The sequence below is a fragment of the Xenopus laevis genome, chromosome 8L (genome assembly GCF_017654675.1).
Source record: "Xenopus laevis strain J_2021 chromosome 8L, Xenopus_laevis_v10.1, whole genome shotgun sequence".
NCBI lineage: Eukaryota > Metazoa > Chordata > Amphibia > Anura > Pipidae > Xenopus > Xenopus laevis.
Window position 1 is genome coordinate 71,418,324 of NC_054385.1, and position 70,903 is coordinate 71,489,226.

The 70,903-nt window shown below is 39.2% G+C and overlaps 2 protein-coding genes across 2 annotated transcripts; both read left to right on the plus strand.

Annotated features, from left to right (window-relative positions):
• The first annotated feature begins 19,247 nt into the window (after positions 1-19,247).
• psmd8.L (proteasome 26S subunit, non-ATPase 8 L homeolog) lies at positions 19,248-31,051 on the plus strand. Its single transcript, NM_001091280.1, is given in 7 exon segments — positions 19,248-19,416; positions 21,133-21,205; positions 21,881-21,983; positions 23,023-23,188; positions 24,293-24,393; positions 27,053-27,164; positions 30,314-31,051. Coding segments are annotated over 7 exon segments (816 nt in total). The 5' UTR covers positions 19,248-19,293; the 3' UTR covers positions 30,452-31,051.
• A 12,493-nt stretch (positions 31,052-43,544) lies between these two features.
• spred3.L (sprouty related, EVH1 domain containing 3 L homeolog) lies at positions 43,545-67,243 on the plus strand. The gene is made up of 6 exons (XM_018230276.2): positions 43,545-43,812; positions 60,470-60,641; positions 61,536-61,704; positions 62,655-62,734; positions 63,036-63,197; positions 65,665-67,243. Exons 1-6 carry the CDS (start codon positions 43,802-43,804, stop codon positions 66,340-66,342), a joined length of 1,272 nt encoding a protein of 423 aa, XP_018085765.1. The 5' UTR covers positions 43,545-43,801; the 3' UTR covers positions 66,343-67,243.
• Positions 67,244-70,903: the final 3,660 nt, after the last annotated feature.

Genomic DNA, 70,903 nt, shown 5'->3' on the forward strand with positions numbered 1-70,903 from the left:
CTTTCTTTTATTTATTTAACTACACATCTGCCACCAAGGCTTCAGCACCCATAGATGCACGTACTGTACAATGAGGCGCCTTGACGAGGCACTTGAGCTTACATATTTTGGCCAAAGTGTGTTACTAACACCTCATTATTTGTGATAATAATTTTTAAAGGCAAACAGTGTGCTTGCCATTTTGCTTATTATTATTATAACAATTGGGCATTTAGAATAATCATTTATTACAGTAAGACAGCAAAAATATACACTCAATATCTTGGCCACTTTCAGTTAAACTGGCAGACATTTGTTTTGTGTTTTCTACGAAATCATCGGATTTACTGCTTTTTGGTACTTATTCTGTCTGGACATGCTGGTATTTGGTCTATTTGGACAATAAGTTGTGTGCATACAATCATCAGCTGAACTAAGTACCATATGGGCATCTACAGGCCAATTTGACCCATCACTTGTGCAGCCAATATGGTTAATAATCTGCTTGGCCTTTAAGTTGAACATGCAGGACAGACTATTTATACAAGCATTAAGATTATTATTTATATAGTGCAGATGAGGCCATGAAGGGGAGTCACATCTCTACTTCACTTTTTGTTGTTCCAATAGCACTTTGCCCAAATGATCATAAGAATAGGAAGGTGCAATGATAAGGGGGTTATTTATCAAAGTCCGAATGCTAAGGGGGTTATTTATCAAAGTTTCTGCTACAAACTCTGATCAAATCCACTCCGTTTTTTTACGCTTATTTATTATTAAAATTTCCTGAAAATTTGCTTTGAGGGAAAAAATCTGATTTTCACGATTTTTTGGGATTTTTTCATTCGATTTTAACGAATTTCACGTTTTTTTCAGAATTTTCTCTCGAAAACACAGAATACTTTGCGGTATTGCACGAAACCCATCGCACATCAAAACATCATTGGGACTTCTCCCGTTGACTTATATGCAACCTCCAAAAATTTTTCTACTCAACTGCTGCAGTCTATACAGGCCTGTCAAAAAAGGGCCAAGGCGCTGGAATATAGCCCCCAACTCCAAAGGGCACTCAGATCAAAAAGTTCAAAAATATATTTCCAGTCAATACTTAGGGGCCGATTCATCAAGGGTCGAATATCGAGGGTTAATTATCCCTCGATATTCGACTAGGAACTAAAATCCTTCGACTTCGAATATCGAAGTCGAAGGATTTAGCGCAAATGCTACGATCGAACGATCGAAGGATTATTCCTTCGATGAACGATTAAATCCTTCGAATCGAACGATTCGTAGGATTTAAATCCAACGATCGAAGGAATATCCTTCGATCAAAAAAACTTAGGCAAGCCTATGGGGACCTTCCCCATAGGCTAACATTGACTTCGGTAGCTTTTAGCTGCCGAAGTAGGGGGTCGAAGTTTTTTTTAAAGAGGCAGTACTTCGACTATCGAATGCTCGAATAGTCGAACGATTTTTAGTTCGAATCCTTCGATTCGAAGTCGTAGTCGAAGGTAGAAGTAGCCCATTCGATGGTCGAAGTAGCCCAAAAAACACTTCGAAATTCAAAGTTTTTTTACTTCGAATCCTTCACTCGAGCTTGATGAATCGGCCCCTTAATAATATAATTTTGTTAGACTTCACTTCAGTATGGCTGTAAGCTAACTACAAGGATTCTTTTTCCCTTTCTCACTCAAACCCTATTCAAACTTGACATTTCTTAACCTTACAGAATCTTTACCCGTGCCTCCTTGCCTCAGGCTGTGACATGCTGGTCGAATAGTCGAACGATTTTTATTTCGAATCCTTCGATTCAAAAGTCGTAGTCGTAGTCGAAGTTCGAAGTAGCCCATTCGATGGTCGGAGTAGCCCAAAAAACACTTCGAAATTCGAAGTTTTTTTACTTCGAATCCTTCACTCGAGCTTGATGAAGCGGCCCCTTAAAGTTAAAAAAATTACTCTTTATTTATCATAAATATTAAAAGTAGGCATACAGACCAATTGATGCTCCGCCTTACGCGTTTCGCACCCACAGGCACTTATTCATAGGCATTACTGTTGTTACATTTGGTCACAAAATTTATACCCCAGGAAATCCCTCCCCAAACGTTAAAACCAATCACAAGTTGCCACCTCACGTTTCTTTTCTTAAAGCAACATACATATCAAATTGGTCCTATTACCATTGTTTTTCTGCCTATACTCTATTTTTTCCTCACAAACATTCTATTAGGATGTCCACATTTAAGCAAATATTTAGATGGCAATTTTCTCTCGAAAACACAGAATACTTTGCGGTATTGCACGAAACCCATCGCACATCAAAACATCATTGGGACTTCTCCCGTTGACTTATATGCAACCTCGACAGGTCTGATTTGAGATGCCGGATTTTCAGACTTTTCCATTCTTGGGATGTAATAAATTCCGAAAAAATTCGGAGTTAAGTAAATAACCCCCTAAGTGCTGCGCCTCATATGTTCTTTGTCTGTTTAGCCCATGGGCCAATCAGGTGTCGAGGGTAACAGGCTCAGTCCATATATGGCCATCTTAAGGGGACACAAACACAACACATAACAATTTACATCTACTAACAATGACATCTTGCTGAAACAGATTCATGGAGTGTAGAGTATGTATATACAATTGGAGGTGAGCCCTACTCAAAAGAGCTTTCTGTCTAAAAGGGAAATGGGAAGAAACATGAACATTAAGTAGGTACTGCTGTTTATAGCCCCAAACAAATATCAATATCAAAAACCACACAAACAGAATCCAGTAGGAAATCTAACTTCAACGTAAAAAAAAACACAAAAAATATTACCTAGAGATCTGAGAGGGAAAATAATTGCACTATACAATACAGTACTGAGAATTTTTTAAAAAAAGGACAAAGCTGACAAAACCCAAAATTAGAAAGTTAAAATCATATAGACAACATAAGAAATGAAGATATGAATGTAAGTTTACACCAGGTCTAGTGACTCAAAGCTGCCAATAAGCAGGAAACATTTACTGATCACCCATTTGAAAGAACATTTTTACAGCATTACCCTGGTTGGTAGAAACATTTTGTTTTCCCTGGTCTGAAACATGTTTTTATTTACCTAACTGCACTAAGCCAATGAAAGTGCTGATTGGTTGCCATAGGTTACTGGAATGTCAATGCAACAGAAATGACATAGTCTCCTTTAATTGTATGGATTGCACATAGGATGCCTGGAGTTTTCCAAAAGGAGTGGCAACTCAAAATACAGATATTGGCACAAATATAGAGCTATCTTGAGGAAGTAACAAGATGGAGCATTATGTTTGATAGCTTTGACAGGCAGTTAGTGAATGAGTAAAACAGATGGAGTAATAGATTCTATCTGCCACTATTTATATCTACCGACTAATCATCTGATATAAAAAGAATCAAACATTAATGTTTTCAATGATGTTCCCAGGCAAATCAAGAGGGTTCATTTACTATTAAAGGTTTAGAGCAGAGTAACCACAGCAACCAACAGCATATCCAAGGCTCCACTTGCATCTTCATAATACCACTCATATCAAAGCCAATTTCAATTGGCAGCACACTGTTCTGGTGCAAGATTTACCTGTTTCCATAAATAAGCTTTATGCAACTTATCCCACTTTGAATTTCTTCCTTCTTCAGGCAACTCTTCCGTCAGTGTTTTTTGCTTTTATCCGTTCAGCTACAATGATATCCACTATGGCTATAGTTCAAGTATCACATTTACCTTGTTAGTGATTTATTCTAAGGAGTAATATACCAGGCTCCAAGGCTCCAAAGTAATATGTTTAATTGTAATGTTTTATTATCCACCCACATCGATTTTAACCTCATTACAATCTGTCTAAAGTACAAATGTTTGCAAATTCTTGCTAAACGGGTTCATAGCAAACAATAGGCAAGACCCACTTTTGGCAGATGGACTATGGTAGCAAAGCTGTCATTCCTCCATCAAACTCCCCTACCCCAAACAAATAATTTGGGGCGAGCCTGTGTGAGGTCATAAGGTGTGAGTATGGGGAAGCATCTCACAACAGCTTGCTTTCAGGGGGATGGAAAGGAGTTGCCATTTGGACAAGGCCCAGTTCAATTGGAGGGTAATGAAACCACATCAATCACACAATTATTCACCTGTCAGAGGGTCAACAATGGAGGAATCACAGTGTGCTGCCTAAATGTGTATGCGTTTGGCAGGGGGAGGCGAATGGTGGGTAGAAAAATCTGTATACCCCCATCATGTTCCCTAGGGTATTGAGTATGCAACACTCAATTGAGTATGTATGTGTGTGTGTGTGTATATATATATATATATATATCTATATATATATATATATCTATATATATATATATATATATATATATATATATATATATATATATATATATATATATATATATATACCTTTTATATGTTTTGCAGGCACATTTAAACATCTTCATCCAGTAGGAATACTAGTTTAGAGATGGGAACAAGAATTATGGTATGTGGAACAATACCCAAGCCTTAAACAGTTCAGAAGACACCCTTTAATTTCCCACAAAGACATTGTAACATAAGAGTTGCTCTAAAGGTCCTAATAACAATAAGGTGAAGAATGGTGTATCTTAGAACCCATCCATGGGTTGGGACTAAAGAGGTTCTGTTTTGAATCCCTCCCCCAATAGGACAATAATTATTTTGTGACCAGGAACAAACTGAAAATGTAAGTGAAACACTAAATAACTTTCTAATTTTTTTTCATTGTCCTGTTGCTTTTTTTTTTGTCTTCCTGGATACTTTTTAAAATAAAAGGATTCTGTATTCCAGGAATTTTAACTCTGACATCTTTCTTTCAGCTTCTTTGTCACATTTCACCCCCCTGGGAGATTTCCTCTCTTACAGAAGGCAAATTCCTGAGATATTTCCTTATAAGAGGAAAGGAGTAGACTGTAGACACCTGCCCTGTCCTCTTTCAGAAGCACAACAGCAGCTGGCTTTGCTTCTTATGAGGAATAATGTTTGGCCTAACAAAGCAATTTCAGGCAAAAGGCCATAGGCAGTTTTCTAGAGAAGGCTATTGTTATGCATCTACAGGAGCCAGGTTAAGCGGAGAAGTTGAGTTACATTTACTAAATCTATCTTCTAGAATAGGTTGCTTTATGCAGCTTCTGCAAAAGACCAAATAATCAATGGCATTTCAAGCTATTCTCTTTGCCATCACTCAAATGTTTGAGGGGGTCAAATGGCAGGCCAATCAGAACATTATAAACAGGCACATCAACATTACTGGCCATATTTATATAACAGTGGAAAATAATTTATACTTAAAACAACATTGGGAAATTTGGTGTAAAATAGATTAGATATTTAAAGTGCTCAACTGTGTTTTAACAGAAAGTTTCTTGAACATGGATCTAAGTAATGTGACTAAATTAGTGTAGTTATGAATGTGTATATTTCATACCACTCTAGATCTGGCATTACCCTTGGAAGTTAGTGGAACAAAGGGAAGCAGTGACTAATTTCTAGAGTATACTATGCAACATACTGGAAATGTTGTCTTCTACAATAAGCCAAGAAGGAGAAAGCAGAACATACATAAGTAGGGTACTTCCCACAAGGGCTAGGTTAAAACATCACCTTTAATATTATCATTAAAAAGAACCACTAAAAATAAAACCTGTTTGGTTCGTAGTAGGTATATTGTCAGCAATAAGATATTTTCACAAATAATTAGATGTGTATCATTCATCTAATATACCATATGCAGCTTATGCATTGTTACAATGTAAAACACATTGTAACCAGTGTCGGACTGGCCCACCGGGATACCAGGAAAACTCCCGATGGGTCCAGGGGTCAGTGGGCCTCTTGCTTCTAAGCATTTGGCCTATTTCATGGCCATTCCCTATTTCTTTATGGGAACAAAGAGGCTTAATAATGGAAGACAAGAGTATAGCATGTAGAGAAAAGAGACTAGGAGAATAAAGAGGTTGAGCGAGGAGAGGAGGTATAGTAGTTTGGAAAGTGGGCCCTCAGCCTAAGGTTTTCTGGTGGGCTCCTGGCATCCCAGTCCGACACTGATTGTAACGATTCAGTCCAGGTTTACACACTACTTTGTATCACCGTCAATGTATGTGGTGGGTTTGGTATTCCCCCTGCTAGATTCAATTACATTAGATAATGTCATGGACAACATTGTGACACACTACCTATTGTAATTTCATCTAGTAGGGAGATACCAAGCCTATCCATACCCTCTATATGTTGGCTAAATCTAGATACCCCCACCTAATGTCTCTCATCTTCTCCCTATCATCCCTTATTGTATCTTTACTACATGCATTTCTAACAGTGAACTGCTGCTTTGCTTAAACATTACTGTTTGTATGTTTCAAGCCATTATATCTTATATTTCTACAGTGGAAATTACTGGTTTCACCTACTCATCAATATTCAGCTTCATTTCGGTCCATATGGGTATAACTTGGACACTAGTGGAGTTTAATCACACACATATGTTAAAATCAGGCCAGTACAATCATTTTGGGATTCCAAGCAATAAAGAATTAAGCAGATATTCAACAACACTCCCTACCTAGAAGAATTTACCATATTCTGCACTAACACCTGAAAATGTTGTACATCATTCAATATATTTAATTCATATTGTGATACATGGGTTCAAAATCACTTTCCATTTAATAGATAAGAACTTTTAAACATAAAAGGCTATAAATAAGTGCAGGGCTCCTTCTTCAATATACCAAGCAAAGGAATGTGTAGGATATTGAACAAAAGAATGGTGATGAAGGTTTCACTCTCCCAATAAGACCAAGCCTGTACTCCACTCTCATGCACATTTTTTCCATGTATATTTCTTAAAGCAACCTACTTTACTTAAGTTAGTTAATTTGAACTTTGCAAATTAGTTGATACTTTTAAGCTACCTAAAGGCTCTGTGTAACTTGCTATATTAATGGCGACGAGATATACCTTCTCTGTGTCAAAAACAATGTCATAACATCATATAAACAGTAAAATAAAGGGCTTTATCTCCACCACCATTTTTCAAATAGTAATAAGTTGTATAGCTGAGTCGAAGGCCCAAATACAAAAGACAACCATTCCAACAAAAACTTAAAATGGAATGCAGCCTTCAGTAACAGTGTGTCAGGTTAGTGCCAGATGCAGCTGTTTCTCTGCCTGCGTTTAAGCTCAGGCTGAAAAACAGCCCCTCCACTCACATCTGTGCTGGAGCCACATTGCTTTCCGGAGTATGGATTTCGCCACCAAAATCTTCTCCATGTGTCTGCACCATGGCTGACTTAGTGGTTCCGGGTGCAGACAGCAGATGTGAGCAAAGTGACTGTTTCTCAGCCTGAGCTTAAATGGATCCTGTCATCGAAAAACATGTTTTTTTCAAAACACATCAGTTAATAGTGCTACTCCAGCAGAATTCTGCACTGAAATCCATTTCTCAAAAGAGCAAACAGATTTTTTTATATTCAATTTTGAAATCTGACATGGGGCTAGACATTTTGTCAATTTCCCAGCTGCCCCTGGTCATGTGACTTGTGCCTGCACTTTAGGAGAGAAATGCTTTCTGGCAGGCTGCTGTTCCTTCTCAATGTAACGGAATGTGTCTCAGTGGGACATGGGTTTTTACTATTGAGTGTTGTTCTTAGATCTACCAGGGAGCTGTTATCTTGTGTTATGGAGCTGTTATCTGGTTACCTTCCCATTGTTCTTTTGTTTGGCTGCTGGGGGGGGGAAAGGGAGGGGGGTGATATCACTCCAACTTGCAGTACAGCAGTAAAGAGTGATTGAAGTTTATCAGAGCACAAGTCACATGACTTGGGGCAGCTGGGAAATTGACAATATGTCAAGCCCCATGTCAGATTTCAAAATTGAATATAAAAAAATCTGTTTTCTCTTTTGAGAAATGGATTTCAGTGCAGAATTCTACTGGAGCAGCACTATTAACTGATTCATTTTGAAAAAAAATATTTTCCCATGACAGTATCTCTTTAAATGCAGGCATAGAAACAGTCCTGTCTGCCACTAGCTTAGGGATACACACACACACATATAAAACACCTCTACATCTACATCTCCACATACTGAACATCCACAAATAAGTTGACCAAATAGCAATAAATAATGTTTACCTAACATAAAGGGTTATCTACTAAAGGAATTTTTTAAAAAAGTTGTCAGTGAATTTTCCCCCTGTGACCTATCAATTTCCTCTAAGATTTATTATGCTTGTTCCTCATCAGAAAGGAATCAAAATCTTTTTGTGGATAGTATTTTATTTCCTACCCTAGACTGGAGAGGATGTTTTGATTTTGATAACTCCTGTACTGGTATCAGACCAGCTGGAATCCTCTGATAGGTATGCTCCTGTTTCACTTTGTGGGCCCTATACTTTGTGAGTTTTACATCTAGACTGAGTTCACTTTGATACCCTCCCTTGTAAAAAAAATTTTCCTGTACAAGGGCATATGCTGCCCTGAGGCAACCTTGTCAATGATCACGCTTACCTTTTTGCACTCCGACAGGGGCGCACCACTAGTGCAGAGAGTGCAATTGAGCTCTTGGCACTAGGAGAGAAGAATATCAGATTTAACTAATTATTTTGATTTTTGATATTTCTGGAACTGGTGTACTGTGCCTACCATTATTTTGTTCATTAATATATAATCGTTTATTAATTTAATTAATTCCTGATGTATTAATTATCTAAATACAAACATATTTTTTTCTGTTAATTCCCTTTCCCTTCATCATTCACATATTGAAAGTTATGGCACTGTCTGTGTTGTAAAGTATTGTTCCATTGGCTAACTGATTTTTTGCTTTTAATATTTAAAAATGATCATTTGTATTAGCTGGTGTCACACACTTGTACTTGGTCCACCCATTACTCATTATTAAATAACCTGTTTTATTATATATGTAATACATATCATCAGAGCAAATGCTCTAAACTTGCCTCTTACAACTACAGGAACTTTACCAAATATATGCTTTGCTTATTGTGAAACAGTGTAAAGCAGAAGAAACTCTGGAAAAATACCCAGGACCACTCCTGAAAGTCCAAAAATTAGGCATTGTTGTAATCTTCATTAAACACACCTACAACTCCTAACATGAAAAGGACAATTTTAGCTGGACCTCCACTCCATATACCTGAATTCAGGTGGAAGCTGTACTTTTTTAAGTGCAAATAAACTGAGCTGGGGAAAGGAGTGAATCCACTGATCTCCGTTTGCACAAAAAATGCAGAGGAGCCAATGCTCTGTGTGTCCATGCCCTTAGGCCTGAAATAAAAAGAATGTGTATGAAATTAATAACATAATCTGTGAACTAAGGCAGACATCTCTTTGCTACCACACTTTGCTACCACCCTTTCTGGAAAAAAATACCGGCCTTCCTATATATTTATCTTTTTTACCTATCAATAACATTGGGGTCAAACATCATTTTTACCGGCCAAGACGGTAAAATACCGACCAGGTGACTACGCTACACAAAGCGTACTGTAGATAATAACTACAGTATACATATAGCATACATAACTGTATCTTGATTTTCTTGAGAAAGGTCCTAGTGAGAACAGAAACTTACGGACATTTGTACAATACGTAAAAAATAAAGAATCACATTATATAGGGAGTGCTGGTCCGGATATTCTTTTTTCAAATATATTACTTTCACATTAAAGGGGTGGTTCAACTTTAAATTACCTTTTGGTATGTTATAGTATTGCCAATTCTAAGCAACTTTGCAATTGGTCTTCATTTTTTATTTTTTGTAGTTTCTGAATTATTTGCCTTAGTCTCCTGACTCGTTCCAGCTTTGAAATAGGGGTCACTGACCCCCACCTAAAAACAAATGCTCTGTAAGGCTACGAATTTCTTGTGATTGCTACTTTTTATTACTCACCTTTCTATTCAGGCCTCTCCTATTCATAGTTCACTCTCTTATTCAAATCAATGCATGGTTGCTAGGGTAATTTGGATCCTAGATTACTGAATTTTGAAACCGGAGAGCTGATAAATAAAAAGCTAATAAAAATAATAAATAAATAAAAATAACTCAAAAACCACAAATAATAAAAATCACTCTCTATATATCATATCACTCTCTATATATCAAGTTAATTTGTTTTTTTATTTTATATATATACTTGTAAAGTTATACAATTTTAAATTATTACATGGGGGTATTATGGGGGTATAGCCAAAAAATGTATGCAGATTTTGTGGTCACACCCTCATTGCACCACTGCTTTTTTTTTTTAAATTAATTTGTGGTGAGCAAAGCTTTTCTTTTTGCTATAGTTTATACTGAAGAAGTGGTCAGCCCCCTATTGTAGCAACAGGCAAACTGGCAATTTGTGGGTTCTGCCAAATGCCAGAGGGGCTGATATAAAATGCCATAGACAATCACTGGCAGAGGCTGTTTGTGCCTCTGTGTACTTGAAATGCCAGGGCCTATTTTGTCTCTCATTCCAGGCCTGTGTAGCTTCCAGCTTTCAAACCTGTCAGGTGATCCCTGTTTGTCCAATACAAAGGGCAATCATTTGGGATTTTTAGGCCTAGAAAGCAAATTGCAAGGTAAATCTCTGTGCCTATATAAATGTCTAAATAAATACTAGAATTCTTAATAAATAAGATGAAAGTGAGTGTCAGACTGGCCAGACCAGGAATGGTTTTGATGCAGTTGACCAGCTTGAATATATTGCCTCTTAATGACCTAAATATTAATATGGTTGGGAGCAGAGGATCTCTCTGTGGAAATACAATAGTATACTACTCAGTAGTATGTATGGATTACTCACTGCCACAATCTTTTTTATCTTCTATGTATCCATAGGACCGGGGTTCTCCGGATAAGGGATCTTTCTGTAATTTTTATCACCACACCTGAAATCTGCTAAAAACCTTTTGAATATTAAATTAACCCAGTAGGATTGTTTTGCCACCAACATGGAAGCATGCACCTTAATTACCATCAAATACAAGCTAATGTTTTATAATTGCAGAGAAACAGGAAATCATTTTTAAAAATTAAAATTATTTGCTTAAAATGGACTCAAAGGGCGATGGCCTTCCCATAATTTGGAGCTTTCTAGATAATAGATATCTTTCAACTTCCATAACATCTGACAGAAACAGTCTACCATTAATTCCCAGCATCCTTTAACTCGCTTGTCTTAATCAGAAGGTACAAAATAATGAATATATTAGGTTCTGCCAAATACAAAACCAGGTCCAATCCTTAATTTGCATATTCAATCTGAGAAAATAATTTTTTAAAAATGCATTAATTAATGAATAGAAAAATTGTTGAGTTCAGTAGCCCAGAGCAGCTTTAAGAGAGCAGATCTGGTTTAGCGGAAACCTGCAGACCAAAATGCGGGGTTATAATTATGGTTGATGCAGTAACTTTATCTTTCATACTCTGTTCTGCATAGAAATATAAATAACATTATACAATTGTACATGATTTTTGCATAAAATGTCCACATGTGCAGTCATTGTTAGCCAAGCAAGTACACATTTCCTACCGGTTCTAGAAAGTTACACAAATAAAAGTTATAAGGGTTTTCCACAAAGAAACAGAACATTGTACTTAACACCAAACTGGTACATCCGCTTTACAAATCGCTATTGCATTTTAGCAATTCCATAAGCCTCTGGTAGAAAACCTTCCTATCCTAAAGGTTTGGGAATAGGGACACCTGCTGGTATTTGTAAGAACTGGCAACAAGTCATCTTGCTGTCAAGCATCTATTAGCTTGTTCACGATAATCAGGTCAAGCCTAAGAACCCCCCCCCCGCCTAACAATCAGAACCCAGAGCACCTGCCCCTGCTACACCAACAGTAGCTTCACCAATCGCGCTGAACTCAGAATGTATTCATCTTTCAGCTGATTTGGTTTTGTGTGAACTCTAGTTCAGGGCCCCAGGCTGGTCATGCCTGATCTGATTAAGCTTTCTCTACATACATTAATTAGCATAAGCCTGGATGCACTGGGGTTTTTTTTTTTCTTTTTCTTTTTCTTTTTTTAATCTACATCTGCACATTTATTTATTACAGATATATGTTCCCATGTGTTTTCTCCACACCCTTATGAGCCCTACAGCATCTCTCCTACAAACACCTATACCCTCACTCCAAATTATCTCTAAACAAATGGATTTAGTAACACCAGGAACATCCTATACACATAACAGGGGCATGACAACAGAGTCATCAGACCCAACAGCAGATCCTGACTGGTGTTCAGTGGCGTATGTTTGTGTTTTTGGCCTAAAATTATTTTTACTAAGGAAACCCGTAACCTCAACTTGCATAACAATCACATTGCATTACAAGTGGGGTGTTTTGTTCATTGCTACATGTCAGTCTGGGTATCAAAGCGGCCAGAGACTGACTGCATCAAGGTTATTGGGGTTCAGACAATTGTTGTGATCTTTTCTGTTATGTAAACAATGTCATTGCAAGGGCTTGGTTCCACTAAACAAGGATAGCTATATTTGATAGGGCCACAGTGATTGGCAAACAAGCAGATCTTTCCTTGATATGCCCACCTTGAGGTAGGTGATATCAGGCTGACCCGATAGCTTGTCCCAATGAGGATACAGGCCATTGGGGTGAGGACCGCATCAACAATGGCAACAGCATGCCCCCTAGTGCTTATTTCCTAAGCACTTCTTCTCATGGAGTGCTGGATCGAAAATCCATCTGTATCTTGCACAACTGAATGACTATACACTTTTACTGCCTTATTTAATCAAGAACTGCATAATGCAAGCAACACTTGATCCTAGGCAGAATTTGAAACAGAGGCCTGAGACCATTTGCAGAATGCCTCACATAGTGGGCAAAATACATAAAAATTGCGACTTTCTTTTGCACAATGCATAGGGCATTGTGAATGATCCCTTAAGTGTAAAAGTGAGCACAAAAGTGAGTGTATATGCCTATAAGCCTTTAACATGCCAAATTGTGCCAGATGTCTGTATACAGTGCTGTTTTGTAGAGGAGCACTAATATTTTCAGAAACATTATTTCGTGGTTATAGATATCTTTGATATTTCCATAGGACTTTGGATGGGAGAATATTATATACTAGGCGATTTGATCATTCTGTTTGAAATTATTATCATTGCTATGGTTGGACTTTCAAACAGATTGCAAACTTTCCAGCCCCCCCATAATAAAATCAAACATTCTTCTATTTCTTGGGAATTATTTTGTGAAAGACAGAGACTTTATGAGATAAAATATGTGAAAAAAGGCAACTTCTCCTCCCCTTTAATGAGGATATTTCTGATTTAATTCAGTTCAATTACAGCAAATCACTCCAACCCCCAGCAAGCCAAGGAATGGAGGGTGGAAGGTTAATTTCTGACTATAAATAGCTACCTGGGAAAAGCCATTTGTGGAGTCAAAAATCTCTGCTTTCCTGTTGTTAACCGTTTACACACATGTTCTTATATTGCTCACTGGGCACTTGGTATTGTGACTTTTTTCTAACACATGCTGGTCTCAATTTGTATTCATTAACTAAGGGCACACAACACATTTTTGTACAAAAACTATACAAGCCACCATTTTCCCCACAGATCCTTACATTTTACCCAGCATGTCATGGCTTTGCTGTACTGCAAACATTAGTACCCATATACACAGGAGTTTTCTTATGCACCTAAATACGAGAGCTAATTGATCCCATTTACTATTACAGAGAAATATAGATAAAAGTATATTTAATGCAGAAAAATGCAATTACCTGTATTGCAAAATGCATATAAACACATTTGCTCAGTGTGCATATAGGTTCTGTAACACCATGGAGTGGAAGCAAGTAGGTAAGGAGGTATTTCTCAACTTTAGCCTATAGTAATATTCAGGTATGTGTTAAAGACTGCACAACACTTAGGGGTTATTTAGTAAACTCTGAATGCAAAAATCACAAAAATGTGTTTTTTTTAATATAATTGGACTTTTAAAAAATCATGAATTTTTCGGAATTTATTAAACCCTGAGGATCAGAGGCGGGCCACGCTGGCCAGGCTCCCTAGGCAAGCCGGGCAGTAGCGGCGCATGCGCGAATCTACGCTCGTGTGCGCATGCGCGAACCTGCGCTCTCGTGCGCATGCGCGAAATGGCGTTTTCACGCATGCACAGAAGCGAAAAAGACGTGATAACAACCAGACAGTTGGGAACCGGAATTGGGGTAGGCGACAGAGGAGGTATGTGCCTGGAGCCCCCCCCAGCTTTGAGCCCTAGGCACGTGCCTACTCTGCCTACCCCTAGTTCCCGCCCTGCTGAGGATGGAAAAGTCTGAATCTGAAAATCTGGCATCTCAGACCTGTCGAGGTTGCATATAAGTCAATGGGAAAAGTCCCAATGATTTTTTGATGTGTGCTGGGTTCCGTGCAATACCCCGAAGTTTTCTGAGTTTTTGGGTGAAAATTCCAAAAAAATCGTGAAAATTTTCGGTGCAGTTAATCTCCCCGAACTGCCTCCCCTGCCTTCCCGTCAGCTAAAATGTAAATCACCGGCGGGATCGCACTCTGAGTTTCCGGCAACTTCGGAAAACGAATCGATCTGAGTGCTATCCTGCTGGTGATTTGCATTTTAGTTGACGGGAAGGCAGGGGAGGCAGTGCGGGGAGATTAGTCGCCCCAAAGAAGAGGAGATTTGTCGCCAGGCCACTAATCTCCCTGAATCTGGGTGTGCCGTGACCCCTAAAGTTTCTAACTGTCGCTTGACTGTGACCTCTTTGCATTATGCTCAGCCACGGAATGATTAGATACTACCATTCATGCAACAGTTCAGTAAGGCACACCTAGCAGAAATACGCCAGCAGAAAATAGGGAGATTTGCTCCCATCTGGCACACACTGTGCATTGGGCACACAGGGAAGATTTAGGAGGTGAAAATGCATAGATTGCACTTTCTATGGTAAAATCAGCCCCAGGCATGCACAGGCCGGCGCCATGGCTATCACACAGAGCAAGGGGCAGATGGAAGCAGATTGGCCTTTTCTCTGCTGCTATAACTACACCAGTGGCACACTGACTATGTGTATAAATCTTTATGGTCTCTCTGTCTTCTCCCTGTCACAAAGTTATATACTGTATATATTTTAATTTACACCCTAACCAGCTACCAATTGAGGTAGGTCTTCTCTAACTGCTGCGTCCAGTTGTGTTATTTATTTATTAAAAGGGATTTTACTGCTAATGTTTACCTTCAATGTATGTTGGAATAACTAGGTATGATGAACTGGCTTGGGTCAAATATTCTTGATGTATTGCACATTAGGATTCATGCACAAAGTCCCAAGCAGTGAGCAAAGTGCCTCAGTTGCATACCTCACAACATACCTCACAACATTATGGAAACAAAAAGAGGAACAAATAGATTTGCCGCACGGAGCGAGGTGAAATTTTTTGACCACGTCTGTTTTTGTTGTCACACCCCCTAATTACCATGTTAATTTTACAAAATTTGGCAGGTTATGAAAGTTTGAACACATCTCTGTGGTTTTTATGAGTTATTACAGTTTTGCTAATGAAGGTGAATTGACCTTTTAGCTGCAAGTCACAGTTTCCCCAAGACAACTGCTTATCTTAAATTTTTACAATTCTTTCTTTGCTTATTTTAAATTGTTACAAAGAATCTAAGTACACCTGCCACGTATTCTGGGCCAAAATCCAATTAGGTTTTAGAAACCTTGTATCTTTTTTTGGCTGTTCAGTGCAGGAGATCAAAGAGAAAGTTGGGACATTTCAGTAACAATCCGGGACTGCAGATTGAGCAGTCAAAATTGAGACTGTTCAGAAAAAAACAGGACAGTTGGGAGGTATGCAATTGGCCATTTTTTTGCACTTTCCATTTCAGAGTGCAGACACCTGCGGAATGCTTTTTTGAATCGTGTGCAGCCTGAGTTACTTTGCTCAATACAAAAGGGTCAGGCAGGGTGGGCCCTGTCCTTTCCCCCTGCTAGCTAAGCATCCTGATGCTGCACTCTTCACTAAACACTAATCATTGCAGAGCACAGTGTAGAGAGTGGACTAAGTGCTTTGTAGATGAACAGTAAGTGGCGTGCACTTGTGCTCCTGGAGTTGTAAATTACCCATATTTTGTATTATCATGTTAAATTGTATTGAACATCTGCAGATGTGCAACCACCTCTGCCCACCTCCCTAACCTCTGTCACTGGCTAAGGAGATGACTGCAGCCCCAGTTGCTGATGATAACACATACAAATGTGTGTCCTTGCAAATGAAGTTCAAAATGGAGAGATAACATAATTAGTATTGCAAACAGATTTACTGAACAACTGAATTCTTATGAATTGCTTGAGAGCTTATCCTTTTCATTGACAATATGTAACCACTTACTTAACTGGAATTTAGAGAATAAAAATGAATATGAACCCACAGATTAGCATTACATTTTGTATTTCGAAAAGAACAGCCATTTACAAATATAGAATATTATGAGGAGGGTAGTGCAGAATCCCTTTATGTGCCACAGATACTACTGAACATACTGTATTTAGAATCCCTTCTTGTAAATAGCCATAGTTTGTTTGGAAGAACCAAATTTAGTTCAGCAGGACAAGGGAGTATCTGAGTAGCACTCAGATGGTAGTTTGAATGTTAGAAAATGCTGGTGCATACCACCACCTTGTGGGCAGAGTTGGTATTAGCCACCAATGAAACAGGAGACCAACAGCTTCATGTGTGTGTTGTGGGAACTATATTACCTATAAACGTTTGTTCCTCGTATCTTTTATGGGAGCATGATATTTCCACATTAAAGCCACACACAGAAAATTCAGTTTGTCTGGCAAGGTTGTCAAACACTAGTGCATTGATAAAGTTACTGGTACAAAAGATTTTTTTTAATAAATAAAAGCGTTAATACAAAGGACAGAAATCTTGTGATATTATGGAATAATAAGAAAATCACGATTTAAAAGCAAAACATTTCATGAACTAACAAGGGCAATACAACCATTTGCATATATACATACACTGCATGAACTTTATAAATGACCCCCAATGAGTTGAATAGTGCACAGATAATCCCCTTCATAATGGACTCTAACAAAACAAAAACTAACAAAACAGTCACAAAAAAGAGTGAAGGATAGTGTTGTATAATAGCATTCTAATTATCACCCCCACAAGAATGAAACATGGCATAGTTTTAGTTTCCCATCTCATAATTAATCTTGAGGACAAAACAATAGGCTGCAGATTTGTGGATCTTGACATCACTACAGCCTTGCATATTATGCTTGTCAAAGAAGTCATCAAATCCACTCTAAACAAAAGAATCTGCCATCCCAACATCAAAAGGCAAGGAATATCACAGAAAATGATATAGAATATGGGGAAATCTAACTTGCCAGTCCATACAAGACAGAAAATGTTCCAGGATCTTGCCCCAGTATCCAGGGCACCTTCAATATTAGTATAATTATAGAATCCTGTAAACTGATAGTTATAAAAATGCAAATGGTTATTAAATATGCATATTGATAGTAGTACATACATATATCTTTTCTCTGTAATAATAAAGCATTACTTTTACTTGGATAGTAACTAAGTTAACATAAATCTGAAAAAAAAATATTGGGTTTAATTTACGTTCAAGACTTAAAGAAGAAGGAAAGCTACCGAAGCAGTTTATTGACAATAGATTAGCCACAATAGTGCAAGCTATAACACTATATTTATTCTGCAGAATGCTTTACCACACCTTAGTAAACAGCTGCCGTATTAGCTTGGTGTGACACCACTTCCTGCCTGAGTCTCTCCCTGCTCACTCATAGCTCTGGGCTCAGATTACAGCAGGGAGGGAGGGAGGGGGAGAGAGGAGCAAACTGAGCATGGTCAAGCCCTGGTCCTGGAGGTTTAAGCTGAAGGCAGGAAGTCTGATACAGAAGCCCATGAGTACACAATAGAAGGAAAGAAATGTGGTGTTTCTTTTGACAGACTCAGAGCAACACTACTTTGAGGGTTTACTGGTGTATTTATATAGACCTTTCTGATAAAGCTTATTTAGTTTTAACCTTTCCTTCTCCTTTAAGGTATAGTGATTAAAACTATGAAAAATAAAACCCTTATCTGGAAAACCCCAGGTCCTGAGCATTCCCCTTAAAAGATCATTTACTTCATATAATCAACATCACCCCATGGCAGTCCATGGCAATACTTGAAATGGCAGGATTTATTATATGTGTACCTCAAATCATCTGCCCAGATTCCATTGGCATTGCATACATATTATACTGGGTATGGACCTTAAAGGGATTATGTTATGTTTTTTATGATGTATTTTCTATTTCTAAATTACACTGTTTACACTGCAAATAATCCACTCTGCTATATACAATTTCATTCCTGAACCAACAAGTGTATTTTTTTAGTTGTAATATTGGTGTGTAGGCAGCCATCTCAGGTCATTTTGCCTTTTCATGTGCTTTCAGAAAGAGCCAGCCAGGATGGAACTGCTTTATGGCAGGCTGTTGTTAATCTTACTCAATGTAACTGAATGTGTCACAGTGGGACCTGGATTTTACTACTGAGTGTTGTTCTTAGATCTACCAGGCAGCTGTTATCTTGTGTTATGGAGCTGCTATCTGGTTACCTTCCCATTGTTCTGTTGTTAGGCTGCTGGGTAATATCACTCCAACAGCAGAAAAGAGTGACTGAAGTTTATCAGAGCACAAGTCACGTGACTGGTGGCAGCTGGGAAAATGACAATATGTCTGGCCCCATGTCAAAATTAAATATAAAAAATCTGTTTCTTTTGAGAAACGGATTTCAGTGCAGAATTAACTCATGCGTTTTGAAAAAGAAAACAAATTCCCATGACAGTATCCCTTTAAAATCTCAGACTATTGGCAAATTCAGCTTGGAGGCAGCAGCCACACGACTCTTTTGCGCATGTGCTCCCTCCCTTATTCTGGATAGGAGGTTAGGGTCGCACAAATACCCAATCAAGTCATTTTCAAACGCAATGAATATTCAGTTAAATGTATTTGTGATTAGACCTGGTAAGCAAGTTTAAGTAAAATATTGCACATTTTCTGGAAAATATGAGAGAAGTACATCTGTTTTTATACTCCTCGAAAATCTCTGTTTTCCCTTCTTCAACATGGCGACAGGCAGCTCGGAAGGTGTTGCGTTTCTGACGTACATCAAAGAGTTATGTGCGTCGTTACGTAGTGCGTTGCTGGGCCGTAAGCCGGTGTTGCTCAGTCATTGTGCGGATGGCGCTGAGTGGAGCTGAAGGGCTGAGGCAATTAGCTGCCATGTACGAGCAGCTGAAAGCCGAATGGGCAAAGAAGAGCCCCAACCTGAGCAAATGCGGGGACGTACTTGGGAAGCTGAAGGTAAGAGGCGAACAAGCCAACAGGGTGAACAGTGGAACAGCTAATAGTTCGTGTGTGTAGCTACGGAATGGATTGACATTTACATACAGGACGCCAATAATAGGAAACTATGTATCACAGTTCTCCTGAAATAGGTTTTGCTTCCAGGATGTTTTGCCGTATGTAGAAGAGCAGTCACTTGGCCGCTGCTATATGAGTAACATTCCCAAAAAGTAAGGTGCCAATGGCATTTCAAAATGGGCCCATTCCTACTGTCTTACCTTTACCTGGTAAGGCATATTCCTGAAGAAAGCAGGTCTATTTGTGTGTATGGAACTACTCCTGCCAACAACAAGAGAACATGGTGAATGTAAGAGACTTTGTGTATGTAAAGTACTACACACTGAAATGAGTAATAAAAGGGAAATTGCTAAAGTTAAAGGAACAGCGGCTCCAAAAAATGAAATTGTTTACAAGGATTGACAATATAATGTAGTGTTGCCCTGCACTGATAAAGCTTAAGTGGTTGCTTCAGGCACTACTATAAATTTATATAAACAATCTGCAGTGTAGCCATGGGTGCAGCCATTTAAGCACAGAGTACACAGTAGATAAACGATAACGTTTTGAAGAATCCCATTATATTCTACAGAACCTATTGGTTTTCTGCTGTGTGCAATTTCTTCTTTTTCAGCTTTGAACGGCTGCCCCCTTAGCTACACAGCAGCTTGTTTATATCAGCTATAGTAGTGCTTCTGAAGCAAATACACCAGTTTTACCAGTACAGGACAACAGTATATTATTTTGGCATTCCTCTAAACCAGGGGTCCCCAACCTTTTTTACCCGTGAGCCACATTCAAATGTAAAAAGAGTTAGGGAGCAACACAAGCAGGAAAAAGTCCCTTGTGGTGCCAAATAAGGGTTGTGATTGGCTATTTGGTAGTCCCTATGTGGCCTGGCAGCCTGCTCGACTACAAGCATGTGAAGCCCATATTGCCAGCACAGTATATCTTTATACTGGTGAACAACAATGTTGCCATTTTATAATGTTGCCAAAAATAAATATTTAAAGTCGCACATATCCTATAGCTCACCATGCGGTCTTGTCAGATATGATACTGTCAAATTGCTTTTTTACAAATTATAACATGTTGCAAAGAGATTTAAAGTAATAATCCAATTTATTCAGAAACTATTTGTAATTTCCTTTTGTGTATATTGCACCAACACATTTCCGCAGGCCTTGAAAGAGAAAGAGAGATGCATTATTCACCTCGGTCCCTCCTCCAGAGGAGCTTACAATCTAAGGTCCCATCACATTCATGTACACTATTGTCAATTTAGTCAGAAGCCAATTAACCTGCCTGTTTGTTTTAAAGCATAGGAGGAAGAACATATATAAAATGCTTCCATCTTTCTGCTCAGATAAAAAAAAATGAAGAAAACATTGTAGGAACTTTAATAAAGTCAGTCTGCCTCACAAAAGTATTGGCTGAAAGAGAGCTACAAGATTTCTGTGCACGACGGGAATTATATTTATATTGGCAAGAAGTTTCTGGGTTTCTCGCAGTCCTGCTTTGTGTCTTTTGAAATGGGCGATCTGTTAATAACATTACATAAACGAGACTTAGGAATTCTTAATAAAACCTGTTCAATATCTTTTCATTTTGAAAAGTGTATTTCTCCTGCTGAACTCATTGTCTCATTTAATTTGGGGTTTTTTCTTTCTTCCTCAGCTGGCTCTTTTGGAGCAGAACTTTTTGCCTACCACTGATGTTAAACTCACAAAGCAGCAACTAATTCTAGCTCGTAAGTAAAAATATTCTCAATCATTGTTTATGTCCAGCCTCCTCGTGTACAATCAACAGTACAATTAACATAGATGCTACATTTAGCCATAGTAACTTATCGGCAAGTTAGTAAAAGAAAACTGCGTTTTTACCCGTGACAGGTGTAGTAATTCAGCCCATAAATATCTCATATAGAGATCTATCTTTTATACCCCTTCTATAATATGGATGATTCCATCTTGATAATTGACTCTATTTCCCTTTGACTGCCAAAACAACCCATTTTTTTTGATGTTAATCGCCTCTTTATGCTTGTGATAAGGACCCACAGGAGTCAATCTGTTGCTTAGCCTACTATTATGGTAAGCCAAAATGCCTCTTTGCAATAAAATACAGCCAGGGGAGAAGCTTTTGACACTTACAATGAACTGCACTTTCAACGTGCACCCCAGCAGTTCCACTTCTTGCACAACATGTGCAAACATCATTAGATTTAGCCACTCTGTATTACAGCCAGGGTTGCCACCTTTTCATACAATTTCTACTGGCCCGTGGTGGCGGTAACAAAAGGGCAGACCCTAATGTAAAAGAGGCAGGCCGCGACATTTTTGATTTTTAGCAACTACTCAGTGGGGTTGCAGAGTGTTGATAGATGAATGAATCACAAACCTCTTGCTACTTCTTGTCTTTGCAGGGGATGTTTTAGAGATTGGCGCACAGTGGAGTATACTGAAGAAAGATATACCATCTTTTGAAAGATATATGGCCCAGCTTAAATGCTACTACTTTGACTACAAGTAAGAACTAGATAATATATTTATTAGGATACTAAAAGTATGCACTTTATATAGTTGTGCATATACAGGTATGGGACCTGTTATACAGAATGCTTGGGACCTGGGTTTTTTCAGGTAATGGATCTTTCAGTAATTTTCAGCTTTATACCTTAAATCTACTAGAAAATCATTTAAACATATAATAAATCTAAAAGGCTGGTTTTGCTTCCAATAAGGATTAATTATATCTTAGTTTGGACAAGTACATGGTACTGCTTTATTATTACAGAGAAAAAGGAAATCATTTTTAAAAATTTGGATTAAATGGAGTCTATGGAAGACAGCCTTTCTGTAATTCAGAGCTTTTTGCATAACGGGTTTCCGGATAACTGATCCTATACCTGTATTTGTTATCCTGCAGCATATTGTATGTTATTTAACTGAACAATACCTTTGCTTGCTTGTAAAGTAGTCAGATTATCAGAAACCAGTCTCTCGACATTCACTTTCCACTGGGCCTGTACACTTTCATTGAATGGACAGCACTCTGATTCATATAACCAAAGTCTTAAGACCTTTTATCAGGTTTTTAAAAGGGCCCGAAACTTTGTTGTATTTTATGGTATTGCTGGTGTCTCTAATAAAGGCACTTTATCTTGGACAAACATTTTGCAGTTTGTACTATGGAAATTATACACCAGCACATCTTCCCTCCAGTAAGTTTTTTTTTTTTTTTTTTTTGTTTTTTTTTTTTTTTGTTTTTTGCTGTGACTCCAGATGAAATCCACAGTCTTTCAAATTTCACCTTGTCTAATTGGCAAATTCTAGCATGAGTCAATGTCAAATTGCAGTGCACTTCTGACAAAGAGCATGACAGAGGGGAAGAAAAAACCTTTGGTACAAAGCTTAGGACAACATATTCTGATTTTACCATGGTGCTTTTAACTACATTAAATTCACTTGTATATGTAGAATTTCCATTTATATATTACAGGTATCAAAAATGGTGTTAAATGGTGAATAAACTTGTAATTATATACACTTATTATCCTTTGTGTAGGGATGAACTACCGGAATCTGCTTATAAACACCAACTGCTGGGACTCAACCTCCTATTCCTTCTGTCACAAAACAGAGTAGCTGATTTCCACACAGAGCTGGAGAGGCTACCAGCCAAAGATATTCAAACTAATGTGTACATTAAACACCCTGTATCTCTTGAGCAGGTAACACAGTTGTGATTTTGTGTTCTAGTGCAGTGTTCATAATGTTGACGTCTTTTATCTATTTTATTAAAATGGATAGCAACAAATTATAGAAAAGTTGGCAGCAAGCTTACAAGCAGTATCAGACAGAAAACAAATGACAGACATTAGTTGTGGCAGAACCCAGGGGAGAATACATTTTGTTAAATAACTGGGGCTGCCCACCATATGGCCTTTTTACTGTTTTACCACAACCCAGATCACCCCTGATTGGCTATCAGTTGCTGGCAGGTGAAGAAAGTTGTACTTAAGTAGCAACTGAAGGGCATATATGGGGAAATAAATTACCATTTACATTATTACAATTGTTTTCTATTAAACGACCCCACTAGAAGTAGGTACCGGAAAGATCCCCTTCTATTGATCTATTTTTTTTTTTGTTGTTGTTTCCTGCATCTAGACATATTACACGAATGAGATCCGTTATACAGAAAGTTCCAGATTACACAAATTATTTCCTTTTTCTCTCTAATAATAAAGCAGTACCTTGTAATTCCCAATTTAGATATAAGTAATCATTATTTAAAAGGCAAAACATCATCTCCTATGTAAAAACTACTTATCTGGAAACCCCCAGGTCCTAAGAATTCCAGTTAATAGATCATATACTCCATATAATCTACATCACCCCCAGTAGGTAATCCACAACTTTACTGCCCTCACCTTGAAGAACCACCTTTGTCACTGTTAGCATTCTGGATAACAGGTTCCAAACCTGTATTTGCCAGCAAAAGTTGTGTTTTTTAAGAATGTTTTTCTATCCAAAGTTGTTTAGAGAGATTTAATGACAAATAGTCCTCATTTGTTTAAAGGGGACCTGTCACCCTAAGAAATTATTTCAAATCCTGGTTTTTAGTATTGTCTATAAAAGTGTTTTCTGGCGTTTTTTTAGATGCAACAAGTAGCAACGTGTGTCTTTGCCCTTTAATGACATTTTATCACAGTTTATCACGTTATCTTCTTTTAAACAGCATGTTAAGGCTTATTCTACACCAGCTTTTTTCCATCATCCTGGTTCTTTCAGGGGGAAACTGAGAGAACAAATCTTGTTTATTTATTTTACAGTATTTGATGGAGGGAAGCTATAACAAGGTTTTTCTGGCTAAAGGGAATATCCCAGCTGAGAGCTACACCTTCTTTATCGACATTCTGCTGGATACAATAAGGTCAGTCTTCATCTTATATTAATCAAATAAAAGAATGTCTCCAGTGATTTACATATCATGCCTGAAAGAGACCTATAAGAAACAAGACCAAGTGAGGTGCAGTTAAACTTGATTTTCCTTGTAACGCTGCCTATTTTCTTTTGCACAGCATTTGCAGGTATGAATTTTACAATGCAACTTTATCTTTAGATTAAAGTAGATGTGCCTAATGCAGCAAAATAAATGGCAATTACCGATACCCAGAAGGTTCATCACTTTTATGCAATATATATTTGTGATTCAGCATTCTTTTTAGTATGTTATAAATGGGCTTATTCAAAGCAATTTTTAATTGACCTTATCTAATTTGTGTAGTCTTTGATTTAGTAATCTTGCTATTCTGTGTCTTGCCAGACTGCAACTGAAAATACTATTTGGTTGTTGGGGTCAGTGACCCTGCCAAAAAAAGTGATTATATGGATTCATTTTATTAATATTTATTAGTTTTAATTGCTTATTAAAGTCTTCCACTTTTTATTCGTCGATTTTAAAATTGCTGCCTGGTTGCTAAGATAACTTACCTGCAAGCAACTGGATAAGTTTAAATTCCAAGCCTGAGCAAAAATGTAAAAACAGACAGTCTGCAAATTGTTTTAGAAATCCACTGTACTTTGTTTATTAGTCAAAAGACATAGGGGCACATCTACTAAAAAGAGCCTTTTTTATGAAAATATGCCAAAATGACAATGCACAGGGACATAGCCAATTTACTAAAAGGCGAAGAAGACCAGCAATAGAAAAAGCTCAGCAATAGAGAAGTCTTGCATCATTTTGCCAGGTGAATTTTCACTGGTAAAACTGGTGTGTTTAATTCAGTAACACTACTATAGTTATAAACAAGCTGCAGTTTAGCCATGGGGCAGCCATTCAAGCACGGGTACACAGTAGATAACAGATCAGTTCTGAAGAATCCCAGGATACACAGCAGATAACAGATAAGCTCTTTAGTATACAATGGGTCTTTCTCCTTTTTTTCAGAAATGGCTGCCCCGTGGCTACATGGCAGATTCATTAGATAAACTATAGTAGAGTTTATGAGGCAAACACACCAGTTGTACAAGTGCAGAGCAACTGTACATTATATTGTCATTCCTTTAAAGGGGTTGTTCACCTTCCAAACACTTCCTTCAGTGCAATTGATTTCAGCTTCAGCAACCAGAAATAGACTTTTTTCCAATGACTTTCCATCTTTTATTTTTTACCGTTTTTCTAAAATGTAATGTTCTAAAACTGTCTCACTGTGTATTTATATACTGCTGAGATGACAATAAAGTTTACTTTGACTTTAAATTTCATTGTTCCTTTCTCTGCTGTTCTGAGTCTGACAGCTCAGTAATTCAGGTGCAGACTCTAAACTGTTACAGTTTTGCAACATTTCATCTGAAACCAACTGAACTGAAAAAGGTGTTGGACGGTGACCAACCCCTTTAAAACCGTTTCATTGTTTGGAATTACTGTTCCTTTAAGAATAGTGTATTTTGAGTTTGTGTACATGGTTCCTTGTAGGGATACACCGATCCACTCTTTTGTGTGCAGCCGAACCCCCGAATCCTTCGCGAAAGATTCGGCCGAATACTGAACTAAATCCGAAGGGACAAACCTTTTTTACTTCCTTGTTTTGTGACAAAAAAGTCGCGTGGTTTAGTTCCCCACCCCTTAGGGCTCTTACACATGAGCGTTCTGACCTGCGCTCCCCTGCATTTCGTTTTTTGGCGTTCAGCCGCAGGGGAGCGCAGGAATAGACGCAAGTCATTATTTGAAATGGGGCTGTACTCACTCAGGCGCGTGTAGGCGCCGAACGCAGGTTCAGACGCAACATGCTGCATTTTTCCTGCGTTCGGTGCCTACACGCGCCTGAGTGAGTACAGCCCCATTTCAAATAATGACTTGCGTCTATTCCTGCGCTCCCCTGCGGCTGAACGCCAAAAAACGGAACGCAGGGCAGCGCAGGTCAGAACGCTCATGTGTAAGAGCCCTAATTTGCAAATCAGGATTTGGATTCTGTTCGGCCGGGCAGAAGGATTCTACCGAATCCTGCTGAAAAGGGCAGAATCCCAAACCGAATCCTGGATTCGGTGCATCCCTAGTACCTTGTCTCTTCACCTGGTGTCTCATGCTGTTCTATAGATATGGAACTTCTTTGCATTGTGTTATTTATATTTTGGTAATGCAATACACAGGTATGGGATCGGTTATCCGGAAACCCGAATTATGGAAAGACCATCTGCCAAAGACTCTCTTTTGGATAAATAATTCAATTTTTGAAATATGATTTCCTTTTTCTTTGTAATAATAAAACCATACATTGTACTTGATCCTAACTAAGATATAATTGATCGTTATTAGATGCAAAACAATCTTATTTGTTTTTTTTTAATCTCTAAATGATTTTTAGTAATTTTAAGGTATGGAGACCCAAATTACAGAAACATCCCTTATCCACAAAACCCCAGGACCCAAGCATACCATATAACCCATCCCATACCTGTACTATACTTATATGAGACAGTGGATTTTCAATGACGTTCCAGGTGACGCTCTTGTAAAATTAAGCCGTGGCAAAACAGCAAGAATGATCATAAAAATTACTGTGTATTATGTGTTTTGATTCCCGTTTTAGGGATGAAATTGCCGATTGCATTGAAAAAGCTTATGGAAAAATCCAATTTAATGAGGCAACAAGGATATTATTCTTTACCACTCCCAAGAAAATGACAGAGTATGCAAAGAAGGTAAGTTAATTTTTCCTTTAAAAACAAATACACTTTTTGCTAGTGTATAGGGCCCATCAGGAAGCACAGGGAATTATATGTGCAAACTGCAGGCAGTGCACAATCTGAAAAAACGTAGGAAAGAAGGTCCCGACAGGGACTGAAAAGTTGGAAATAGATACCATGTAATAATAAAAATTTAATTTTTTCACTAAAGGGAGTGCTGGTTTGGAAACTTTTGGTGTATGCAAAAATTACCGTGCACCCCTCTCTATCCTACATTGCCTTGGAGTGCGGATACTCATTGGATACTCATATATATATATATAGGGATAATATTTCTGTCCAGCAGGTGCCCTTTAATGGACCCACCTTCCTTTAAGGGATAATGGACCCACTTCCCTTTTTGACACAAGCTCATTCAAAGAAGATGTATAACCACTATCTAAACTTCCTGAAACAAACATAAATGTATCAAATTGTAACAGTTTAGATTGTGCACCTTGAATTATTGAGCTGCCAGACTGGAACACTAGACAGGAGCATTAAACTTTAGACTTCAATTTTGGAAAAACAGTAAAAAAGTAAAAGATAGAAATTGAAAAAAGTCTGTATTTCTGGTGAACAATCTGAAAACAACTCAACTGATAAGTGTTTGGAAGGTGAACAACTCATTTAAACACACAATGTAATGCAATCCTGCACTTACCTTGTTCCATTGTGAATCATGAATTCTGGGACTTGTAGTCCCTCTGCTTTGCAGAGAATTTGTCCTCCGCCCCTATAGAAAGTAAACACACAATAAGGGAGGGAATGTATATTCTTATGTATGAGGCTTAAGGAGAATGGGGAGCTGGTGCATGTGAACAGTGTTTCCTTTCAGTCAGTGAAATCAGGTTTGTGTAGAAAACAAAATACATTTAGATCTATTTCTGTATGCTCAGATAGTGGTTATGTATCTTTTCTACATAAGCTCAATTGAATGAGCTTATGTCAAAAAGTGGGAATACTTTTTTAAAGAGGATCTAAAATCTCATATTACAGTCATATGAAAAAGTTTAGGAACCCCTCTCAGCCTGCATAATAATTTACTCCACTTTCAACAAAAAAGATAACAGTGGTATGTCTTTCATTTCCCAAGAATAGTACTGCAGTGTTTTCTGAACAAAGATTTTTAGTGAAGCAGTATTCAGTATGAATTTAATCAAATGTGAAAAACTGGCTGTGCAAAAATGTGGATACCCTTGTAATTTTGCTAATTTGAATGCATGTAACTGCTCAATACGGATTACTGGCAACACGAAATTGGTTGGATTAGCTCATTAAGCCTTGAACTTCATAGGCAGGTGTGTCCAATCGTGAGAAAAGGTATTTAAGGTGGCCAATTACAAGTTGTGCTTCTGTTTGACTCTCTTCTGAAGAGTGACAGCATGGGATCCTCAAAGCAACTCTCAAAAGATCTGAAAACAAAGATTGTTCAGTATTATGGTTTAGGGGAAGGCTACAAAATATGACCCAAAGATCACCTCCAAAGACCTGCAAGAACATCTTGCTGCAGATAGTGTATCAGTACATTGTCAATTCAGCGCAATTTGCACAAAAAACATCTGTATGGAAGGGTGATGAGAGAAGCCTTTTCTGCACTCACGCAGAGTTGCTTGCTGTATGCAAAAGCTCATTTAGACAAGCCACAGTCATTTTGGAACAAAGGGATTTGGACTGATGAGACAAAAATTGAGTTATTTGGTCATAACAAAAAGCACTTTGCATGGAGGAAGAAGAACACCACATTCCAAGAAAAACACCTGCTACCTACTGTCAAATTTGGTGAAGGTTCCATCATGCTGTGGGGCTGTGTGGCTAGTCCAGGGACCTGGGGTCCTTGTTAAAGTCGAGGGTTGGATGAATTCAACCCAATATCAACAAATTCTTCAGGATAATGTTCAAGCATCAGTCACAAAGTTGAAGTAATGCAGGGGTTGGATACTCCAACAAGACCATGACCCTAAACACACTTCAAAATCTACAAAGGCATTTATGCAGAGGGAGAAGTACAATATTCTGGAATGGCCGTCCCAGTCCCCTGACTTGAATATCATCAAAATCTATGGGATGATTTGAAGCAGACTGTCCATGTTCGGCAGCCATCAAATTTAACTGAACTGGAGAGATTTTGTATGGACGAATGGTCAAAAATACCACCATCAAGAATCCACACACTTGTCAAAGGCTATAGGAGGTGTCTAGAGGCAGTTACATTTGCAAAAGGAGGCTCAAGTAAGTACTGATGTAATATCTCTGTTGGGGCGTCCAAATTTATGCACCTGTCTAATTTTCTTATGATGCATATTGCATATTTTCTGTTAATCCAATAAACTTTGTCACTGCTGAAATACTACTGTTTCCATAAGGCATGTTTAATATTAAAAGGAAGTTGCTACTTTGAAAACTCCGCCAATGATAAACCAAACTCCCAACTTTTTCATATGACTGTATTTTAAAATTGGTCAGAGTGATGGTCTTAGCACTTTTGCAATATATATTAATATTCAGGGGGGCATCTTAGGCTACAGACTTTTGGCTTAGTGGTGCTGAGCTGTGCCATCACAGCTACATGTGCTCTTAGCTCTATAAAAACTGATGACAGGCTGAGAGGGACATTTGGACCACTGTCATTTTCTCCCTAATGGAAGCTGCCATTATTCCCCTTATGCATAGCATAGCCATAGCTACAGCAGTATCCCTTTATCATTTAGTAAACTACTGCTTGTAGCTGACTCTGAGGGAGAATAAACAGACCCACTAAAGTTTTAGGCTCATGTAAAATGGGGCTCTATTTACAACGCCGATTCACTTAAATAGGAGATGGAAAATGAACAGGTGCTTTTGGCCTAAAAAGCACTTACACCTGTTGTTCCCATTTAAGTGAATGGATGGTGGTCATAACCAACTATTTCCCATTGTCTGAAATACACCTGACTATGTATACAATCAGGACCTTAGCTCCCACAACTGAACGTCTGTGCAAAAGACTTATGTCAGCAGATTCTGTTCTGTATTTATCTATCTTTATATAGCATTGACTTAATATGTATGGTACACAATAAGAATTTTTTGTTTTTGAAAATGTTTGTGTAAATAGTCTTCCTGTTTTTCCTTCTTCTTTATAGCGTGGTTGGGTGTTGGGTCCAAACAATAACTACAGTTTCAGTAGCCAGCAGCAGAACCCGGAAGATGTCACCATTCCATCCACGGAGCTAGCCAAGCAAGTCATCGAGTATGCCCGACAACTAGAGATGATAGTTTAATCTATGTGGGGCAATGGGCTACTTACCAGTTACCCTTTTCCCATTCCCTTTTTACTGTATGATCTATACATTTACTTCAACGGTGGTTTTTACAAAGTGGTCTGGGCTGATTTTCTTTCTTGTACAACAATCCATTGTTTGCTTCATCACATTTCTGACGGATTTCCAACCCCTTATTTTTTTGTATGACCTAGAATGCCAAGGGGAAATTTTTCCTGTTTTATACAAGTGATGCGTTGGCCTGGAGAAGGCATCAAGTTTAATGGACTTCACACACAGATATATCTCTACACTGGTGGTGACATCACGGCGCTAGTAGTACACCTGGAGTGTTGCCGTTTTATGTGTCATACTTGTCACGGCCCTCCCTACTGGATGGTGGCATTGTCACTGTGAGGCAGGGTTTTATATTTGTCCTCAGCCAGAGCTGTAACTTATATATATTTTTTTTTATTTTATTTTTTTAAAGAAACCAGTTTTGTTTAACAGTTGAGGCCTAGACACAGACTGCAAATGAATGCCATCCGTTACCTTGTGTAACTGAAACAATGTATATATACAGACAATAAGAATAAAGCGCTAATTTGGCCGCACTTGTCATATTGATAATTAGATGATCATTAACGTAAGCATTACAAAATTGGTGTAGTCTGTACCATTTTTGGATATTTGTGTATAATATAGCATGTGATGTGTGTTTTTGTTTTTTGAACAGCCGGCCAGTTAATGCTACCTGCTGATTAGTTGCTATGGGTTATGAGACCAGTAACTGCCTAGACCATTTATTACATAAACCCAATAGTGTTTGATTCATCTGCTGCTGTCTGATATTAATCATTTGATTTCGTTGGAAATGCTCATCAATTGATCGGGAACCATCCACAGAGCCATGTATCACAATTCAACTTGAGGTTGGCTGTAGTTGTTAGGGATCTGCCCACTAGCTTGAGCCAATGTGGTTTAAACGGGCCATTTTTCTTTAGCAGAGCAGTTTTGTTGCAGCACAATATGTCCATCATTGAACTGGATAGAGTTGATGATGAACAATTTTCTCTTCTGCAAGTGTTCTTTGAAATACAGGTATGGGACTGTTATGCAGAATGCTTGGGACCTGGACTTTTCTGGATATGGGATCTTTCAGTAATTTGGATCATCATACCGTAAGTCTGCTAAAAAAATAATTTAACCATTAGATAAGCCAAATAGGATTGTTTGGCCCCCAAAATGGATTTGTGCATCTAAGTAAGGATCAAGTAAAAGGTGCTCTTTTGTTATTACAAAGAAAAAGCAAATACATGTAAACAATTTTAATTACTTGATTACAATAGAGTCTATGGGAGCTGCCCATCCCATAATTCAGAGCTTTCTGGATAACAGATCCCATACCTGTAAAAGAGCTTTTCAGCGCTCTTTTCCTAAGCATGCTGCCATATAACTGTATTACATACTATCGGCACCAGCATATTATGATCACATTCCCATGAATCGCCTAAATGTTGTTGCTCATCGGGTCTATCTATTCAAGCAAAGCCGTTTAGTAGATAGGGCACAGCAGGTCAGTGAAAGAGGTAAGACAAAGAGCATTATTTTAAGTTTAAATAATATATTTGTATTTTTTTTTTTTTACAGAGTAATTGCATTTTATCCCCCATACATATGACTCAAAACAATCATAAATAATGAGAGAATGCTGCTAGGTTTTGCTTAGGAATTTAACAGTGCAGTTAAAAACATGTTTTTTCAGACTTGCATCCATTATCTTCCCTGACTCCCTTCCATCTCATAGTGAGGCAGCCATGGCTTTGTTCCTGTCACCAATGAAGAGGCTAGTTTCAGGGTTGTGATCTTGTGGTCTGAACAGCCTGCATAATGAAAAGAATGCATTTAGTTGTTGTACTCTTATGTTACACATTTTGATATGTAGCATTTAAATTCCATCTACTCTAAGGGGCAGATTTATCAACGGTCGAATTTCGAAGTGCTAAAACTTTGAAATTTGACCATCGAATTGAAAAATTCGATAGTCGAAGGGTTTTTTTTTGTTTAAATGTAGCTGCTTTTGGTTGAATTACAATCGTTCGATAGATCGTAGAAATCATTTGAATCGAACGAACGATTTTCAAAAAAAAAAAGTCGACTTAGCCAAATGTTGGCTATAGGCTCTAGTAGGTCCCCATAGGCTAACATAGCAATTCGGCAGGTTTAAGGTGGCGAAGTGTCGAAGTAGACGTTTTTTAAAGAGGCGGTACTTTGATTTTCGAATGGTTGAATATTCGAAGTATTTTCAATTCTAATCAAAGTCGAATTTTGCCTATTCGATGGTCGAAGTACCCAAAAATTACTTCAAAATTCGACGTTTTTTAATTTGAAAATTCACTTCGACCTTTGATAAATCTGCCCCTAGGTATTTTTAACATTTCTGTTGGGACTCACAAATGAATGCTTATGATTCCCTGAATACAGTGAAGAGAAGTCCTACACTAGGAGGTCATTTATATGCAGCCAATTCCTAGTTCTGAAGCAATGTTTGTGTCACAAAGCTGATTAGCACAATACATTTAGGTCTCCTGAGAGAAGTTTAAAAACAAACACTGATCTACTTTGTGTCTGGGTCCTTCACTTGTTTCCCAGCGAAGTTCTCTCAATAAATTCATAGATAAAAAAAAAAATTGTGCTCACCCATTAACATGTCTGGCTTACGTGCAGTCACCTATGATGTCTAAACTATGAACAGTGCTACAAAATATCCCAGTGCTATTATAAAGAATAATAATATTGCATCCACAGAAAAAGTCCACTGCAAGTATTGCCACAGGCCACAGTAGGAAGCTTGCAATTACTGCTAGCTTGAATGTGGGATAGCTCCAGGGTTACCCTATGTCAGTATGTGCACTTCAGAACAACGACTCAGAACAAGAGGATCGATGGATGCACCAATGCCCCACGCGAAGTGCAAAAAGCCTCTTGTGTGCATTTTTTTGCGTGACTGCAACTACGATCATAAACAAATGCTGTACAGTATCTTCAGTTTCTGTCTACTGACAACTTTTTGTAAAGCACAAATTTGTCAGGGGGAAATGCATATAGTAACAACCAAAGCTTCCAGATTGCCTAATCTAAAGACCAAAGCAATCCTGTTAAGCCAAAGGAGCGGATCTCTCCCCAATATGCTACCTTGAGGTGAGTGATATCGGGCTGATCCGATCGTAGGCCCTAGCATTAATCTGTTGGAAGCTTATATCTGCCTGTGTATGGGGGCCCTTAGGCGATAGATACATGAAATGCAGGTGCCAGCAGAAAGGCTTTGCCAGTTTGACAGAATAAACTCATTTTGGGAGAAGATTTTTGCCCATAACACTATTCAACACACAGAACATTACAACTGTTGCCCACTATGCAGCATACATTGTTTCAGTGTTTTCTTTTGATGTTATTCCTGAGAATAAACTTTTTAAAATCTGCACATCTTGGTCCATTTATAGTGCCAGCCAACTTGTTTTGATGTTAAAGAGCCACTACCAAAGCAGCAAGCTCTGGTACTAGCAGTGCAGAAGGTTTGTACCGCTATCCGCTGCATCCTAGCTTTGGGGTGGGGGGGGTACATGGAGGGAGGTAATTTCAATGCACAGCTCACCCAGTCACAAAATATGAGACAATCTGAGCAGAATATGTAGAATGATGTTGTATGGGAGCTCCCAAAAGCCTTCTGAGTTGTAAAATGTCATTTATACTTATGAGTTGGAACTGATGCAGTACAGTATATTGTTTGGCTCTGCTCAGGCATTTGTCAGAGGCTCTACAAGACCAACAGCACTGCAGTTTTCAAAGGTCTATTAAGTAAATTTGTAGGAGGATTCGCGTAATATGGCAGATATGAGTCATATGGATTCAAGCAAATATACAAAGAAGGCATATTCTCTACACGCTACAAACCTGGTCCTTTATTCTGATACACTGTACTCTAAGAATGGCAGTGATCAGCTACCAAAAACTACCCTCATGCCAATAAGACCACAATAGTCCTGTTTTTTTTAAAAGCTGAATTCCTAATTTTCACTCATTCTGTTTTTAAAGGAACAGTAACACCAAAAAAGTGTATCAAAGTAATTAAAATATAATGTAGGGTTAACCTGCCCTGGTAAAAGTTATGCATTTGCTTCAGAAAGACTGCTATAGTTACATATAAAAGATAAGCCATGTAGAATACAATGGTGCTTTATCTGTAATCTGCTATCCTGTGCCTTTTTTCCAGCTTCAATGGCTGCCCCATGGCTACAGAGCAGCTTGTTTATATAAACCATAGTAGTCTTTCTAAAGCAAATTTACAAAGGCAGGTTAACACTACATTTTATTTTAATTACTTTGATGCACTTTCAGTTTTTTGTGTTACTGTTCCTTTAAGGTCTCAAAAATTATGGTTAGATCATAATCACCCTAATAACAGCTGACATCTCTGTAAAAATCATATTATAGGCTGGTTCAGATTTTTATTTTGTCTTAAAAAGAACCGAGTCAAATTATTTGTATAAAAAGTAGAACTCAGCCTGGTTCTTTCTGTTTGACATGAGAATTTGATTACCTAGGAAATATGACTACCTTTTTCAACATAAATAAAATGATTTTAAGATTCACTTCCAGAGATCATCACAAAGTCACCATGACATTGGGAGATGGTTCTTCAAAACACTGTGTGACAGCTTAAGAGAGTCTGGAAGCAGCAGTTCATCATTGTGCCTGTCGGATGGTCAATATAAATGTAGTTAGAATAACATTTTAAAAGCCTAAAAAGTTTGTGTTTCAGGAACCCAGTAAATATTAACATTTCAATTTTTTCGTAAAGTGTATTAAATACCCCAACAGTGATCAATACTTGCTCAGCCATGTCATTATTACAGAACCAATGTCAAAAACGTTACGTTCCAGTAGACAGACTTACCAAGCAATGACATTGGATGGAAGTTTCCCAGGCTGATGCTTGCATTGACTTCTCATGGTGCATGTAGCGTCTGCTTGGAATTTTTTTGGGAATCGGTGCTCCTGAAATGAAAATGAACCTCTCTGCTTTAGAGTATTGTCCTCTTCTGCAGGTTCTTGATTGGTAGGTTCCTCAGAGTATGATCCCTTACGGGCTTCCTTTTTGCACGTGCATTTGGCATCATTCTCTAGTGAATCTGAGGGCTGTTTAGTCAATATGGAGGGAGACTGTATATTACAGTTCAGGTTTTGATGATACTTGGTGTTTTGAAACAATGACTCTGTTTTACTATTTTTGCTAGTTTCATATTCTTTCTTCAATGTCAGAGGCTGCGTCTTAGGGACGTGCTGCTGATCCTCGGTCTTGTCTCCCTTGGTGCATTGGTGTTTGTGTTTTGCAGACTCTTGCATTCTACCATCGGACATTGCTTTCATGAGTTTTGGCTAGAAAGACTCTGGACTCTTTTGATCTGGAGGCACTGGAATTTGTTGTTGTCGAGAAAACAAGAGAAGCATTAGTATAGGAACAGCAGAGAAGTTCATCCCAAATAATATTATAGTATGTTGAAGAAGTGATATGAACATTTCAGTCATTTTACATTTTTAATTATTTCAGATTGTGTTCTGTATTCCTCCCTCCCTCTCACTCCCTTTTTTAAATGTAATGTATATTGGCTGCTTCAATCACTTACCTTAGCTGCTAGAAAAGCAGACTGATTGAGTTGCTAGTTTCACTCTGATCTTAATTAGGTGACCCAAAATAAGCACAGAATTGTGTCAATTAATGTAATTAGTTACATGCTATTAAAAGAGCATACTAAAATGGTGACATTTATCCAGGTCCAGTAAACCACAGATAACAATTTTTCAGTTACTGGTAACTGGTCTAGTGCAGTTAATAGTTAATAGTGAAAGCAAACATCTGATTGGTTGGCACTGCCTAATAAAAGCCATCCAAATATCTTCAATAGTATACTGGCATAGTATTGTTTGTTCTGTTATATCCAGGACCCCAACGTCTTAGGCATGACTATTCTTTTTTTCTGTGGTGGTACAGCATTTTAATACTCTTTAGCAGTGGTGGAAGCTGAAGGCTGAATGGAATGCCCAAATGCAATATCAAACAGATTTTTGATTTACTGAACAAACAAATGCACAAGTTGTTCAAAGTAAAGCGTCACATATATAACAACATTCTTTAATGCATTCTCAGTATGTTGTGTGCTACTATAGTGCTTTCTCAGGATTCTAAGGGAATGGCACATGCCCATTATTATTTACAGAGAAAATAATGAACTATTCTTATTTCTTACTACAATGTTATTAACTATTAAATACATACACATTTTAATGTCTTAGTGCACCTTATAAGCAAGATCAGCCCTTTAAATCATATAAAATTCATAGTACAGGTATGGGATCTGTTATCCGGAAACCTGTTATCCAGAAGCTCTGCATTACCCAGAGACTCCATTTTCAAAAATTCAAATTTTTATATATGATTTGCTTTTCCTCTGTAATAATAAAACAGTAACTTGTACTTGATCCCAACTAGGATATAATTAATCCTTATTGGAAGCAAAACCAGCCTATTGGCTTTATTTAATGTTTACATGATTTTCTAGTAGACTTTAGATATGAAGGAAAGATCAATTTTTTCCAGAAAACCCCAGGTCCCAAGTAGAACATGCTGTATGTCTATAATCCTGTGTATGTTACCAGTTTTGGGTGCAAGTTATACCCCTCCAAAATATATACTTTACTTCCCTGGCATCTGTAAAATGCAACTTGTGACATATAAGTCTCAGAACAATTTTTTAAGCAGGATTCGGACAAAGCTTCGTGCCTGACTGAACCAAATCCGAATCCTTAAAATCATGTGACATTTTGTCACAGAACAAGAAATCAAAAATGTTTAACAGTGTGTGAACAAAAAGGAACAAATGATTCAGGGGTTCAACCGAATCCAAAATAATGGATTTGATGCATCCTAATAGATAATAATATAATATATATATAATTATATATTACAAATATAATCAGTGGCCTCAGAACCGATGGTTAATCCTCCTCACCCTTTGGAAACATCTCACTGTTCAGTCCACACCACCATCGGATCTGAGGCTTAAATATATTGCAATATATGGACAAACAATCCCTGTGTTGTTTAAAGGGTAAGGCATTTTGTAGTAGCAGTATGCACAAAATGTCTCTGTCTTAAATATATTGATAATGGGTTGAGTGCAGAGGACTCTTGTATTTGTCTATATGTATTTTGTGGTCACACCCTCATTGCACCCCCCCTAATGGTTTTGGAAAATAGTGGTGAGCACAACTTTCCCATGTTTGTTATAGTTATACAGGAGCAGTGACCAGCTCCATGTTGTAGCTCCCACCCTTCCCAGCTATAGTCAGGTGTTCCCACTGCTGTCTAATAAAAGGGCAGCCAAGTTTGGGAGTTTTACTTTGAAAGCAGCTAGTAAGTTGCAGGTAAAACTTAGTCCCTTTGTAAAATGTATAATGAAGCAATTGAATTCTTAATGAATCAGATGAAAATTAAGCGCAGGACTGGCCAGATATGGGATGACTTTGACGTAGTTGGCCAGCTTAAATATATTGCAATATATGGACAAACAATCCCTGTGTTGTTTAAAGGGTAAGGCATTTTTCAGTAGCAGTATGCACAAAATGTCGCTGTCTTAAATATATTGATAATGGGTTGAGTGCAGAGGACCTCTTGTAGTTGACTATAATATATATATATATATTCAAGAAAAGGCAATCACTTTATATGGAGCTTTTAAATTGAGAGAGCTAAGAGAGTAATATGTCCACGCGTTTATAGTTACATCCCCAGATTTGGCAACATTTAGTTACATCCTCAGATTTGGCAACATTCGTAGCCCAAATAATTTCAAAAAATTATACATAAGTAGTTAATAAAAAAAGAGAACTGGAGATGGGTAACTATGTGATTTGTTTTTAAACATGTTGGTTTATTGGGGAGTTTGGGGTTTAATGAATCACAGTATGGGCCATGATGATATACAAGTGAGTTACGTATATGCAGGGGGTTCTTATGTAATATACAATTACCTGATTATGCTAATTATCAGCAAGCATCGTCATCGCAATTCCCTGCCAGTGTGTGTATATTTTGTATTTTAGTAAGCATCCAGATGTGTTGGGTAAGGCACTGAACTGGATTTCTAAAACCATGCAATGTATCTCCTAGGAGCATAACCAAATATGCCATATTACAATGGTGTTTCATTTCCTAAAGCAAAAGGGAGCATAGATTTGGAAATATTTGATGTAATAGTATGGGAATAGGTTATTGGAAGATTCCATAAGAGTCACATTGTAGCTCCCCTTGGATAACACATTTCCTCCATAATAAATAAATATATAAATACATTAATACATTTATAAATAAACTGGTTGCCAAGTCTTTCTCCCATTCAGCAATAAACTGTAGATTTTCTCCCAGTGGCTGCTGATTGAGATGTTTAGTAAAATATGCTATAGTTCCCTATTCAGGGGAGATATCTTAGTTTCTAAGAATGAATAAAGAATGTTTTGTGCCCAATTGTGGGGAAATAAAGTGCTCCAGTTGTAAAGTGCTATATTGCTGTTTTGCCCTTAAGGAGTTTCATATTTTCGCATTAGTTGAGTTACTTATAATGGTTTGGTACCTTCTGTAAGTTGGTGGAGGTACTACAAGCTCGTTGCTGATCACCATTTAAAGTCCACTTCTGGTCCTGGTTGAAATACAGGGTTATTAAACAGGGGGGTTGCCAGCTTAAATGTTGTTTTGATGGAGAACCAGAGAAGATGTAGAAAGTTATTAGGGGGATTTAGGAGGTTGTTAACTTAAATCCAAATCTTATCTCATAAAAATCTTCTCTCATAATAAAAATAAAAAAAGTTCAACCAAACTCCCATGGCCGATTTTGCCTTATTTATTTATAATATAATACAAATAAATCAGATAGAGAAAAAACTCAATAAAAAATAGTTTTCGTTTTTTTTGTGATTTTGTCCGAAAACCCCAAATTTATCAGATTATCAGGCTAAACCCAGAGCAGACCACAATAACTTCCAATTGAGATAGGTGCTTCTCCCATTGACTTATACAGGACCTCTACTGGTCTGAGATGGCAGATTTTCAGAATCTGGCTTTTTGCAGCATTTGAGCATAATAATAATAATAAAAAAAAAAATTTTCCCAAAAAATTCAAGATAAATTAGTTTAGTAAATAACCCCCTCAAAGTTACCTATATTTCCTGTTGATGTTTTTTTGCTTATAGTACTGCTTTTGTAAATAATTGTTACCTGAACAAGGTTTAATTTCTGTTCTTAGTATCTCTTCAATTACAGGTGTCTTTCGCTCATATTCTCCTGCAGGTGTCTCTGTCATGCTTGTGCAGGTGTCTGACACTCTCTTGAGCATGTACCAGTCGTTCACAATCTCCTGCTGGTGCCTCTGCCACTCACACCCTGATGCAGGTATCTCACACTGAATTATATGCTGCTACGTCTGCTCACACCCTTCTCTCACTCCTGCGGGTGTCTCTTACTCATAGTCTAATGTAGATGTCTCTCAGTCAAACTCTGCTTCTGGTGTCTAACACTGACTGAAATTCTACTGTGGATGCATGCCACTCTCTTTTTTACTTACATTGTCCTTTAGGTGTCTCACATCTCATTTGTCTGTCAATGTTTCTCACTCACATCCTCCTTCGGGTGTTTCTCAGTGCCAAATGTAACACTGTCTCAGTATTCTCCTACCAGACCCTCACTCACATTCTTCTACCAAACTCTCTCATTGACATTCTCCTGCCAGTCTCTCTCACTCACAGTCTCCTGTCAGTAAGACAAGTCGCTGGTTCCAGCGTATAAATTCAGGAGGTATATCGCTGTAAATTCCAAGGAGCCTGTGTCACACTCCCAAAAGTAATATGATAATATATAAAGTCGGAAAAAACAGCTTCAAGGCAGTATTATTGTATGTAGCAGGCAGGTGGTGTCGAAGGCGATTCATGTCAAGGTGGAGAAACCATCCCTGAACAGAGGCGGGGGCCTTCGACACCACCTGTCTGCTACATACCATGCTGTTCTGACATCTGTACCCCGGTGATTTCAGAACACTTCACACATCCATTCTTGCGACTCTCACAAGTAACACCTCTTTCTAGGAGTTGCACGACAAATTGGATAATCCTATCACAGTAACTACACAGAATCAACACCTCTGTGAATTTCTTCAGATGCCACCTCTTTGAAGAGTTACAATGTGCCATTGTAAATGGATTAGTGGAAGAGTTTATATGCCGAAAACTTCCCACACCAGTCAGTTGAACTGAAGAAGCTGCTCGGATGAGTAGTGAAATGTTCAACTATAACAAGAGTCCTTTATGTATCCATCCGTATGGGTGTGCTTCTCTACGTGCTGCAATCCCCGTGTTGGAATGCCAAGGTTACTAATACAAAAAGAGGTAGCCGGAGAGCACTTATTTCTTTAGTTTAAAAGATCATTTCTTTATTTTGCAGGCATTTACTGCACTAAATGCCTGCAAAATAAAGAAATGATCTTTTAAACTAAAGAAATAAGTGCTCTCCGGCTACCTCTTTTTGTATGAGTAGTGAAATGTCTTCATTGATTACTCAGCAAGTCCAGTTGTTTTTAGATTTACCTATACTAGATATCTCACTCACATTCTGCTGCCAGACTCCCTCTGTCTTATTCATATACTTTTGCCACTCATTCTCTGGCACACACTGTTGCAAGTATATGCCCCTTTTTCTCACTCCTACAAGTCACTTTCTCTAATTCTCCACTGAAGCTTGTCAGTTTCTGGCATAGATATGAATCGAGGTAGCAGGTGTAGCTCAGACTGTGTGAGAGCCACTGATAGTAGTGTATGTGCCCGTGCATGTCTCGTGCTAGACTGCTAGTAGTGTTGTGTTGCTGCTAGCAGTGTTTGTGAAGGGCTCAGCTAGCTAGACCTACTGTCAAGTCAATAGACTCTTGCCTCAGGCTAGGGCTGCGGTAGATGCTTAGTAGTGTTTGTGACAGGCCAGGAGGCTCTTAGACTGCTAGTAGTGAGTTAAGGACAGGCTAGGCCTGCCTAATAGTTGTGTGAAGGCTCACAGCTAGGGCTGCCCTAAGACTGCTAGTAGTGCGTGTGAAGGCAGTTGACCGCTAGACAATAGTGTTGTGTGAAAGGGCTCGGCTAGGCGCTAGACTGCTCATATGTTGTGTGAAATCAGGCTCAGTGCTCTAAGACCCAGTGTTCTGTGTAATGCTCAGCTAGGCTGCCTAGACTGCTAGTGTGTGAAGTGCTTAGCTGCCTAGACTGCCTAGTATTTGTTGTAAAGGCTCAGGCTAGGTGCTAGACTGCTAATAGTGTTGTGTGAAGGGCTCAGGCTAGGGCCCTGCTAGACTGCTCAGTAGTTGGTGAAGTGTCAGGCTAGGCTGCTAGATGCCTAGTAGTGTGTGTGAAGGCTAAGCTAGCGCTCCTAGACTTGCTCTAGTAGTGTGTGGTGAAGGCTCAGGCAAGGCTGCTAGACTGCTATTATGTTGTGTGAAGGGTCTCAGCTAGGCTGTTAGACTGGCAACTATGTGTATGTGTGAAGCTCAGGCTAGGCTGCTAGACTGCTAGTAGTGTTGTGTGGAGGTCTCAGGCAGGAGCTGCTAGACTGCCTTAGTAGTGTTGTGTGAAGGCTAGGCTAGACTGCTCATCAGTAGTGGTGTGCCTCAGCAGGCTGCTAGACTGCATAGTGTTGTGTGAAGGCCAGGCTAGCCTGCTAGACTGCTAGTAGTGTTGCTGCAGCTGAGGCTAGGCGCTGCTAGCTTGCCTAGTAGTGTGTGTGAAGGGGCTCAGCTAGGGCTGCTAGACCTGCTAGTAGTGTTGTGTGAAGGGCTCAGGCTAGGCTGCTAGACTGCTAGTAGTGTTGTGTGAAGGGCTCAGGCTAGGGCTTGCTAGATCTGCTAGTAGTGTTGTGTGAAGGGCTCAGGCTAGGCTGCTAGACTGCTAGTAGTGTGTGTGAAGGGCTCAGGCTAGGGCTGCTAGACTGCTAGTAGTGTTGTGTGAAGGGCTCAGGCTAGGGCTGCTAGGACTGCTAGTAGTGTTGTGTGAAGGGCTCAGGCTAGGCTGCTAGACTGCTAGTAGTGTTGTGTGAAGGGCTCAGGCTTAGGGCTGCCTAGACTGCTAGTAGTGTTGAGTGTGAAGGGCTCAGGCTAGGGCTGCTAGACTGCTAGTAGTGTTGTGTGAAGGGCTTCAGGCTAGGGCTGCTAGACTGCTAGTAGTGTTGTGTGAAGGGCTCAGGCTAGGGCTGCTAGACTGCTAGTAGTGTTGTGTGAAGGGCTCAGGCTAGGGCTGCTAGACTGCTAGTAGTGTTGTGTGAAGGGCTCAGGCTAGGGCTGCTAGACTGCTAGTAGTGTTGTGTGAAGTGCTCAGGCTAGGGCTGCTAGACTGCTAGTAGTGTTGTGTGAAGGGCTAAGGCTAGGGCTGCTAGACTGCTAGTAGTGTGTGGTGAAGGGCTCAGGCAAGGGCTGCTAGACTGCTAGTAGTGTGTGAAGGGCTGATTTCCGCTGCGCTAGAAGACAGGGCACATTGACACTGACAGGGTGCAGTACTGGGACGGGAGTGGGGAAAGCAACTTGATTATGAATGGAGCTGGAAGTCAATCTGGACACAAGTTTGCTAATGTCGTATAGCAGCCGCAGGAGCAAGCACTCCAACATCAGGGATAAGCGCAATAAGGGACGCTGCGGTTTCCCTTGTTTTCTCGTGTGCCAATGGGTAGGCGACATTTAGCGCCGTATTTTATTCTTCAGCTCGGGGTCCTGGGACAGGTGCGTCCCTTTGATGCTGGCCGATACTTCCTCGCGCTAGGACCACGCAGCTTCCAGTCGTTCTTAGTCTTGTCTCTTCGCCCTTCCTTCTATTAGTCCTCTATCCCCGGCCCCTCTCCCTCCCGCTTGGCAGATCTTTATCCCCGGTACCGAGAGCAGCCAGGCCCACTGTCCATCCCTGCTCAGCCTCCAGGTGCAGCCAGGCACGGCTCCCTCGCAGAGACACAGGCCAGGAGGGAGAGAGGAGGGGGTGGGGAGGAGGAGGGAGGGATGAGGGGGGGCGCTGAGATGTTGTTACCTGGAAGATGGCTGCTGTTCCAACAGCCACATCATGATGCCCAGAAAAAATGGAGAAAGAGAGGAAAAGAGAGATAAGCAATTCTGCCAAGATTTCCATCTAAGCAACAAATAGGAGCAGAGGATCCAGGAGACATCCCTTTCTGGGGGAACCATCCCTTGTTGGGGAACCATCCCTTCCTGGGGGAGCCAGCCCTTCCTGAATCCCCAATCAGCTATGGACAGAGAGTGAGTTGTGCATTTTCTTCTTATAGCCCCATGCCCCCAGCCTACCTAGCAGACAATGGTTGTAGGGATGACAGTAGCCATACATCTGCTTCTCATTTTCCTTCCCAATAAATGCAATGCACAGATGTAGCCATTAATCCCAGCAGCACCCCCTGCCCATCTGCATGTCTGCTCTTGCTGCTGCCCAAAGACAAGCCATTGCCTGTATTGTGCATGAAGTGTGTCAGGCGGCCATTCATTGCATGCCACCGAAGCCTCCTCTCCATTCATGTCGTCCCTTTTTTGTTTCGTGTCCCCGTCCAAGGTGGGGGAAAGGGAAGGGGCAGATATTTGTGAATCAATCCTATTTGCATCTGGGTTCATTCATAAAAAAGGGACTGTGATGAGTTTGAGGAACCATGAAAGCTGCTCCCTCCCCCCACCCCCTCCTCCCCTCCTACTTGGTGTGTGTGTGTGAGTGTGAGTGTGTGTGTCTATCTCTGCTGCAGATGTGCCAGGGAAATGTACACAGCCTCCCAAGCAAAGAGCTGCCCATTCAGGCCACAGAGACGAGATACAAACCCTTGCAAGTGACAGCCCTTTGGGCTTGCTAGTCACACTGTTACCTACTGTTTATTAGGGAAAAGGACAAAGAAACCCCTCGTCACGTGACTAGCCATTCACAAAAAAAAAATCTCCTTCATTCAGAGATGCTTCATGCTCCTTTCCAAGGGGCTTCTCGGTCCCAACTGTGAGGATGGCAGTGCTGTGCTGCCTTCATTTCACCCTGGAATAGATGCTCAGCTTAGTGCTGCCTGGGGGAAGGGACATTTGATGCTTGTGCAAAGCCAGATTTCTTTTTCTTTTTTATAACCTTTTTCATTGCACTTGAACAGAATGGATAACCTATGTAAAATACTGTGTATTCTTTGCATGTCCACGTTATCTTATTCTTATGTCCAGCTGATCAGAATTATGGAGCTCTCTCCACAAATCACATTGGCTCAGACTAGAGATCCTCTAGTGCTGATATAGCTCAGCTGCTGCAGAACACCTTTGGGGGTACAGCCAGCACGGTGGTAATTGCTGCTTGACATTAGAGAGCTGCGCTAGCCAAGAGTTTCTGCAGTAGCTGCAAAATTTACTGTAATGCATACAGTTCTCATAAACCACCTTGTCATTTCATTCACACACCGGAGGGGAAATTTCAGATCTGGCATCCAGACCCCTTATTTTCCACAATGGCTGGATTTGTTATTTTATAAATTGGCAATGAGTTCAGCTAAAACCAAAGTGCTTTATTCATTCTTCTTTCCTTCATTTAGATATCAAGAGGATGGAAAACTATTTTTTACATGTAAATAATTATTATTGCTTGTGTTTTTACCTTTATTTATTTATTTACATTTATATACTGTGTACTATTTTCTTCGAAAACATTTCTCAGACCTTAAGTGCCATATAATAAGCTCCAACATAGCAAGCAGGTGGTCCGATTTTTTATTTTTAATTATTCGTTACTGTCACTCTTTGCTTAACATTTTTCATTTCTATTTATTTAGCATTACTTGGAATACATACAGTGCACTTTATATAAGAATCTTGTCCGTGACTGAGCCTGTCTGTTGTAATGTTAGGGTTGCCACCTTTTTCCTTTTTTCCCTATTTATAACATTGTTAGCAAGCATCATTTTTACTGGCCATGCAGCAAACGCATGTAATGTGCAATCAGGTGATCTAGCTTAGGGATGTGATCTAGATGAAGGATTCGGTTTGGAATTCTGCCAGGATTCGGCATTTTTAGGCAGGATACGGCCGAATCCTTGTGCATGGCCAAACCAAATCCGAATCCTTATTTGCATATGTAAATTAGGCATGGCTAGGGAATGACGTGACATTTTGACACAAAACAAGGAAGTGAAAAACATTTTTCCCACCTTTTCCTTTCCCGTCCCTAATTTACATATGCAAATTAGGATTCGTATTCGGTTTGGTATTCACTGAATCTTTCACAAAGGATTCGGGGATTCGACCGAATCCCAAAAACTGGATTCAGTGCATCTCTAATCTAGTTACCTCGACTGATACCCAGCACTGGTTTATCTTGATCTTCATTATTGGCAGTTAGGAGACCATGGGTTGTGCATCTTCCAAACACTTTTTCAGTTAAATTTTTTCAGATTGTTCCCCCAGAAATAAAGATTTTTTTCAATTACTTTCCATTTTTTATTTTTTACTGTTTTTTCAAAATCTAAGTTTAGTTCCTGTTTGAGTCTGTCAGCTCAGTAATTCAGGAGCCGATTCTGAACTGTTACAGTTTTGCAACATTTAGTTGATACATTTTTCAGCAGCATCTCTGGAGTATTAGCAACTATTGTATCAATTCTAACAGCTGTCTGTAATGAAAGTCAAGGGATTCTGCTCAGCAGGGACAAAGATAAGAAATGTATCAACTAAATGTACCAATTTACAATACATACAATTTAGAACAGTTTACAAGGTCGACGACCCCCTTCCCAGAGCTGCTTTTGAAGATGTAAAATGACACTTTACACTTCAATATTAGGAAAAGGGTCACACATAGAAAATAGAAAGTAATTGGAAAAATTCTTTATTTCTTGTGAACAATCTGAAACTAACTGAACTGAAAAAAGTGTTGGAAGGTGAACAACACCTTTACGTTAGTTATAAACACAGCACTTTCACAGTCTGTATGTTATCAGTCAATCTGGTGGTCATGTATGCAGATGTTTAGTTGTCTAGTTAGGCCTGTTTCAACTTTAATGCCTGAACAGCAGTGCATCAATGAGCACCTCCAGGGGCAGTCTGTCCAAACGGAGATTCATGCCTATGCCTTTCCTCAGCACTTATATAAATTAGAAACAGATTCTCTAGGTGGTTCTAACCACATTAAAATGAGAGTTATCAGCGGTCCAAAAAGCTTTTCTGAAATGCTGGCTTATGTGTGAGGTATCGTATCATTGTAAAGTGCCCTTATGGCAGAGGATCCATTATCTGGAACCCCATTATTCAGAAAACTCTGGATCACAGGAAGGTCATCTCCCATATTTTAAGCAACTTACTCTAATTGTTATAATTATTTTTTTTTTTTTGTAATAATAAAACAGTGCATTGTACATGATCCTAACTAAGCTGCCTTAATCCGTATTGGTAGCGAAACAATCCTTTTGGGTTTATATAATACTTCGATTTTTTTTAGTAGATTTAAGATATGGAAATCAAAATTACGGAAACATTCCTTATCCAGAAAACCTTTGGTCCTTGGCACTCTGGATAATAGATTCCATATCTGTAAATGATTATGAAGAAAGATTTGATGAGTGGTGCCACAGCTCCCTATCACATCTACTTGGATTGTCAAATAGGACCACACTGGCTGATCACTCAGTTAAATTAAGATTTGGCTTGTACATAGATGCATTATGTAAATTGGATAGAAGCCCAGCAGTCTATGAGGCCGTGACCCCTCATAACCAGGGGCGCTTCACCATTAAGGCGAGATGAAAATACTCACCTCCGACAGCTGCACTGTATAAGTTCCCAGGGACAAAATTCTGCTCCTTGTGACTTTAAGAGCCTAATTTTCATGTTTTAAATCTGAAATTCTGGTCTTCTAGTGCAATTGCACTCTCTTCACTAGCAATTTGCTCCCCTGGACCCCCTCCTATGCAGGAAAGGTAAGCACTGGGGGCGAGAGTGAGCTGCCTCAAGTGGCTCCTGCTATCGAGTGGGTCCCTAACCTTTTTTTTACCTGTGAGCAATATTAATGTAAAAAGAGTTGGAGAGCAACATAAGCATGAAAAATGATTCTGGGTGGTGCAAAATAATTGCTGTGATTGGCCATTTGGTAGCCCCTATGTGGACTGGCAGCCTACAGGAGGCTCTGTTTGGCAGTAAACCTGGTTTTTATACACGTCCGTTTTCAAATGTGCTTGGATTAAAAGTGCCCAATTTTGTAAAGTTTTGGTGGTTGTGCTACAATAAAGAAATCTTGAGGGATATGTAAGTGTGGAAGAAACAGAAATATCTAAAATGTTCATATGAAAAAATATTTGTTTTAAATTAGGTTCCCAAATGTATAAATATAAAACAGGGTGAATTCAAATACCTATTAAACCCAGGCAAGGTGCATATATAAATAGGTTCAACAGCTAATTCATAGCCTGCATTAGTGGAGGTGTCCACATGTACTTTGAATTACATAAATTATAATAAATTATAAAACAGGGTGCTCTCAAGGTGGTATATGTAAAATGTTGGCACATTTCGGTGCAAGATTGTATTGATGAGCCAAAATATATTTTATTGCCTTGCTCACCAATTGCATGCATGCAATACTCTAACTCATGAACCTAATACTCATATTAAATGACCTGTTTAGGTTTCTGAGGCACCCTGTCCCACTGATTCCCCCTTATGATTTCATATCTAAAGAAGCAATACAGGGTATAGGATCTGTTATCCAGAATGCTTGAAACCTGAGGTTTTCCATAAAAAAGCTCTTGTCATAAATTAGATCACCCCTTCAGGGGCACTGCAGCAATGAGGCAAGTTGAGAAACTTGTCTCAGACAGCAGTGCCCCACTATTTACCAGGGGTGGCAAAAATTCAGCTACTAGTAACTTTAAAGGGATACATTCATTGGAAAACATGTTTTTTTTCAAATTGCATCACTTAATAGTGATGATCCAGCAGAATTCTGCACTGAAATCCGTTTCTCAAAATAACAAACAGATTTTTTTATATATATTTTAAAATCTGACATGGGGCTAGACATATTGTCAATTTCCCAGGTGCCCCTAGTCATGTGACTTGTGCTTTGATAAACTTCAGTCACTCTTTACTGCTGTACTGCAAGTTGAAGTGATATCACCCCCCCCTCAGCAGCCTAACAACAGAACAATGGGAAGGTAACCATATAGCAGCTCCCTAACACAAGTTAACAGCTGCCTGGTAAATCTAAGAACAGTACGCAATAGTTAAACCCAAGTCCAACTGTGACTCCTTTAGTTACATTACATTACAAGTAGGAGAAACTACAGCCTGTCGGAAAGCAGTTCCATCCTAAAGTGCTGGCTTTTTCTGAAAGGACATGACCAGGCAAAATGACCTGAGATGGCTGCCTACACACCAATATTACAACTAAAAAAATTCACTTGCTAGTTCAGGAATTAAATTTTATATTGTAGAGTGAATTATTTGCAGTGTAAACGGTGTAATTTAAAAATAAAAACTACAACATAAAAATCATGACAGAATCCCTTTAAGAGCGAATTTCCATTTATTAAACCGGAAATTGTGCTCTCTGCTAGCATCCTGGACCCTTCTGCCGACATTCTGGACCCCCCTTAATGCCCCCTGACGCAAAAAGGTGAGTGTGCGGGGGTGGGGCAGTAGCAAGCTTCCTCAGGCCAGGATCGCACCTGCACCCCTACTTTAAGCCTTCTAAAAACATGAAATAAAGCCAGCAGGATTGTTTTGTACTCAATATGGATTTGTGCAGCCTAGTTACCATCAAGTACAGGGTACTGTTTTATTATTATTACAGAGATGCAGAATGAGATTAAAAATAATTAGAATGATTTGATTAAAATGGAGTCTATTGGAGATGGCTTTCCTGCAATTTAGCGCTTTCTGGATAACAGATTTCCTCATAAGGGATCCCATAAGTTTTAAATAGTAGAAATCAGCACCCCTAAAGTCCTGTTAGCTACAAACTAAGCAAAATGGGAGCCATTTCTGGAGCCGTCAGTTGAACAATTTGAGTGAACAATTTGTGTTCCAAGAGGGTTGCAGTTTGCCACTCAGCTGGACATTGACAAAAGAACTCAGGAGAAGTCATCAGTAAGGTTCCCTTGTTCTCACCAGAGGCTACAGAAAAAATCAATGCACGAAGGCAAATGCCATGTTTGCCATATTTGCCATGTTTTAAAGGGCAAGTCAACTCCAAAATAAAAATTAGCCTAATAAAAGAAAACATAATTCTAAGCAACTTTTCAATAAACATTTATTAAATATCTCAGTGCTTTTAAAGTTATTTGTAAAACAATTGTTATTGAAAGCAGCATTTGCCTAATTCCTGGTTAATTTCTAAACAGTGTTGCAAACGCAGTTCCCTCAGCTGCCTTGTCTTACATTGTATCAACAGTCTGAGCCACCAGGGCAGAGAATAGAAAGGAACAGACAAACACTGCTTTAAATAGCATTACATATACAAATCACCTAAAAAACATAGAAAATTCACAACAAATGCATAGTGCAAAGTTTCTGAGAATTATGTTTCTAGGCAAAAAAACTATTGTTTGGGCTGACAGTCCCTTTGAAGAGGAGCACCACAACATTTGTATACTTTATATTAGAGTCTGCAAATTATAAAACCACCATTTAAAACCACAGTGCGCATTTTTAGATGGCGGCAGGACACAGGCTAGCAAATATGCCGAGCTAAGCTAATTAGTACTACCACCAGAAGTGTTGCAACATGTAGCAGCAACATGACATGTTGCAATGTTGTGTGGATGATTCCAAATTCACCTGATTGAAATTCACTTGTAAAACAGTCTACTTTTTAGTGCTGGCATTTTTACACTGCAGAGAAGGGGAAAATTATAAAGGGGTGGGGTGAAATATAAACTCCATGCAGCTAAGGGCTGCAACATTATGGCACTAATGTAAAACTACATAATAATAATTTTGTACTTATTCTAACCCATACACTTCTCTGCACACACATTTTATAAAGGAGTGCATAAAGTTAAAGGGCACACAGCCAAATGATATTTGAGGGACCTTTGCATGCCACAAGTGTGTATTTAGCATTAAAACTCCTGGTGCTTTGAGTCCCTCAAAACATAAAAAAGCTAGGGAGATGCAAGGGGATGCCCATATGCTGCCCCATACCTCGCCTGTATGCAGTGCTTTAAGTGTCACTTAAAGGAACAGTAAGTTTTTTAAAGTAGTGAAAATATCATGTAGTGTTGGCCTGCACTGGTAAAACTGATCTGTTTGCTTCAGAAACACTTCTATAGTTCATATAAACAAGCTGCTGAGTAGCAATGGCGGAATTTGAAAAAAGGCTATATGGCACAGGTTAAATAGTGGCAGATAACACCGTTATGCTCTACAGAGCTTATCTGCTATCTGCGGTGTAACTTAAGCCATTTCTCCTTTGAGTGGCTGCCCCCATTGGTCCTTTAATTCTGGAAATGTAAAGAGATGCATCTGTGGCACTATTAGTGAATTCCAGGAGGCAAGGTACAGAGAGCAAAAAACATCTAGCTTTATGCCTAGCCCCTCCCCAGAATAGTTTATTATGATGAAGTAAGTAAGAAGTTTTACAGTGGGGTTGCAGTAAATGCAGGCAAAGATTAATGCACAGGCTCCCCTAGGGACCCAGTGTTATCTAGCTTTTTTCAATTATTTTTTCTGTTTTCTTTTCTTTTAATATTTATTTTTATCTGCGCTGCTGGGTCTGGTTGTACGCACCTGCTGGGATTTGTGCAGATCCAGCGACATCACTGGTGCATGCCAAATCCGGGATAGAGAGCGTGGGAGCATGTGTGCCTGGTTCTGTTAACATCTGGACCCAGCAGTAGCCTAGAAAGGTGGTCTGTATGGATGTAGCCTAGGGGCTCCACATGTCATTACTCCACCACTAATGTGATCTAATTGGATTTGCCCAAACTTTTGATACAGTACTGCATAAGCTACTCCTTTCTGAGGTCTGTTGGTGTTAGTAATTCTGTCTGTACATGGATTGGAAACTGGCTACATCATTGTGTACTGAGGGTGGTTGTCAGTTCATGGTGTAGGGTTTTTAGTGGAGTGCCCCAGGTTTCTGTATTGGGTCCAATTTATTTAATTTGTTCATTAATGACTTAGGGTAGGGTATTGCATCTGTGTTTGCAGACACAAAACTACATAGAACATTTCATTCCAGGATCAGCAGGATCTGGTCACGCTGACAATCTGGGCCACTAAGCCACAGATGATATTCAGTGTTGATAGAAGTAGGGATGTAGCGAACGTCGGAAAAAAAGTTCGCGAACATATTCGCGAACTTGCGCAAAAATGCGAGCGGTTCGCGAACGGTTCGCGAACCCCATAGACTTCAATGGGAAGGCGAACTTTAACATCTAGAAAAGACATTTCTGGCCAGAAAAATGATTTTAAAGTTGTTTAAAGGGTGCAACGACCTGGACAGTGGCATGCCAGAGGGGGATCAAGGGCAAAAATGTATCTGAAAAATCTGCCTGTGTGTGCTTGGAAGAGATAGTGTAGGGGGAGAGCTGTTAGTGATTTCAGGGACACCAGTCCCACTCCCCAACACTGCTAGACTAATAGCACTGGGCTCTTATAGTAGTAGTAGTAGTAGTAGTAGTAGTAGTAGTAGTAGTAGTAAAACAACAAAAAAATAAATAAAAGCAGTCCTTACAAGGACTACTGTTATTGCAGCAGTCAGCAGATGAGATCTGAAGCAGGACAGCTGCCCACTGCAGCTACATACAGAGCACTGCAGTAGAAGGTAGATTACTAGCCAGCAAAGCTACCTAAGCTTAAATGTCCCTCAAACCCCTGCAGACTTCTGTCCCTACAATAACAGAGCAGTATCAAAACGATTACTAGCCAGCAAACTTTCAACTGTCCCTGAAATCACTAACAGGCAGCAGCTCTCTCCCTACACTATCTCTTCAGCACACACAGGCAGAGTGAAAAAACGCTGCAGGGCTTCGGTTTTATAGGGAAGGGGAGTGGTCCAGGGGAGAGCTTCCTGATTGGCTGCCATGTACCTGCTGGTCTGGGGTGAGAGGGCAAAAAAAAGCGCCAACAATGGCGAACCCAAAATGGCGAACGTCGCGCGACGTTCGCGAACTTCCGGCGAGCGCGAACACCCGATGTTCGCGCGAACAAGTTCGCCGGCGAACAGTTCGCGACATCTCTAGATAGAAGTAAGGTTATGCACCTGGGATGTAACCGTATGCAAGCCAACTAGAGGGACCTAGGGACACATGAATTTATTAAACAAATGCAGCACAGACCAGCAAGTAGTGATGAGTGAACTCAGGTTGCTTTTTTCATATAAGACTTTTCAAAACTGCAAAATATTGCCAAAATGCATTGGAATCAATGGGAAGGGAAAATGGCATTGCATTTAAGGGATTTTTAGCACGCCAATAGCACGTACATCACCTTAAATTGTTAGAAAAGCTCAACTGCTCCTCACAGAAAAAAAGCTATATTAAAAGGAGTATAGATTCACGGGAGATGGAAGTAATTCTTCCCTTTTACAAAGTGCTGGTAAGCTTTATCTTGAATATGCAGTGTAATTTTTGGTCTCTGCTCAAACTGGAGTTCAAAGAAGGGTAACTAAAGCTGGCCATAGATGTTGAGATTTTTAAAAGATCAGATCCTGATCGTGAGACCAATATCTTCTCAGAACGATCGTACGATCGTACGAATTTACCATCAACTAAAAAGACCAATTTGGCAGGAAAACAAAGGGGAGCTGCCTGCTTGGCCCTGCAAACATAGAGAGATTGCACTGGGGCCGACAAAGATTTTTTGACCTAGCCGATCAATTTCCCGACAGATGTCGGCCGAAAAATCGTAAGATTTACGATCGTTCAAATACCACTAACCGCACGATAATTTCGAAGGATTGGTCGGACTTCCCTAAAATCGGTCGTTCGGCAAGAAGAATCGTCGCGTCTATGGGGACCTTTAGCTGAGAGAGTACAGAAGGTCTCAGTTATGAAGAAAGGTTGATCAGGTTGGGGATGATTACCATGTAGAAGAGGTACTTAGAGAATATATGATAATTATGTATAAATATATAAGGATATAAAGGATTCATTATTCAAATATGTCACCATCAGAGGCGTTTCAGGGCTGCTGCTGCCTCAGGTGCCGATGCCGCCCCCCTACCTGCTCTGCAATTTCAACTTTTAGCATCAGAGCGTGTCCAGGGGGCGCATCGCTAGTGGAGTGAGCGCTATTTGCCACCACTGGAAACTGGCGCTCCATGCTGCCTGAGGCAAGATTCTCACCTTGCCTCATGGCTGGAGCAGCTCTGGTTACCATCTTAGAGTCAGGAAGATATTTTTCCCCCTCTGAGGCAAATTAGAGAGGCGTCAGAAGTGATTATTCGGCCTTCCTCTTGATCTAGCACAGTGCTGTCCAACTTCTGTGGTACAGAAGGAGGACTTTTTCTGGTCTCCATGGTGGAGGGATGATAATGGAAGTCAGTGTTCACCACTCCCCCTTTTATTCACACCCATTTTAAACCACACTGGTGTTACTACAAGAACTTTTAAAACCATATTCACGTTAATGGTGGTAGCACACCAAAAAATCCATATGCCTTCTCCTCCCCTGTGGATAACACAGCAACCTCCAGCACATGATTAAACACCTGAAGGTCCCCTAACAACTATTTCTGAATGCTAATAAACTCCCAGAACAAACCCTACCAGGCTCACTTCCCACATGTAGCGTAGGGAAGGCAGAGTATGACACACACAGGGTGCATAGGGTAGGCAGAGTATTACACACACAGGCTGCATAGGGCAGGCAGAGTATGGCACACACAAGGAGCATAGGACAGGCAGAGTATTACACACAGGGAGCACAGGGCAGGCAGAGTATATCACACACAGGAAGCATAGGGCAGGCAGAGTATGGCATACACAGGAAGCATAGGGCAGGCAGAGTATGGCACACACAGCGAGCGTAAGGAAGGCAGAGTATGAAGCTTGTACAAGGTAAGCAGTTACAGCAGGCAGACATGTGGGGGCCACACAAGGGGTGGGGGGTCGCATTTGGCCCATGGGCCGCCAGTTGGACAGCACTAATCTAGCAGTTAAGCCAGATTCATGTGTGAGGTGTGTCTTTTTTGCCCTACATTTGTACAGTATGTTACTATGAGATGAAGAGTGGAGCAGAATGGTGTTTGCAACAGAATTATGATAAATTTTATTTCCACACCAAACAACAAGCCTCTCTAGCACAATTGTTGCTCAAATGTTCCACTAATTATGTACCAACCATGTGGCAGCAGCTGTGATATGTTGACACAATGTGAATAAGCCAGTAGTGAACAACAGGGAGATTGTTCCTTCGCTCTGCCGATGCTAGAATAAGTTTGCCGTTGCCTCAATCCTCCATAAAGGGTTACCGCAATCCCATATTAGTCCATAAAATAGTAGTTGGAGGAGAGCACTCATAGAAGCAGATACTGCTAAAACATTTTATTATTGACTACAAATCACACAACATGTTTCGGGCATGGCCCTTTCTCAAGTGTGAGAAAGGGCCATGCACGAAACATGTCGTGTGTTTTAGCAGTATCTGCTTCTATGAGTGCTCTCCTGTAACTACTATTTTATGGAATAAGCCAGTAGTGTTGTAGCTTAGAGGAGATATGTGCTACTATTGTCTGGACAGTGCTCCGCTAAAGTTGTACTGCTAAGTACCTCAGTAAAGGTTTGCCAAGATAAATCAGACAATGTAGGGGTATGCTGAACTGTTCAACTTGTTTCCTGTATAGGGTAGTCACCTGGATAGTAAAAATTATACTTGACACCAATGTTATTAATAGGGAACAAAGTATAGGAAGGTCAGTATTTTGGGGTGGCAACCCCATCCATGTACAGGGACAGTTATTTGATACTAATAGCCTAATTATATTAAAAGGTAGGGATCATTTATGAGCTCAACTGAAGTTTTTGACAATGCAGAGTATCTGTGGATGCACATTCCATGAATGGTGTCAGTTTGTGCAATGCTCATCACAACTATCTTGCACAATCCCCACAGCACTTTGTAAATGAGCCCTGATTTCATCCAAAGGAGTTTATGAAGGGCATGGGGACATATTAATCATAGCAAGCCTTTGAAGGTCGGGGTTCACTGGTCAGCCCTGATTTAGGGTAATTTGCAATAGTAGAAATTGTTCCTTTTCTGTTATAACTATAGCAATGAGAATACTTTTACTATTGTATCTTGTTTTCATAAGCATCGGCATGGAAATGCTTGTGGCATATATACAGACCACTAATATAGGCTTGGTGACTATGCATGCTAAAAAAAGATATATGGATTTGAAAAGGATTGTGTAAAGCTGGCAGAGGAAAAATTATTAGGTGACTTAGGCTTATGAAACAATTATATATTCTCAGCTGGTGGAGAAGCAGCAGAATCTTGTCAAGGAGCTTAACAAAAGGTTGCCATTAATATTAATCAAAGGAGGAGCCTGGGTCTGGATGCTTCTCTGACACAGCTGGAAAACACTTCCCATGTGCCACGAGCCTTACCAATATGAATGCACCATGAGGCTTATGTGACACATAATGGATTCTCTGCCACCGGATAAATATCCATGACCACTTCAATCAGGGCTGGATTTGTATTTCAGGACCCTCTAGGCAGCCCAAGCCCTACTCTCTGTCTCACCCCTCCTTGGCACTCAGGTCACTGGCTTTGCATGCTCTAGGAAAGTAGGTAAACAATTTCATGTGACCTTCAAAAATAGTATAATGGATTTTGTGGTCTTCAAATGTAACACAAACTTTTCATAGTTTTGAAGTAGAGAAGATCTTAAACAATAGGCCCTGCTGGCCTCTAGTCATGGCTAAGGATAGCAGCCATGACTCCTTCATAAGAAGAATAGCAGTGCTTGTCACTCACTTACATGCCAGTAAACACATTGGTTGTAATTTAGATCTGGTATAAAAGTTTAATAGACAGAAGAACCAAAATCTTAATCTTAATTAATTTCCAGTGAAAAATGAAACACTTTATTACTGGATTTGATAGCAACTCAAATGTGGAGGGTGCAGTGCCACTGTTTGGTTAAGATTTGGGACCCAGGTCTTGGACTACTGAGGGAAGCATGAATTCTGCTTCATATCACAGAATTCTACAGGAAAGTAAGTGGTTGCCTGCCCTATATGTGGTCTGTAGAGAAATGTAATAATCCCAACTATAAAAATAGTATTATTGTAGAATAAAGTGACTGAGTTTTCTAGCCTTTATTGACACTGCCCTACTTTTTGGGTAGTTGTGAAACCATTTTTGAAACATTTTAAGTGCAATTTGAATTTCTGAGAAGTTGGATTCTAGAAAATAATGATGACAAATGTTTGTGCCCCATGTCAATATTACTGTCATGGTCAATGTTATTGATTCTGTCTACCATGTTTATAACGTAGGAAATTACTGGACATAAATATTCTACTGCTGAATTGCTTTGTTATAACTGGTGCTTTATTACTTACAAAATTTCACAAAAGGTGGCATTTTATGAGTTTTCTGCACTCAGTAGTGTGGCATAACATCATCAGTGGGCCAATCCTGGGGTTTTCAGTATAAACTAGTTGTACTGTGATTTTAATAAATACACTTATATTTGCCAGTGAACAATTTCACTTTCAAGGAGCTTCTTTCATTCTCAGTGGCAAATATGTTCACATTTGAAGCCCTCAGGGCTATATGTAAAATTGTCAGAAAATGGAAACATTTATAAATGGTCTTATAAGATCCATCAAGGCAATGTTCTCTGTATTTGAGTTCCTTGAGAAAAAGAGAGATAATAGATCTTAACAGAAGAAATCGTCAGCACCCTTCCTCATGATGGCCTCTGGGCACTTATTCTCCTCACTGTCAGCTGGGAGAGTCCTATGATAGAAACCTTTCTCTGTATACATGGTCTATGTGCTGTTTCAAAATGTACAAATCTACAGGCTAACATTACACTATCCAGCGGTTACTGTTTACATTCATTCCAATGTATAGTTCATGTTTTTGTGGAACATATTATTTGGAGGATGGTAATCATTTGTTGCTGTGCTTCTGGCAGAATCTGATAATTATATTGCTTGATTTTGTCACTTTATAGAATCTGGTCACAGTGTCTTTAAAGATAGCATATGAAAAACTGTTTTGGTTATTCTTACTTTGTGTCATTTTGACATCCCACCGCGGTATAAAATAGCAAGTAGTAATAATAGGCTTATTTCTATTAAAAAGGAAACACTAATACTTATGCTCAGAGTTCCCCAAAATCCAACTATGCATTATGGGAGGACCGATTTATCTCCTATCGCTTCAGTGGCATAGTTGCTTTACCCCACAGGTGCTGTGCTTGTATGAATAAACATATTTTCTAGACTATTTAAGGTAGTGTACTTAATCTATGCTGTCCCTCTATACTGGCTGGTAATTTGACTATGTAGGCTGGAAGCAGTCTGGCATTAAAGGGGACCCGTCACCCAAAAAAATTATTCCAAATCCTATTTTATCATGTTAGTCAAGCAAAATGAACTTTAATTACACTGAATAAATTATTTGATCTTGTTTCCATCAGTCTGTGAACTCATAATTATAGCAAGCTGGTAGGAGCCATTTTGTGCACACTGTTATTAAAGTGGACCTGTCACCCAGACATAAAAAGCTGTATAATAAAAGTCCTTTTCAAATTAATCATGAAATCCAAATAATTTTTTTATTAAAGTGTTCATAGCTGTTGTAAGCTCATTTAAAAATCTCAGCTGTCAATCAAATATTGCCTGCACCTCCTCTATGCCTTAGGCATAAGGGCGGGACAGGCAACTACTTTCACTTTCCATTCAGCATTTTCTAGAAGTCACTGCTCTTCCCACATTCCCCCAGTTCTGATCAATCAGTTCAAGATTCTGAGATGATGCAAGGCTTGCCTTAATAACAGTGTCCACAAAATGGCTCCTGCCTGCTTGTTATAATTATGAATTCCCAGACTGAAGGAAACAAGATTCAAATAATTTTTATAGTGTAATTAAAGTTCATTTTGCTTGACTAACGTGATAATAGAATTTGGAATAATCTTTTGGGGTGTCGGGTCTCCTTTAAGGCAAGCCTTGTATCAGCTCAGAATCTTGTTTGTGCACCAGAATGGGGGACCCAATGTCCATCCCCATGCACTGGCTACACAATTAAATGTTAAAGAGAACTATGCTTAAGGCATAGAGGAGGGGCAAGCAATATTTGATTGACAGCTGCCATTTTTAAACGAGTTTACAACAGCTATGAATGCTTTTATAAAAAAAAGAATTTGTATTTCATGTTTAATTTGAAAATGACTTTTATTATACAGATTTTTATGTCTGGGTGACAGGTCCACTTTAAAGAGAGGTTAAAGAATGTTGGACTTTGCAAGGAATGAGAAAGATGAAATGTGGGAACAATGATAAAGGAAATCAGAAAAAAGTAGCCTTAAAAGCAGGAAGTCTTTCTGAAATGCAGCTTTATTGAAACAAAATTATTCTTTCAGATTTCCACTTTCTAATCTCACTTGACAGTTAATGATACTTTATTTCTCAGTGTCTGCATCTGTCCCTCCTGTACCCAGCAACTCTTCAGTATGCTCCTTTCTTGATCAGAAGATGCAACCTTGTACCTAACTTTGAATCCACTGATCAAGCTAGTGTCATCATTCCTTGCTTACACATCCCTTACGTCTGGTTTCTGCACATTATATTTTCATTAGATTGCTCTAATACAGTGCTTAACAAAAAACTGTTAATCAAGTGGAAAAAGCATTGCTCTATTTTAATTCTCTTTGACTTCTCAGTCATACAACACCTCCTTTAACATGCTTACAAGGCCATCTGCTCTCCTTTTACAAGTTGTGCTTTCTACATAAAAAAAGACAGATTTCTGGTTAAAATATGGAAATTTGTCTCTTGACTTTAAGGCTACTGCCACACCAACATGATCTCTGGCCTGTGGATAAACACAGACCAAAAATCTACCCCTAAACTAACACTGTGACGGCACTCGTAGCTACTGGTTGGACCCGGGTGCAGATACATATAAGTATGCATTTTGGCACCAAAATATCCTGTGTGTAGCACTTCTGTCTCAGCAATGGATGCACACTAAACCTCAGACAGAATGTTCACAGTACAGTGGGAGTCGGCCCAAGCCAGCCATTCCCTTATTACCTGTCATAGAGCAGGAGGTAAGTAAAGAGCCCTGTTAGGAGACCAGAGGGGGCCACATATGTGCCAGTGACAAATTTTCATCAAAGTGAAACAGGTCAGATACAGTTCATCCTTTGATAAATATGCCTTTCAAAATCCCATAGAAATGAATGGAGAGTGGCGCAATTTCACTCTAGCGTTCTCTAACTTCACTCTTTGATAAATATACCCCATAGACTCCATTTTATGCAAATAATCCAAATTTTTAAAAATGGTTTCTTTTTTCTCTGTAATAATAAAACATTACCAGCCTATAATTATAATATATAATATATATTATAATGGCTGTAGCACAGGGAGAGATGACATCTTAATAAAGAACAAAATGAATTGTATTACTTGAAAATGTGCAACTACATAAATAATAAAAATTAAATAGACCCTGCCAGAAGGTACTCCTATATCAGACAGCAGCACAGTACTACCTGAGCCTAATGGTCAGAAGTTTTCCCTACATTCAGTAGAAACCTAGTGCTGTCTAACCATTTGGCACTATTAATATTAACTATTACTACTATTATTTATAAAGCACCAACATATTCCGTGGCGCTGTACAATAAATAGTTGTTTGCAATGAACATGTAGATTTACATACAAAGCACTATTATATGTTTCTGTGATTTATGTTTTTTTTTTTGCAGCTACATTGTGAGGGTCCGAGCAGTGGTGATGTGTAGGGACGATTCTAGTGGGGGCTGGGTTCCTATGGGAGGAGGCGGTCTCAGCCACGTCATGATTTGCAAAGTGCGGCGGCCAGAGACTTCCCACCAACGGGATTTCGTCATCCGTGGGGAAAGACTGAGGGATCAGACAGTAAGTACCAACAGCCTCTTCAGTGATGATTTTTCCCTGAAATAATTCATCTATACCCCAATTACTCATTTAAAAATATCCATTTGTTGTGTAAATATCCTTTTTCTCTATATGAATGAATATTAAGACTTATTTTTATCAGTGATGTTATGAAATTATTTGAAAAGATCAGGGACATTTTGATCTGTTTGCATATACATTATAATAAATGCAATCAGTATACTCCTTATATGAATCAATTAATACCAATGTGTTTTGGCTCATTTTTTATTTTATTCATGCAAATTCTCCAGGCAGAAAAGAAATGACACCCAGTACAGAATGTATTAGCTGTGCACCAGTCACATAGATACAAATGTGAAATTCTAATTTGATAAAACATTTCCTGCTTCCTTGCAACATGAACATACTGATGGCAAAGTGCCCCAGTAATGTCTTCTCTGGAGGCGTTTGCTGTTTGTAAATGTGGAATGATATATTATTTCATCCATATCTAAGCATTTGTGCCTAAACATATTGTAGTGCCTAGTTACATTAGCAGGTCTGGTCATAAAACCAAAAGTCGTCCCTTTGAATAAGTGCCTACATTTAGCAACAGGGTGAGTGTGTGCAGTCTACATTCTCAAAATAACCATTTAGCTTCAGTTTCCCTTTTACTAAAAAGGCGAGCGAGAGGCTCAACCCTGTTTATGAACCGTCTTAAATGTTCAATATCTTACAAATGAAGGACGGGGTTTAGAAGAGTATTTTAAATACATTACATTTTGTTGAAGAGGCTTAACATTTTTAGGAGTCTTTTAAAATTCACACTAACCCTAGTGCTAACCCTATGTTAATATTAGTGGAATAACAATATGAAGGTGTCTGATGTCTGTGAACCTTCTTTCGCTATAGACTATTCTGGAGTGCGTCTTGAAGAAGGGTTTGGTGTACAACAAGGCCAATCCAATCTTTCACCACTGGAGGGTAGAGGAGAGCAAGTTTGGTTTGACATTCCAGAGCCCAGCTGATGCAGTAACATTTGAAAGAAGTGTACAGACTGCCATGGAGGAACTGGAAGAAGGTAACGGATGTTTACATTTAGTTTCAACATTCTATTCTATAGACAAAAAAAATCTTTTTTAAGCATAGTAGATACACATCCATAAACATCATATTGTGTAGCAGGTTTCAGATCACCACCTCTAGCCTTATATTTCACTAGAACACGTGTCTACTTAGATATGATGAATAGGCATAGCCAGAAAGCTCATCTGTTATTTGTTTTTCCGAAAAACACTATAGCTAACTGTGCTCGAAAAGATCAACTTGTTTGGCAAGGTCACCAAAAAAAACAAAATGATTTTTACCTGATATGCCCACCCATGTGATGGACCAGATCATTTGGACCCTGAGTCAATGATCAAACTAGGGAGAAAACCAAATCAACAGGCCCATGTAGTCTTCACCCAATGGGAACACCTTCCCAATAGATATGTGGGCAGTGCTGTGTCAGATACCAATATGGGAGGCCATAGGCTTTACCCCATGGATTCCATCCCCTGACTTGCACTTTAAACAGCAAGTTAGGGAGTGTCAGGAGGCATAGCCCGCAATGACAATGTCCTTACCACTTGCCCTAGGACAGGACAATGCTGCTCCTCCTGATGCTGCTCTTTATACTGAGTACTGAGTGCTTGGTTTTTTGCTCTTGGTGCAGAAATCACAATTCCTTTGGGACTGAAAAATGACCCCCATCTTCTTTTTACCTCTAACCAGGTCCAGACTGGGATTCAAAATAGGCCCTGACATTTCAAATACACAGAGCTTAAAACAGCCCCAACCAACCCAATAAATAGTGATTAAGGAAAATTACAGCAACCCCCTGGCATTTGCCAGAATCCACAGATTGACATCATTGACGGGAGATCTGGGCCTGTCTTCAACCACACTATAATATTTGTGATATTAGATACCAGATTTATAGACACAGCCCCTGTGTTTTCTCATAGCTTATTGCTCTTCTTATTTTAGGATCCCTTTCACATTCATCATCCTCATCATCATCTTCCTCTACACCAGGAGAAGCAGAAGCTTTGGAAGATGCAATGCCTGTAAGTTTATAAAGTGACCCATCATTTAAGGCTACTTGCCAATTTACTGGCCATCTCAGTTAGGTAAGTGTACATTTTGGCCAGATCAGTTGAGATCGTGGCATCTTCCTAACATATTTGATGTGTCCCACCCTAAATTATTTTGAAATGCTTTAGATAGATAGATAGATAATAGTTACATAGGTAGATAGGAAGTTAGATAGATAGATAGATAGATGATAGATAGATAGATAGATAGATAGATAGATAGATAGATAGATAGATAGATCTTCTGTCATGTTCATGATTTGCTTTGTCTCAGCTACATACAGATAGCGAGTCCTCCTCTAACAGTCGAAAGGAGATGCTACCAAAACACATAACCATCGTTACTAGTGAGTCCTCATCCAGCTGCTATGTAAGATCCCCCATGTCTGAGGATTTTGGGTTCAGCACTGGTCCATCAGTCAGTCCTACAACACAGGTACAAATCACTTTATTCAACCTTGTATAGGTATATTTGGTATATACTTTATCACAAATGCTACAGACACTTTCAGTATAAATATGTTAGTTCATAGTCTGGATGTATACTATGCTAATATAATTTTATTGTACTGTGCTGTTATTGATGCGTGGCCTGACAACAAATACTAGTTGGGACTAATCATACACTCCTAAATATATATAGTTTGCAAGCAACAGATGCACTCCAGGGCTTCATAATGCTGTGAAAATAAAGAAAAAGTTTATTCTCAACGTTGACACTAAACTTTTTCTTTATTTTCACTGCATAATAAAGCCCTGTAGTGTGTCTGTTGCTGAGAAACTTTACTTATGAAATTCAAGATGGCACCCAGGCATATGCTGATCATGCATTAGAGTGCACCACATATGGGACTATATATACAGTTAGGCCCATAAATCTTTGGACAGAGACAACTTTTTTCTAATTTTGGTTCTGTACATTACCACAATGAATTTTAAATGAAATAACTCAGATGCAGTTGAACTGCAGACTTTCAGCTTTAGCTTTAATTGAGTGGGTTGAACAAAAAGATTGCATAAAAATGTGAGGAACTAAAGCCTTTTTTTAACACAATCGCTTCATTTAAGGGGCTCAAAAGATATTGGGCAAATTAAAAAACTGAAAATAAAATGTTCATTTCTAATACTTGGTTGAAACCCCTTTGCTGGCAATGACAGCCTGATGTCTTGAACTCATGGACATCACCAGATTCTGGGTTTCCTCCTTTTTAATGTCAGCCAGGCCTTTACTGCAGTGGCTTTCATTTGCTGTTTGTTTGTGGGCCTTTCTGTCCGAAGTTTAGTCTTCAATAAGTGAAATGCGTGCTCAATTGGCTTCAGATCAGGTGACTGACTTGGCCATTCAAGAATATTCCACTTCTTTGCTTTAATAAACTCCTGGGTTACTTTGGCTGTATGTTTTTGGTCATTATGAAACGCCTCCCAATCAATTTAACTGCATTTAGCTGGATTTGAGCAGACATAGCCTCTAAACACCTCAGAATTCATTCGGCTGCTTCTGTCCTGTGTCACATCATGGATAAACACTAGTGTCCCAGTGCCACTGGCAGCCATGCACGCCCAAGCCATCACACTGCCTCTGCCATGTTTTATAGATGATGTGGTATGCTTTGAATCAGGAGCTGTTCCACATCTTCGCCATACTTTTTTCTTGCCATCATTCTGATAGAGGTTGATCTTGGTTTCATCTGTCCAAAGAATGTTTTTCCAGAAATGTGCTGAATTTTTTTAGATATTTTTTAGTTCAATCTAGCCTTTATATTATTGATGCTTATGAGTGGCTTGCACCTTGCAGTGCACCCTCTGTATTTACTTTCATGCAGTCTTCTCTTTATGGTAGACTTGGATATCGATACGCCAAGCTATAGGAGAGTTTGGCATTTGTTTGGCAGCTGTGAGGGGGTTCTTCTTCACCATGGAAATGATTCTGCGTTCATCCACCACTGTTGTCTTCCAAGGACGTCCAGGTCTTTTTGCGTTACTGAGTTCACCAGTGCTTTCTTTCTATTTCAGGATGTACCAAACTGTAGATTTTGCCACTCCTAATAATATATAATATAATAATATTATATAATATATAATATAATAATATATATAGCAATTTCTCGGATGGGTTTTTCATGTTTTTGCAGCTTGAGGATGGCTTGTTTCACCTGCATGGAGAGCTCCTTTGACCACATGCTGTCTGTTCACAGCAAAATCTTCCACATACAAGCACCCCCCCCCCCCTCAAATCAACTCCAGGGCTTTTATCTGCTTCATTGATAGACATAACAAATGAATTGCCCACACCTGGCCATGAAATAGCTTGTCCAATTACGTTTGAGCCCCTGAAATGAAGTGATTGTGTTTAAAAAAAAGGCTTTAGTTCCTCACATTTTTATGCAATCTTTTTGTTCAACCCACTCAATTAAAGCTTAAAGTCTGCAGTTCAACTGCATCTGAGTTGTTTCATTTAAAATTCATTGTGGTAATGTACAGAACCAAAATTAAAGTTGTCTCTGTCCAAAGATTTATGGGGTTATACACATACTATAAATCAACTTTGACAAAGTTATAATATATATATAAACATAAAAATTATTCTCCTTCATGATTAGTATATATTTATATACACACATATATCTATATCTATATATATATATATATATATCTATATATATATATATATATATATATTTTTTTTTTAGTGACCTTTATTAAGATTATGTAAATTGACAAACACAAAGCATGTATCTAATACAGATTGTATAGGATACTAATGAGCCTGGAGACTGGACCACATCTGTAGTTGGGGGGTACACAGGCAGTGACCACTATGAGGGTAGTATAAAGTAGTTAGGTCCACTGAGGTTAATATTTCTAACATACCTAAAAGTTGGTAATCTTCTGTATCCTTTTAGTCCCAGCCACTACAGAGACTATCTTTCCACGATGAAGAAGAACTGGAAAGCATCAACCCATGCAAAGACCTTTGGGTATCAAAGGGTTATGAAGATTACCGTCGTGCAGCCTTGCAGAGGACTGAACAGCCGAAGTCTGATCTGAGAGTTCACTTTCAAAAAGCCAGTGGAAGTAAAGCTAAGGAAAGACACTTCCAAGGAGCCACAGAAACAGAATTAACAGAAAGTGAAGGGCCCCTGAAAGACCCTAGGGCCTCCCCTTCCTGTCGAATACATGGTACTCCTTCTCCTAAATCTAAGGAACATCCTAATGTCCTTGGAGAGGAGGACACAGCCACTGCCCGCTGTGTTTACTGCAGGGACGTGTTTACCAGTGAGGAGAATGGCAGGGGGCAGTGCCAGGATGCTCCTGACCCTATTGAGCGTTGTGTCTACCAACTGTCTTGTATGTGGTGCGCTGAAAGCCTTCTGTACCACTGCATGTCAGACTCTGAAGGTGAATATTCGGACCCTTGCTCCTGTGATCCAGGACACCCCCACTTTTGTGTACGTTGGGCTGCCCTGGTGGCCTTGTCTCTTGTAGTTCCCTGCATGTGCTGCTACTTCCCATTGCGGGCTTGCCATTGGTGTGGAGAACATTGTGGCTGTTGTGGGGGGAAGCATAAAGCAGTGCGATGAGAGGAGGAGAACTGGGAGGAAGGAGGAAAGTAAAATGTTCAACCTGTGGCATCTGAGGAGCCACTTTCTATTTACATGGCAGATTATGCATAAACCTTCAGGTGGTAGAAGTGGCCGCGGAAATACGTGTATTCTTTTGGAAGGGATGCGGTTGCTGAACCAATGGCCTACCAAAAATGGGAAAGGGAAATTTGTAAGTTAAACAACATTCCTTCAATGTGAGCAAATGCAGAATCTTTAATGTGAGAGAGTTATGTCCCACCTAGAACCCTACTGAGGTAAGGATAGTGATCTGGATCAGTAAGTGTTATTCAATACATACATCAAGTGAGAAATATTTTTCACCTGGTGGAAAAATTACAGGGTCCTATGTTATTTTATGGACTCTAAAATACTCACTAAAGTGTCTGTCATCTCACTAGCGTAAACCATAGATTCCATAAAATAGCATGGGATGGTCAAATGAGTTTTTCATAACTTAGAGCAGCATTCATTACTCTGGGCTGTCTGGCTGCTGCCGCTCTAAAAGAATTATGGTGGCTGTATTTCAGCAACAGGTGAAGACCTGAAGGACAAATATCTCTGTCTGTCGACCTTATCCCTTTGAGCTGGAAAACTTATGAAAAATACCAAATGTCAAGCTGCATACACTTTGCACATCAATGCATTTTTCATAAGCATTCTACTTAAAGATATGCACTGGCAATGCTGATGTAGGAGAAAACCAGGTCACTTCCAATTCCAGGAGAACGTTGCTAGAATGAAATATATGAGGTTACATTTCTTTAAATGTTCTTATGCTTGTGCAACAAAAATGTAACCGCTTTTTATTGCACTGATTGGATTCCATACTGGATCCCCCATGAATAGGATACACATAATAAATTATTTCTCTATTGTGTTTAGCACTCAAAAGGATAAGTTATGTTCTAAGCAAGAGTGTTTCCCCTTTTACACTCTTTTTCATGATTCAGAGTATAACTACTATTTATTTTGTTTTATGTTAACACGTAAAGGACATTATCCGGAGCTTGTAAAATCTTAGAATGTTTTCAGTCAGTCTGGCTCTCACAGAATCCCAGATGTCTGACTATCAAGTTTCCAGGCCTAGCCCCAAGGGATCCCCAGTAATATTACATACACCAATGATTCTTATTAGCACAATATCGGTCATGAAAGTGAGAAGTTTAGAATCGATCCTTACAGAATAAAATGAATAATGTAGATAGGTTTGAATATATATAGGTTCAAATATTTCCAGAGATACCACTCTATAGATTCTCGAGATATATGATAAATTTGGTCCCGTCTTTGAGAAAATAGAACATTGGTTATTCTATATTTAATTGCACCATTGTATACTGATAAATACCAGGCTCTTAAACCTAACAGTGTGTTCGCTGATTGAAAATAACATGGTGTTTCATTCCTAAACACTGGAGATAAATATATATATATTAAAAACGGATGATTATCTAACTTAACCTTAACTGTTGTCCTACTACACTCTGTGAAGGGCAGTTATTAAAATACAGTATTTTTCTTTTTATTTAAGATTTGAGGCTGAACTACAGCTCTTACAGTCTTACAACAGGTGGTTATGAGAAGATATTCCTGCTTATATTTTTCAATTTTTGTTATGTGTTGGCACAGTTTTACATGACAAGGACCATCATAGGGAAGTGGGGTTTCAGAACAGGTGGAAAAACTAGATGCTGCATTTAAATGTGTGGGACAACAATCTATTTAGAAGAAATTTGATATTTAGAACAGCCTTGCAATTCATGGTGATGCTTGTGGCCTGACGGAAAAAAACTTCCATTTACTGGCACTGTCTCTTAATTAATGAAATAACTTCCTTACAGGTACTGCACCCTAATGACTTTAGATGGTTACTCTAATGGTTGCATTGCTTCCAAATAGTTTTTTTATTGGAAGGTACTATCCCCTAATGGGTTAGGATCGGCTTTAATATGGTGCTGCTGGCTCCTAATGAGTTGTGTTGACGGTCCATTTGGTGCTAAGGTCTCCTAATGGTTGAGATGATTCGATTTGGGATCAATATCTCTTAATACTTTTCACTTGGTGCTACTGTCTCTATGCAAGTGAGGCAACAATCCATTTAGTGTTAAGGGGCTTACTTACAAAAGTATTGTAAAGGGTAAACTATCAGTACAAATTGAAAAGATTATTTTATTTAACAGAGCAGCATTCCAGCATAATTACAGTAGCCCAACAAATTATATGTGACGCAACAAGATGAATCAATATTTGATGTTGCGCTAGTTGTGGTAGAGCTGATGTGGGCCTGCCATAGTATGCAGCTTCAAAAAGGACATATGCCACAAGTAGGAGCAACTCTTGTGCAACACACACAAATGTTCCCCATTGCACTATATTTTGCAGGTGCAACAAGCACAGAACCATTTATAGATGGGCACAAGTAGAGATGTCGCGAACTGTTCGCCGGCGAACTTGTTCGCGCGAACATCGGGTGTTCGCGCTCGCCGGAAGTTCGCGAACGTCGCGCGACGTTCGCCATTTTGGGTTCGCCATTGTTGGCGCTTTTTTTTGCCCTCTCACCCCAGACCAGCAGGTACATGGCAGCCAATCAGGAAGCTCTCCCCTGGACCACTCCCCTTCCCTATAAAAACCGAAGCCCTGCAGCGTTTTTTCACTCTGCCTGTGTGTGCTGAAGAGATAGTGTAGGGAGAGAGCTGCTGCCTGTTAGTGATTTCAGGGACAGTTGAAAGTTTGCTGGCTAGTAATCGTTTTGATACTGCTCTGTTATTGGAGGGACAGAAGTCTGCAGGGGTTTGAGGGACATTTAAGCTTAGGTAGCTTTGCTGGCTAGTAATCTACCTTCTACTGCAGTGCTCTGTATGTAGCTGCAGTGGGCAGCTGTCCTGCTTCTGATCTCATCTGCTGACTGCTGCAATAACAGTAGTCCTTGTAAGGACTGCTTTTATTTATTTTTTTGTTGTTTTACTACTACTACTACTACTACTACTATAAGAGCCCAGTGCTATTAGTCTAGCAGTGTTGGGGAGTGGGACTGGTGTGCTAATCTGCTGCTCCTAGTAGTTCAGCAGCACCAACTTTAATTTTTTTTTTTAATATTCATTTTTTTTTTATTTTACTTTTTTTTATTTTACTACCGCTGTAGTAGTGTATAAGTTGACCTTTTAGGCATTATTTGCCCTGTAGGCATTATTTGCACACTGTTTTCTTCAACCCGCCATCGAGCTGTGTGACCTTGTTCACATTCTGTCTAAATATCCATAATATTACCGTCTCCAGAAAAAACACCGGAGTCACTTTTTTCAAGCAGCCATAATATATTTTACGTAATCCGTATCCACCGCTGTAGTAGTGTATACGTTGGCCTTGTAGGCATTATTTGCACACTGTTTTCTTCAACCCGCCATCGAGCTGTGTGACCTTGTTCCCATTCTGTCTAAATATCCATAATATTACCGTCTCCAGAAAAAACACCGGAGTCACTTTTTTCAAGCAGCATTCATATATTTTACGTAATCCGTATCCACCGCTGTAGTAGTGTATACGTTGGCCTTGTAGGCATTATTTGCACAGTGTTTTCTTCAACCCGCCATCGAGCTGTGTGAGCTTGTTCACATTTTGTCTAAATATTGATAATATTATCGTCTCTAGAAAAACCACTTGAGTTACTTTTTTTCAAGCAGCATTCATATATTTTACGTAATCCGTATCCACCGCTGTAGTAGTGTATACGTTGACCTTGTAGGCATTATTTGCACACTGTTTTCTTCAACCCGCCATCGAGCTGTGTGACCTTGTTCACATTTTGTCTAAATATTGATAATATTATCGTCTCTAGAAAAACCACTTGAGTTACTTTTTTTCAAGCAGCATTCATATATTTTACGTAATCCGTATCCACCGCTGTAGTAGTGTATACGTTGACCTTGTAGGCATTATTTGCACACTGTTTTCTTCAACCCGCCATCGAGCTGTGTGACCTTGTTCCCATTCTGTCTAAATATCCATAATATTACCGTCTCCAGAAAAAACACCGGAGTGACTTTTTTCAAGCAGCATTCATATATTTTACGTAATCCGTATCCACCGCTGTAGTAGTGTATACGTTGGCCTTGTAGGCATTATTTGCACACTGTTTTCTTCAACCCGCCATCGAGCTGTGTGACCTTGTTCCCATTCTGTCTAAATATCCATAATATTACCGTCTCCAGAAAAAACACCGGAGTCACTTTTTTCAAGCAGCATTCATATATTTTACGTAATCCGTATCCACCGCTGTAGTAGTGTATACGTTGGCCTTGTAGGCATTATTTGCACAGTGTTTTCTTCAACCCGCCATCGAGCTGTGTGAGCTTGTTCACATTTTGTCTAAATATTGATAATATTATCGTCTCTAGAAAAACCACTTGAGTTACTTTTTTTCAAGCAGCATTCATATATTTTACGTAATCCGTATCCACCGCTGTAGTAGTGTATACGTTGACCTTGTAGGCATTATTTGCACACTGTTTTCTTCAACCCGCCATCGAGCTGTGTGACC

Excerpts from the sequence above, each read along its gene's own strand:
- spred3.L (XM_018230276.2), top strand. Across the intron at positions 60,642-61,535 it reads AAAGACTGAGGGATCAGACA|ACTATTCTGGAGTGCGTCTT; the intron begins GTAAGTACCAAC and ends CTTTCGCTATAG. Across the intron at positions 62,735-63,035 it reads CTTTGGAAGATGCAATGCCT|CTACATACAGATAGCGAGTC; the intron begins GTAAGTTTATAA and ends GCTTTGTCTCAG.